Here is a 60,739-nt window from a genome sequence, read left to right on the forward strand (position 1 = left end):
AGAGAGACGCCTTCATGTAGTAGCACCACTGAGCTCAATAGTAGGTGGCACCGATGTAACTGGGTGATTCCAGTGGCCGGTTATGCAAATGTCCCTCATCTCCTTCCATACCCCCCGAATGAAGAATGGTGGGTTGCAGAATGGCAAGTTCAGCCTGCAGTTCACCGGGTTCACCCAGCAGATGAACCTCGGTCTACAGAGACTATAGTACTACCTTGTGCAGAAATTAACTTATAAGGCAGAGGAGCTAGGGTATCTCGTATCGCGAAAATCCGATACAATGATGTTAATTTTATAAAAATCGTCTTCATTTTTTTTTTTTTTCTGACAAAGAAAGGGATTATTCTCCGGAGCTAGACCTGGATAGATCAAATAGCCCTGCTAGGGTTACAGAACTTCCAGGAAAGTGCAACCCCTCCCGGCAAAGGTAACTACTCGGGCTGGTCGGAAACTCCCGACCTTGCGTCACATGCTCTGAGCCATCCCGAACACTCTTCCCATCTCTTTGTTCTGTTATAGAATCAAACCGTATGAGTTAGCTCATCGAGCAGTATTTTTATAAGCGAGGGCAAGGAGAAACAGATATATTGTACATTACATTTAAAATGCAGTATAATGCCCCCGAAAGCGCCCAGACACCCTCACAAGGAGCCCACAGAGGAGCACCGACAGCGCGCCAGGACTCGGAGCGACAACGGCATAAGTCCGCCCGGGCAGCGCGCCCCTATGACCCGGAACTCCCCCGCCTCCACCATAACAGGAATATTAGACTCCTTCCGGACGAACCTTCCCCAACCAGCTTCGGGGTGGAGCTGTCTATCCAGCTCCTGCAAGCACCCCTGAGACGGCCTGTAGCCGCTCACCCCTCGCTAAGGAGATGGCCTGTAGCCGCTCTAAGGGTAATAAGGAGACGGCCTGTAGCAGCTTCCGCCTTCGTCAGGAGATGGCCTGTAGCCGCTCCAAAGGTGTCCTTCCTGAGATGGCCTGTAGCTGCTCAATCCTCCTAAAGGAGACGGCCTGTAGTCACTCCAAAGGCACCTTCCCTGAGATGGCCTGTAGCTGCTCACCCCTCCTGAAGGAGATGGCCTGTAGCTGCTCTGAGGGTAATAAGGAGATGGCCTGTAGCCGCTCTGAGGGTAATAAGGAGATGGCCTGTAGCCACTCTGAGGATAATAAGGAGATGGCCTGTAGCCACTCCTGCCTTCGTCAGGAGAAGGCCTGTAGCAGCTCCGAAGGTGTCTTCCCTGAGACGGCCTGTAGCCGCTCACCCCTCCTGAAGGAGATGGCCTGTAGCCGCTCTGAGGGTAGTAAGGAGACAGCCTGTAGCCACTCCTGCCTTTGTCAGGAGATGGCCTGTAGCCGCTCTGAAGGTGCCTTCCCCGAGACGGCCTGTAGCCACTCAACCCTCCTGAAGGAGACAGCCTGTAGCTGCTCTGAGGGTAATAAGGAGACGGCATGTAGCCGCTCACCCCTCCTGAAGGAGACGGCCTGTAGCTGCTCACCCCTCCTGAAGGAGACGGCCTGTAGCCGCTCTGAAGGTAATAAGGAGACGGACTGTAGCCACTCCCGCCTTCATCAGGAGACGGCCTGTAGCCACTCCTGCTTTCGTCAGGAGACGGCCTGTAGCCGCTCCGAAGGTGTCTTCCCTGAGACGGCCTGTAGCTGCTCAACCCTTCTGAAGGAGACGGCCTGTAGCCGCCTGGAAGGTGCCCTTGGGTCTGCTGGTAGCTGCTCACTCCCCCAGGCCATGGCCAGTAGCCGCGCCCCCAGGAAGCCATGGCCAGTAGCCGGGCCCCACGGCAGGAGACGGCCTGTAGCCACCACTCCGTCTGAAGCTGACGCCTATTCCCCGACCCACGACCCAGAGGGAGTCTCGGGCCTAGAGGAGTACTGGAGAGGCCCCTTGGTCTCCCCCGGCCTCTGCTCCCTACAACTGGATCTGGAGGAGACCCACCTGACGGACCCCGACGCAGACCGGTGCCGCAGCCCCTTCCTGACAGCGCCGCCAAGCCCCGGGGACCGCAGCCCTCGATCGGGGACCCCAGACCGTCCCCAGGACTCCTGGGCAGGAACTCCCCACACCTCGACATCGGAGATCTTCGTCCTCCGTCAGGAGCCTGAACGAAAGGTTTAGGCAGTTATTCGGCCCCAGGCCTGAGGGCCACACTCCCGTCTCCAGCCCTGAAAGCGCGGGACCCTTCACCACCCACAGCCCTGGACGAGAACGGACGCCCCTGCGCGTGATCCCGTGGCCTCTGGATATAGAGGCCCCCGGGGGTACCCAGCCCCGTCAGTAGCGGAGCTGTGACACCTCTCCACCCTTGCACCTGACCGCCACGACGCCCGGACCCGACAGGAGAGACAGTGATAGTACAGTGCTTGTGACCTAGGCAGAACAGTGAACTAACCCTTTAATGGAAGTCAGAGATAATACTACAGCGGTGGAGTGAATACAGTGTCTGTGACCTAGTGATATAAACGCAGAACAGTGAACTAACCCTCTAATGGAGGTCAGTGATAATACCAAAGTGTTGGAGTGAGCAACAGTGACAGTGTCGAGTCTTCAGAGCGAATACGCCACCACAAGAAAATACCTCCTGATACTAAGACCATAATCAGACCCCAGTGCCAATGAAACACTCACCAGCAAGGAAGAACATTAGTAACTCCACGAATATAGAAAACCCGGACTTCCCATAATTAATGACACTGCCTCAAGTGCTATTCACTGTGACCCGAGCAGTATCCCGCGTGATACTGATAACCCATATCTAGACATAAGAGCTTGTAATTGCCCAGTGTATTTGTATCAGTGACATCTACTCGTTCCCCTGTCCATCCAAGTAATACACGTGTAAGGTTGTTGCCTTGAGTTTTTGTGTCCTACTTCTCTCTTATTTGTCTAAGGCTAAGCCCCGGTCAAGAAAGAGAGCTCCGCTATACGCTAGGCGTTTACGGGACGGGAAACCGGACCTAAAACACCTATATAGCATTATAACATTATTAAATATTATGTACTGCACAATGACTTGAAAACGATCGATTTCAAAAATAAATTTTATTCTTGAAATCGATAGTTTTTATGTAATTGCTTTCAGTATTACCGAGACTGAAAGTTACAGTTATTTTACACATTTTCCTTATGTGCTGCAACTTCATTTTCGTACATGATGAGGTTGACTTACACTTGAACGAACGTGACCAGACATTGCCAAAAAAGCATTCGCGAACGTTTGCATATGATCACATACACCTCCGTCGGCATTCGTTCACAACTTCGAGCTCTTGGGTAGCATGTTATTTTGATAGAATTTGGGTGTCATTAATGAATTATACAATCTCTAGTAACATGATATTTCTGCAGAATTTGGGTGTCAAATGAATATACAATTATGAAAGATAATCCCTGTCATAAAATTATCATCATTTGTTGAGAGCTCTCCTGCAGTTTGTCTAAATTATACTGCTTTTTGAATGGGGTTCTAAATTTATTGTGTATGACAAATGGGGAGGCATATGACCGAAGTGTCATAGTAGCGAATTTCCCAACCGTGGATAAACAAAATTTCTCATTCCCAGGAGCGGGTTGAAGGCTTGAAGGTGAAGTTAACATTGACAGTTCATTATCGCTCAAGAAGTGAGCACTTTGAACTTACTGATACACAGATGAAATATTTATTGAATCTTTAAACAGTGAACAGATAGTCTCATACAATCGAGGTGTCAGTTTACCTTTTTGTGTTCCTTTTGTTCTTTTACTTCATGGAAGAGATGACATTCTTGTGCTGCCGTATCTCCTAGTTTAACATCTCAAGTTTGTTCTATATCCCCTGCTCTGTTAGTCATTCACTAAATGAAAATTAAGGCGATACACGTTGAAAAAGGTATTGCCACATTTTTGCAGTTAACAGTTGATAAAAAGGACATCACTTTTCCTTTTTATTTTTTTTTTTCACAGACATTATCATTCCATGCCTTCAGTTTATATTTGTCAGGAGTTTCCATCAGTTTCTATATTCGTCAGGAGTTTCCATGCTTGCCTACATACATCACATGTTCAGTTGATACATGGAATATCTGTTGACTGCTGAACAAGGATGCTTGATTTGACATGGTTTGTGAACAGTATTAAGCCAACCTACTGTGGTGCTAGTCTAATTTGTCAGATCTTAGGAAACTCTAACTTAACCTAACAACATCTAACCTATCAAGCTGGTCATACCCAAAGCTAATGGTAAGCTGATCTGACTTAACCTGCCCCATACCGACTAATTTATTACAAAACCCACCCCCGAAACCCGACAGACAGATTTTCACCTTTTTTTTTTTTTTTTTTTTTTTTGCTCAAACCTCCACTTTTTATGAGAAACATCGAAAGTTCAGAAAGTGCTCACCTAAAGTTAAAAATGCCCTAAACAGGTGCGATATCCCTCACCTGGTACTGTTTTCTGTGAAGTTGTGCTCCATAAAAGACACTTTCTATGGAAGGGAAACTTAGCCAAAACCACTCAGAATAGGCAGATATTTATTTATTTGGTACGAATTTATATGTAGTACAAGAGTAGGTTGGTTTTCACACCGTAATATGGGCAATATAAACGTTGTTCACTCACCAAACACATCAACATACCGATACCGCACCTACCTTGGCGACGTTACCTCCTCATCACTTCTGCTTGCTACTAACTCTGGTGCCTCGTAATCTCTGTCCTCCACATTGGGAATCACTTTCGCCTTGAATTTCATCATTGGAGAGACCGTGGTGCTACGTTTCCTTACTGGCCAGGTCACTGCTAACAGGTGAGTTGCCGAGAAAATGGCGTGCAGGGAGGAAGGGGGGTTACGGAGGGTCATGCAGTGTTGCCGCCTGGCTGGGGGTAGAGGAAGGTCTCCCACATATGCCTACCAAAAATCGGCAAAACTTGAAAAATGCGTAAACGACAGGCCTTTCAATTGCAAAACGTACGATGCACGTCGTGGTGGCGGTGCGCGAAAAAAGTTGCGATGTGCATCGTACGTCTTGGGTATGGGGCGGGTTAATACTCACAGGTAAATTAATGGGTTAGTTTATGCAGCAGAAAGTCCTTACCTGCTCACATCTTATTTTCATTTTGTTTTCTATATTTTTGTGATTATTTTCAGGGGGGTAAATAGATGGAACAATTTGCCATTTCAGACAATCTCATTTAGCAAATGGACAATTTGCAGTTTTAGACAGCTGTGAGATTAGGACCTTCGTTTTGACAGTTTATAGATCTCACCTTCTACTGACCTTTTTCCAATGTTAAGTAGTTGTCATAAGTGAACAATAACTGTAGTAACTCTATAACAACCCTCACCAGTGGAGGGGGGACAGATGGAGAGGCAGTGGTGGTCACGTAAGGCAGGTGCACCGACCAATCAGATTGAAGCAGAGAAAATGACTGGTGGATGTGCTGGCTGTTTTTACAATTATTGGGCATTTGTGTTGAAATTTTTCCAAGAAGATCTATCTATCTATCTATCTATTGCCAGACGCCTCAATCCCGTTTGGGGTGGCCACAAACAAATCGCCTCCAAGTCGCCCTGTCCCCCGCCATTTCACTGCCCTGCTCCCAACTCACACCCCCCTCTCTCATATACCTCTCCACCCCATCCCTCCATCTCATCCTTGGCCTCCCCCTCCCTCTTCCCCCCTCCACCTCGCTCACATACACTCTCTTCGTCAGTCTTTCACCCTCCATCCTCTCCACATGGCCAAACCACCTCAGTGTGTTCCTCATAACGCTTCCTATCACATCCACATCCACACCACAACGCTCCTTTATATCCTCATTCGTCAGCCTGTCTCTCCACATGACTCCACAGGCTCCTCTTAAATAACTCATTTCCACTGCTCTCACTCTTGACTTGTGTCCATCCAACAATGTCCAAGCTTCACTTCCGTATGTTAGAGTTGGTATCACAATACTGTCATGTAGTAACTTTTTCACTTCCATGCTCACGTCCCTGTTTCCAAGAAGATGATGCAGCTAATGACTTATTAAGAAATCACTGAACAATTGACGTTCCCAACGGTAAACTATCATGAAATTACAGAAAAAAACAGGCATTTATGGTAATACTTGACAGCGTTTAAGAAAGTATGATTTGTGCATTTTGAAGGTTAGATTTCAATGCATTGTGGTGGTTAATGTTGTCGGGAGGAGGTGCAGCCCACCCAGGTAGGATACTGTTTTTTTCTGATGTTCTTTGTGTTGATTCAATCTATTTCTCCCTTCTTGTCTATTGCAAAACCGCCAGTAAGATATGATTTCTGGATTTTGAAGGTCAGGTGTGGATGTGACGAGGCAGTTAATATTGACAAGGGGGTCTGGGGGCACAGCCCTTCTGTTAGAAGAACGATGTTTCTTACTCTGCAGTTTTTTGGTTGTGATTCGAACTACCAATATTTCTCTCTTTATTTCTTTTGGAAATTAACATTGTAAGCTGTGCTCCTTCATCCAAAACCCCTGATTCCCCACCAATCCCCAGTTATCATCAGAAAAGGGAGGGGGGACCTAATAATCAGAAACTGTTAATTTGTGACAGATTTGAAGGGGAGATGGGACTGATAACTCAGATATGATTAATTTGTAACAGGTTTGAAGGGAGGGGGCTGATAACTCAGAAATAGTTAATTAGTGGCAGGTTTGAAGGGGGAGGTTGATAACTCAGAAATGGGTAATTTGTGTCAGGTTTTAAGGGGCTGATAACTCAGAGACAGTTAATTTTTGACAGGTTGGAAAGTTAGATCTGAGTGATTCACAACAAAGGAAAAACATGTTATAATTAAAATCCACAGCTGTCCAAAATGTCAGTTTCTATCAATACTGCAGTTGCTTAATGATAATTTTATTTCCCTGTTGTTTTTGTCCATTATTTGCTTTCCTGATTTGTGTTGTTTCTCTGGCATAATGATGGACAGTTGGACACCTGCGAAGATCTGCTTTAATCTTCTGAAATTCATTTAGCTACTTTTGCAATTTGGGGGGTAGGTGGTCATGTTAGGTTAGGTTTGCTTGTTAGATAAGAGTAGGTTTAGTTTAGTTAGGTTAGGATGCATTGTTTTGTTTGGTTAGGTTAGCTTGTTAGGTAAGAGTAGGTTTAGTTTAGTTAGGTTAGGATGCATTGTTTTATTAGGTTAGGTTAATGTTTAGTTGGGTTCCATGAGCTCACCTTGGGTTCATTTATGTTAGGTAAAATTAGGTTGTAGTTACTTAGCCACTATAACCACTATAAATTTCAGCTCATATGCTTAGGTTTTAGTAAATCATTGCCCTTGTGCTTGAGAAGTAAACATATGTTGGAAAATAAAAATTTGGATATATGGGTAATCAAGAGAACAAAATCAACAGAAAACAGTAATTTACAGCACCACTGTAAATATTACAGTATTAGAAAAAAAAGAAAACAACCAGAGAGAAGAGGAAGTAAGTTGGTAAGGTATTTCTGCTGCTTAAAGTAAACTGTTACTTTACCCAGCTAATATAGACTGTTACAACCAAATGACTGGTACTTGGCTGGGTCTGAGCTACTACTTATCTAACTTTTTTCAATGAAAAATATTCTTTGTTAGATGTTTTTATGTCAAAGGGAAGCGAGCCACTGGAAGTGGATTCTGTATCATGTGCATGTGCCAGTCCAGATGAGGTTGGATCCTACCTGGGGTGGACATTTAAGAAGTTTTAGAAGTTGATTAACCTTGCATATATACTCATATGTTCTCACCCTGTTTAAGTTTCATTGTGACTGTCATTCAGAAACATAGTTAATTTAATACAAAATTTCCACAAACAGTTTCTTATCCTACACTCCAAAAGCATTGCACATGTGTACTGTGCTTGTGTGTGATACTTTAGATTGGGTCAGGACAACTTTGCAATGACAGGAATTGATACCCGGTATATCTAATTTTAATCACTATCTATCATCTGTCAATTGCCAGATGCCTTAATCCTGTAAGGTGAGGCCACAAACATATCGACTCCATGTTGCCCTGTCCCCCAACATTTCACTGCCCTGCTCCCATCTCACACCCTCACTCGTATACCTCTCCACTCCATCTCATCCTTGGCCTCTCCCTCCCTCTCCCCCCCTCCATCTCACTCACATACACTCTCCTTGTCAGTCTCGCGCTCCATCCTCTCCATGTGGCCAAACCATCTCAGTGTGTTTCTCTTAACACTTCTGTCACATCCATTTCCACACCACAATGCTTCTTCACTTCCTCATTTTTCAGTCTGTCTCATCATTTGACTCCACATACTCCTCTCAAATGACACATTTCGACTGCCCTCACTCTTGACTTCTGTCCCTCCAACAAGGTCCAAGCTTCACTTCCATATGTTAGAGTTGGTATCACAGTACTGTCATGCAGTAACTTTTTCACCTGCATGCTAACTTTCCTGTTTCTTATCACTGCTTTCAAAGAACCAGCAACCCTTCTTCCTTGTTGTATCCTTTCAAGCACTTCACCCTCTAAACATCCATCCTTATTCATCACACTACCCAAGTACTGTACTTAAACGCACTCACATTTTCCGATTCCTCCTCATCCAACCTCACTGTACATTCAGCGACTTAATTTCTCTTGGAGACCATAAATTTACTCTTCCTTACATTCACCTTCAGATTCCGTTTCATACACACTCTCCCAGTCTCATTCACCAAGTCTTGCAGCTCCCCTTTGTCTTCACTTAACAACTCAGAATCATCAGCAAACAACAGTACAGGGAGTTTCCACACACTGCCTCTCTCATTAGGGCTGCCCCAACATCCACTGCCCTACCTTGTATCCCTGTTATAACCCCATCTATGTACAGATTGAACAGCCATGGAGACATGACACATCTCTGTTTCAACCCGACCTTCAAATAGAAAAATTCACTCAGTTCACTGTCCACATGCGCTGCGGCCTTAGCACCCTCATACATACTCTTCACAGCAATCAACAACTTCCCATTTACCCCATATATTCTTAATACCTTCCACAATCCTTTTCTATCCACCCAGTCATATGCTTTCTACAAATCCATGAAGACCTTATACAGCTTCTTTCCCTTCTCTAGAAATTTTTCCACTACATGAAGACCTTATACAGCTTCTTTCCCTTCTCTAGAAATTTTTCCACTAAAGACCTAAAGACCTAAGAATGAATATCTGATCTGCATAACCTCTTTCCTTCCTAAAGCCTCCCTGTTCTTCTCCATCAAATTCCTTTGTTATTCCCCTAACTCTGTCAGTATGTATCCTGCCATTTACTCTTCGTGTTACACTAAGAAGACAAATGCCCCTATGATTACCACACACTTCGTTTTCCTCTTTTTCTTTGTACAAGAGAATAGTTATACCATACTTCCAGTCCTCTGGAACTTTACCTTCTTCCCAGTCCTCTGGAACTTTACCTTCCTCCCAGTCCTCTGGAACTTTACCTTCCTCCCATGCCAATCTGCACATCTTCCACATCCATGCTGCTACTATCTCTACCCCATGCTTCAGCATTTCACCACACACTTCATCAATTCTTGGGGCTTTCCCCATTTTAACTTTCTTCATTGCTTCCACAACTTCCATCCTACTGATTTTTTTCCACTCTTCTCACATCCTTCATTCTCCCAGCCATTCCCCAGCCACTTATACTGGCATTACTTTCATTCTCTATGTTCAACAATTCCTTAAAGTGTTCTCTCCATCTGCTCACTTTTTCTCCCTTCACTAGTAATCTACCATTTTTATCTTTCACTCCCTGACTAATTTCTTTATCACACTGTCTAACCCTCTTTTACCTCTTTCTACAACAGTTTCTTATATTCCCTCCACTTTACACTCAAATTCCTTCCAAATTCCTTATCCACTTTCTTCTTACTCTCTCTCTTATTAATCTTTTCACCTCTCTCTTCCTCTTTACATATAACTGTCTCTTTTGTCTCTCATCTTCCTCCACACTCCTGTTTCTCATCCACTCACTATGTGCATTCTTCATTTCTGCCACAGCCTGCCTCACCTCTTCATTCCACTTCGCTGTTTCTTGCACCCCCTTTCGCCTTCTCTTCACCCCACACACCACCTCACACTAAAATTAAAAGTATGTTATATTAAAATGGTTGATGTTTATATATTGCAGGCCAGCATGCATGCTAGATAGATATTGCCGGTTAATCAGCTTGTGAGATAATGAAATCAGGAGGTCTGTAGAGGTCAGTTTAAGTAGAATAATTGCAGTACCTATTTTGCAGGTAGGCTGTATTATGGTGAGATGTGAAGAGAAATAAAGGGTTAATAATAATAATAATTTAAAAAAATTGTAATGCAGTACTGCATTGTATTTGAATATTTGGGTAAACATTAAACTGTGCCATGCCAGTATTTCAAAAGTTGCATTGTAGGAGTGAAGGGATACTTTATTATGGACCATAAATCTATCATTTAATATGCACACTATTTTCTGTAAGTACTGGTATGTTCTTGTACTAGGAGCAGGCTCTTTAGCCCAGGCTGGTAGGCCACAGTTGAAGTACCCACAGTGGTAGTTGGGGGTGTATGGATATGGCAGTCCTACTGCCCAGTTTTTGCAAGTACCAATAGCCTTAAAACCTGCATCGTTGGATGGGCCAGTATTTTATGTAGGACTTCTTTGCTCCTCAGAATCATATCTCCCAAAGATTTAGGAGCCTAGTTTCCCTACTGTAGTGGGGGAATGGTGATAATTTTGTACCTTTTTTTTTTTTGGCTACAGGTATAATGGAGTTAGGGCAGGGGGAAGCAAAGAATCCTTCTGAGAGAGATGGTGAGTTGAGCGAAGTTGGTGAACCAGCTCACAAGCGACTGTGTACAAACATTGTTCCAGATTGGCCAGGTGTGTCTGAGCCTGTACATGTGGTGATGAGAGAAACAATCCTCCATAAACTCTCAGAACCTACAGTGTTTCGAGGAGGCTGCAAGTGGCCGTGCATCAAGTGGAAGCAAAAGGACTGGGTCAGGTTGTTTTCAGAGGAAGTGTTATCCTTCAGAATAGGCTCACTTTTACCAGAAGGTACTTCTCTGGGTAGCCCTCAGTGGGAATCAGAATGCAAAATAGGAGAAATGACTTACTCACAGTTTCTTGAGTGGATGAGTGGTAAGAGATCGTGTTTAACAAAATGTAAAGCTGAGGCGACGTGTTCTCTCTCTTGGGCCTATTTTGATTATGTGTATATGAAGGACTTGTCATGTGCTGATAAATTGGCTGATGCTGTAGACTGGGGAGCTTTTGGTTTCCCAGAAAGAGGCGTCAAAGACAGTACTTTGTGGATTGGCACAATGGGAGCCAACACTCCATGCCATATAGACACATATGGATGTAATCTTGTAGCGCAGATTGTTGGTAGGAAACGTTGGGTGCTGTTTCCAAAATCTCAGTCACATCTCTTATCCCCCACTCGTGTCCCTTTTGAAGAATCAAGCATCTATAGCGAGGTTGGTTTTCCCCGACCTAGCACCAAGACCCACCCGAGGCTGTCCTACTCAACACCTTATGTGGTAACCCTTGAACCAGGTGATGTTCTTTTTGTACCAAAGCAGTGGTGGCACTCTGTTGAGAACTTAGAATTTTCTATCAGCATCAACACTTGGCTTGAGCTGCCTTCAGACAGAGGGGAGCGAGTGAAGGAATCTATTGTGAGGTATCAAGTGGCAAGTCTCTGTCAAGGTGTTCACTCTCTTAATCTCATTTCTTCTGTGTTCAACCCCAACATGACTGATCTGGCTGTTATGACCCCAACACAGCACCTCAATCTCTTACTTGATTCTATTTTTGGTTGCACAGCATCCAGAGATAGTCATCATGATGGAAATGTTAAAGTTGATCAAAATGAAGACTTGAATATCCATGCAGAGGTATTGTATGGTGAAAAGACTGCTCACTGCCAACAGACTGGAGAGACAGTGGCAGTAGAAGAGGAAGTTCCTTGTATGCAGGCAGTTAAACCTCGTTCCATGGAGCCAGTCTCTTGTGTTCCCTTTTTACAGTATATGCATGAGGTGTATGGTCCTGAGGTAGAGACAGGGATTGTTTATGGTGTTACTGAAAACTCCCGTGTGGAAAAATTTCACAGCCCTAATGAAGCCACAGAATTTAAACAGCTTAAACTTATGATCGATGCCTTCACGGACCTGCGAGTAGTTGATGTATTGAAAGCTGTCATAGATGAGAAACTAGGAAGTTGACCACAATATGTGTTTATAATGCAAGCCCATCAGAACAGTGCAGTTTTGTGAATTTATGATAAAACTCAGCTAAGTGCATAAATAACAGAAGACATTACCTTTTGCTGTGAACATGTTGGATTACCAGTACATAAAAAAAAAAATCTTTATATTTTTTTGTGGTGGAGTTGCAGTATTTGTTTGGTAGTGAAACCCATAGTAAGATGTGATAATTTAAACTGTGTACAGTATTATTCTCCATTTCATTGTAAGGCAGTTGCATAGCAAGAACTTTATATTAGAACTCTAAGCTAGATTCTGGATAGATAGTGAATATATTGCTCTTAAGTTGTTTGATGTGATAATTTTACATTTTCAGGGAAAGTAGCAAGGTTGAGAACATGGTGAGCTTTTAATATTGTAATGTACTATACAGATGTTTCATGCTAGTGCTTGTATTTTATGGTACTGTAATGATTTTATGGTATCATCTGGCTGGACACTGGTAACGAATTAATGCTTTTTTGTTTCATCTGTCATGGAAATACAGTTTACATGTAAGACACATTTTCTGATTTGGGAATATTTCCTGTAAGAAATTGTGCTTTATTATTGATTAACTTAATGTAATGTACTGTAAGAATATGGTTTACCAACATAACATTATAACCTAAATGTTCCCTTACAGTAGATAGCTACAAGTATTGTAATTTTTAAGTGCCTTTTTTTTTTTTCCCCATTGATTAAGAAACTAGATATTAATCATAGTGCATTTAATGAGAAAACACAATATCATCATACTTGAAATAACTGCAAAGTGTAAGAAAATAATATATGTGTCATATGCATTAGAGATAAACTTACCATAGGTTGTGGGACATAAGTGCAAAGTGAATCATGAATGGTAATGATGATGGTCGAGAGACACTGTTGTCACTGGCAGTCAAAACCTGTGTGAAATTGCTTAAGGAACTAGTGTGTCAGTATGTGGCAGTTGGACACAGTGAGCCATGTGCAGCATACTTGAGGGAGCTTCTGCAGTCTGTGCCACCAAACTACCATGCAGAGTTTCTGGATCAACTCTCCCCAGTGTTTGATAGTGTCACTAGCAAGTGCTCAGATTCTTCTGTTTTGGATTTCATTGATGAGTTGGCCCTGATTCTTCTCTCCCCTTCCATCACACATCTGGATGTGGACAAGTACAAGTACCCAACCCGGAATCCATCAAGGTACCTGACAACTCTTAGTACAGCCAGGAACCTGCGAGGACTGGTCAGTTCCATGGACAGTGTTTGGAAGTTAGACAAAAACAACTTCATCTTGCTGGCAGAATCATTAACACAGATGCCATTGTTGCGACACCTGACACTGCGGTATGTGAAACTTCCCAGCAGAATGATAAATCAACTTCTTGAGGGTTTGGCAGCAAATAGCCCTCACCTAACTTACATGGACTTGAAACATGTGGCACTCACAGACTCAGGACTTGATTCAGACTCCTTAAGAAAGTTTGGGCCAGTTGAAGATTTTGTGGACTGTATTCCTGCTCTGCTGCGAATGAAGGGTTTACAACACCTTAATGTGAGTGAGACATGGTTAACATATACTGGTGTGAGGAATATTGTGGAGAACTTACCACTGAGGAGTCTGGAGGCCATCATGGATGCAGGTTACGATGTACAGGCAGCTGTGATAAGAGACCTGGTGGATGACTGCCCTGAAGATGACCCTCCAATCCTACACCGCACAGCCTACACTATTGTGGCCCAAGAACCGGCCTTCACAGTCATCTGTACAGCCTGTCCTCAGCTTGAGCACATCACTCTGCTCCACCTACTGGTGCAAGAAGTTAAACCTACATTCTTGACACTTGCAATACTGCAAGGGCTGAGGCGGGTCAGTCTGCATGGGTTGGAGTGGTTGCTCTTCCACCACCACATTTCATTAAGTGATGATCCTATGCCCATCAGTTGCCATGTAACAGAGGTCAGCCTTATGGAACCCTCCTATGTAGATGCCTATCATCTTGGGGCTCTGTCCATCTGTTTTCCCTACCTAACACACCTGCGAGTAGAGCAGCCTCACCATGGTGGCCCTGGAGAGTTGTGGGACTGTGGCCCAGTCTTTACCCGCCTCACACATCTTTACTACCAGGGGCCCATCCTCACCACTCTTACTCACAGATTCCAGGTATGTATCTCATCTTACTTTTTTTAGTTTTCTTTAATACAGTACTTCACAGAGTTCATTTTGTGTTAGACTCCTTTTGATGTGCAGTGTGTCACTTCACTTGAATGTTCTGGATTCTACAGCAGTAGCTACAGCACTAGCAAGAGTGTAATGGCATTGGAGCATAGCCTCAATAAATGATCCTCAGTCAGGGTTACGTAGTGGCATATAATTTTTTTTTTTTTTTTTTATCATTACAATTTTGCCAGCTTTTGTTTTTTGTGGATAAGTAAACTATGATAAAATACACTAGTTTAATCTGTTCATTGGGATGACTGAACAAAATTTCTCAGTAAGTCATATGAAAATACATTTTAAGCAAGCTGATTTGAATGGGTGATGATATTTTTGGGCACTGCAAAGGTTTTTTTGTGGTAGATGGTGGCAACCATCATCCACTCACTTGATGTAGTGCTGCTTACCTGTTCCTTCAGCTTTATCATTTTTCTTTTTTTCTGTGTCTACCCTCCACTCTTCCTACTTCTCTCATCTTTCCTATCACATTTTATTACTCTCTTTCCTTTTCAGGTGGCCTCACACTGAGTGATAAGCCTAATGGTTTCTTGTAAGCCAGGAAACCATTTACACCACTGGGTGGTAACTATATAACCAACCCACATGTGTTCTGTACATGTAAACAAGTGGTTTGGCATAGAGTTAGTACCCCTCCCTGTAAAACAACTAACTCAAAGACAAATGGCCATCACTTGTGGGATTACAGTGTCCGTCTAGAGATAGACAAAGAGTTTTTTAGACTATCACATACCAATAGTTAAATTATGGCTGTGGGGAGCCATTCTGAGGGCTCCCATTATTTGCAGATTTTTATTATTTCCCAAACACCCATCAAGAATGATGGATGACAGTACCATACGGTTTGGCACCTATATCACTACCTTCTTGTTGGAGAAAGAAGCAGGATGATGATTAATCTGATAAACATGTGTAATTGCTGTGTTGTAATATGGTACTGATTTGCATGGCATTTCAGAGTGGCCAAAGTGGAATAGTGGTAGTTGCTCAACCCCCTCAGTATGAGTAGCTTAGTGCTGTAACTGATACAATTCACTGAACTGCAGTATCACTGAGTTTTGCATTCTTTCTGATATAGAACTGATACCGATTTGTACTCTTGATATCAATATCGGAAACTGATGGAAGAAATTCTGTTATGCCTTTTATTCAAGATTTCGTTCATTGCTTAGCCTAGTTCTGTGTGAAAGAGTTTTGTTACCTTGACACTGTTTGGCAGCCTGCTAGAGAACAGTCTTAATGAAAACTATTAATGTTCACAGTAATGAATGGGTGAGTGGGAAGGGGGAAAAAATAAAAACCCAAGGCCAAAAGCAGTGAGTTTAGTGTGTGGTATACTGGTCTCATTGTACTAGTGTACTATGTAAATGTGGTGGCCTTGTGGAATTATGTATGTAAAGGGTGTACACACAAGTTGTTGACATAAGGGCAAACTGCCCTCAGCCATTAGTTTGTACAGTTTTTATTTATTCGTAATGTTTACATTAACTCTTCTCACTGCAATGTAATTAAAGAAGTGATTTACAACATGTAATATGGGGATGAACATCATTTTGCAACTTTGTTTCAGCTCAGCTTCTACAGTGAAACAATTCTTTTTGTAACAGAGGTAAAACATTACATGTATATACTATATACAGGTACAGTATCTTGCTTATGCTCCTTCATTAATAACATTGTACAAAGTTATGAGGAACACACTGAGGTGGTTTGGCCATGTGGAGAGGATGGAGGGTGAAAGACTGACAAAGAGAGTGTATGTGAGTGAGGTGGAGGGAGGAAGAGGGAGGCCAAGGATGAGATGGAGGGATGGAGTGGAGAGGTATATGAGAGAGGGGGGTGTGAGTTGGGAGCAGGGCAGTGAAATGGCGGGGGACAGGACGACGTGGAGGTGATTTGTTTGTGGCCACCCCAAACAGGATTGAGGCATCTGGCAATAGATAGATAGATGGATAGACAAAGTTTGCAACATTGCATATCTTAAATAAAGATGATAAATTGAAGAGAGAGCATGAATGTCTTCTGATGGTTGTGTGTTAATGGGTGATGGTGTGTAGGCCACTAGTGCATGTGTGCACATGTGACCAAAAAGTGTTGCTCAGTTAAACCAGAGAGGCTTCAGCGCTTAGCTTATCGAAGGTGAACAAAGATGTACTTGACTGAAGAGGTTACCCTTTAAAATCTGAGACTGCGTGACATTTTTAGTGTGCATAATATGAGCCACAACAGTACACCATATATGTACTACCTACCATATGTACAGGTATGGGGCTGGCATACACTGTACAATGCCCTCTTCTATAACACGAGAATATTGTACCCAGAAAGCACTGCACAATAGGATCGCGCATTATAGGATCCATGTGTTTACATGTTAAAAGGTTTCTTGGGACCCAAGCCAGCCTCATGTTCACCATTTTGGGTCATTTTCATTATTTTTTCAGGACATTTACTTACCTAATAAAGACTTTCCAGCATACAAACACTGCAACATTACTCATCTTGAATGCTTCGATGGCATGGTGGGGGCGGGTTAGGTGGCGGGGGGGGGGGAGTCACACAGAGCATAAGTACAGTCACAGCATGGGGAGGGGGCAGGCTCAAGTGGAGAAGAAATTCTCAGTTGACTGTAGTGACCATGACCATCATCCACTATGACAGTCTGTCCTGCAACCAATTCCCTTGGCTGGCTTGGAGTCAACATACGTGCACTCCAGGCAACAACAGCACAGGGGACTGGGGACCCCTGGCCCTGTGCCCTTTTTACCTGCAGGAGTAGAGTGGGTGACTCCACAAGCATTCCGGGGAAGCCAGACCAGATGCACCTGTGGGCAAAAAGGGCACAGTGATCGGGGGTCCCCTGTGCCATTGTTACCATGAGTGTGCATATTTTGTCTCTGAACCTGCCAAGGGAAGTGGTTCCAGGGGGGACTGTTGTAGTGGATGCTGGTGGTGGCCACTACAGGACCGTGACAACACACCATGCATACATGTCGTTGCAATACCGTACATCATCATTTGAGATCCTTGTAATGTGCATCTTTTCTTCATAGCAAGATTTTGAAACATAAACAGGTGCCTCCCACCATGTTATATGCATCTTTTTCTGTGTGGTAAGATTTTGAAACACAAACAGGTGCCTCCTGCTTTCTGTAATTTCCATGTTCTGGGATCTTGCATTGTAGGAGAGCTGGCTGTACTTACTAATGCTTTATTTCATGGGATACAGTTTTAGTCATGATATATATGGAGCGCACCAGTCCTTGACTACTAGTTAGTTAAATCCAATCTCAGAGATTAAAATAGATGTATTTTTACCACTATGCATTAACTCTGTGGGATGATTTGGCCTATAGTTGGCTAATGATCAGGATGTTATGAACTTTTAATTGTAAAAATTGTTTCATTTTATGGCTAATGGCCAGCCAGCCAAGACTTTAAATACTTGTTAAGCATAAATGCAGTGTTTCATTATTGGTTAATGACCAGAAGTTTACGTATGCTATGCATATCATATACAGTGGGGCACCAATTTTCGCGCCTAATTGGGTCCAAAAATAATGCGCGAAAGTGTAATTAGCGAAAGTTGGGGCATTGTCTTTATGGCAAAAAGGCTAATTGGTTCCCGGTTATCCTAAAGTAACATCAGATTTTCATTTTCACTTGCAATACAGTACATCAAATCACTATTGTACATTGCATTGTGAGATACAAACAATAAAAACTCAACTATCTTCCTTTTCATTTCATTATTATACTGCCGTTTCTTCACTCCAACACGATACTCTCTTTTAGCCTTGGCCTTTCCTCCTGACTTTGAATGTCCCGGCCACTTTTTATCACCACCACTGCCTCCCGGCCCTCCCCCCACACCACCAGGCTCTCCCCCCCCACCACCAGGTATAGTAGAGGCCATTGAACCGTGAGAATCCAACACAATGGAGCTAGCAAGCTCGTACACAATGGCGGGAATGGGTGGACAGAGTGTTGACATGACGTCATTCAAGATGGCGGTGGGTTGCGAGCGGGCGGTGCAGGAAATTCAAAGTTCAAAATATTGTCCCAAACCCAAAATTTGTGCGCGAAAATCAATTTTTTTCAAGCAAAAGTGGAAGTTAGGGAATATTTGGTGCATGCCGCGAAAGTGGATTCCGCGAATCCTGCTGTAGCGAAAGTTGGTGCCCCACTGTATCTACAATATTGGTAACTGCCGGTATGGTAGGTGGGGACGCTCACCATCCACTCACTCGATGTAGTGCTGCATTCAGGTGTCCGCCCTTTCCTCTCCTTCCATTTTTCCTTCCTTCCTTCTTTCCCTTTCTTTCCTTTTTACTTCATTCTTTCCTCTTTCTTCTGTTTATGGGTGACTTTACACTTCTCTTTTGTCTGTCTTTCCTTCATTCTTTCCAGTTCCTTCTGCCTATGGGTGACTCCACACTGAGTGACAAGCCAAATGGTTTCCTGTACACCAGGAAACCATTTACTATCCTGGGTGGTAACCATATAACCAAATTATCGCACCTGGTGGTTTAGTGGGTAATTGTGGCACTTCAATCGGATTGAGCCGGTGAAGGTTTATATCCAAGGGGTGGTTGGAGTTATTGCTCACATAATGCCACTCAGGGATGAGTGAGGCTGGTCACTGTCATCTTAAATGTCAGGACCAACTTGCCTAGCCCCAGGCCCCTACGCTCCTCATGGGGCAATGTAGGATTGGATGATGATGATGATGATGATGTTAACTGCCAAGATTTGGCTTAGTTTTTAAAAGTTAAAATGTTGTGTTTACTGTTTGTCAAATGATTGAGACTTACGTGCTTTTAGGGAAGAGTTTTGTGTTCTGTGGTATGTTTGTTGTTATTTGGCCAGTGGCAAAGATGTTACTTTTAAGTATTAATGTGTCTTAATAACCTTTTACAAAATAAAGGTGCAGTACAGTACAGTAATCACTTCATTGCTTCCTTAAAATGAAAATCCAAATAGAAAAGTTAAAGTTATTGTGATACTTTGATGTTGTTTAATACATTAATATCCAGTATATGATTCTATAAAGTACTTGTACCAACATTAGTAATGCACGTATTCTTTTGTTGTTAGCCAAACAAAATTAGATTTGCAAGTATCAGCCAAATTCAGCACTAAATTCCTTAAAGTTTGTGAAAGACAGTGATGATGAATTTGCATATCTTTTTAATTACAGTAGATATGGTACAATAAAGAGTTTAGAGTCATTAGGTGAAACAAACATATACTGTACTAGGTACCATATTTATTTTTTATAGTTACTCATCCGATTTCGATATGAATCTGATCTTTTGTTTGTGACATTTTCTAATTTATCTGTAGTAAAAATCTCACTGTTGCTACATACATATGCACATGAAAATAAGTTAATAATTTGTGGACATCAGTAGCCATACTTGGTGGTAGGTGGTGGTGACCATCATCCACTCACTTGATGTAGTGCTGCCTACGTCTTCCTTAGCCTTTTATCATTCTTTTTCTGTGCCGTCCCTCCTCTCTTCATATACAGTATCTTCCATCTTTCCTGTCACTTCTTATTGCTCTTCTTTCCTTTACAGGTGGCTTTACATTGAGTGACAAGCCAAATGGTTTCCTGTAAGCCAAGAAACCATTTACAATGCTGGGTGGTAACCTTATAACCAACTCATACATGCTCCCTATGTGTCAACAAGTGGGTTGGTGGAGGGTTAGTGCCCCTCCCCGTAAAACCAATACAGTAACTCAAAGTCAAATGGCCACTCCTTACAGGATTATGGCATCTGGCAATAGATAAGTAGATAGATAGTAGCCATACTGATCATTTGGAATATCATAGGACCCCTCCTGAGTGATATTGTTTTGACCTTATGTACAGATAATACCAAAATGTGCAGCCGGCCCTTCACATTCATGAGTATGTTCTGTATGGTTTGTTATTCGTGCAGTAATAAAAAAATACTCTTGTGTTAAATGTATTTTTTCATTTCATCTCAGGTACACTTTGAGCTGGGAAATTCCCATGTTTGATGATGTTTGGGTGCTGCATTTTTTTTTTATTTGTTTAGGAAAGGAGAAGGGCACCAGTTAATTGCAGGATTTCCCCATTCACTGGCACATTCTGATGTTTGTAGCATATCCCACACAATTATGATTGGCCATTTGTGTGTCTGTAGTTGACAGGGTAGTATACTGTAGATTTTTGTACTGGTAGTACAGTATGTCTGAGTAGAGTTGTGTTGCAGAGGCAGCAGGGACTACAGACAATACTGGATGTGCTGCTGCATTGGAGTATTGACCTCACCTGCTTAACCTTCTATACGGAATTCATCAACCCAGGCATGGTTAGTACCCAGTCATAATACACTCTTAACCTGTTGCATCCAGTAATATATTTTATTGATATAGGCTATACAGTATATTCTTGCAGCCCTTAGACAGTTTTATTCAACCTTAGAGATTTTTCAAACTGGATGGATTAAATATGACCATAGTTGCCTCCACCAAGGAGGTTATGTTTTTCCCCATGTTGGTTGGTATATGTGTTGTCTGTCTGTCTGTTAACAGGATTACTCAAAATGGTATGAACGGATTTTGATGAAAGTTCATGAAATGGTGGGCCATGGGCCAAGGAAGAATTGATTAAATTTTGGGCCAGATCCAGATCCAGAGTATCCTGCACAATATCTTCAAAAGTTCTCAATGAATTCCAATGAAATTTTGTGGAAAGGTGCACCGTGGACCAAGAAAGAATTGGTTAAATTTTAGGGCAGATGCAGATCTAGATCCGGATCCCATATCCATGGATCTGGCTTCGGGATTACTCAAAAAGTTATGAACGGATTTTGATGAAATATTGTAGAAGGGTGGGCCATGGACCAAGAAAGAAATGATTAAATTTGGGGGCGGATCTGGATGCGAGTCTGGAGTGTACTGCACAATATCTCTAAAAGTTCTCAGTGAATTTCAATGAAATATTGTGGAAAGGTGGATCATGGACCAAGAAAGACTTGATTGAATTTTGGTGTAGCTCCAGCTCCGGATCTGGATCCTTTATCCATGGATCTGGATCTGGATCCAGTTTAATGGCAATGGCATTATTGGCGGTATGTGCTCTCTGAGCACTTTTTAGTTAACTTTGTTATCACTGTACTACATTTAAACATCATCATTGAACAAAGTCGTCTGGTGATATCTTGAGTACAATGAAGAATGTCATTGAAGTGAATGCTGGAACTGGGAGGGCTCTTCTCATTACATAAGAATTTCACTTAAATTTTTCTTCATTTTGACAGTTCCAGTCAGATACAGCACATTATTGTATAAGCACTGACTAGGAGCCTGCACATGTTGACACTGTGCACCCAGGGTGGAGCAAAGCAAATGCAGTCTCCACTCATGAGCCAGACTTCTCATATTCCCTGCACCTTGCTGTGAGGAAACACCCTGGTACAACTTGGGCAAGCTACTGTTTACTGCAAGGGGATGATGGTTCTCTAGATAGTGTATGTGCCTGTACCATACTTTACTGTAGCTATAGGATGGCTGTACAGAGGCAGTTGCTCACCTGTGGTCAACAGCTTTGCTCAGGTAGACAGACCAAGGTTAAGCAGCAACAAAAATAGTGCTGTACTGTATTACAGTTTTTGCCGACAATCAGAGTAGGTTATTAACTGTATAATTTTATTTAAAAAAAAAAAATATATATTGTTCAGTATAAATGAAGTCACAGACTCCAATTGAAATGGACTTTATGATGCCACTGCCAAGCAAGAATGTGCAGTTTTGTTGTAGTGTTGCTGATCCCAGTCTGCCTCAAAGCCTTTTGGTGTAAAACAGTCAATATGAAGAATTTGAGAGAGAAATATTTCAGTGGTAATAATCTAAATTGGGCTTTGGGGTAATGAACTCATGAGAGTGAGGAGGATTAGGTGTGGAAGTGCTGACTGGGATCAGTCCCATGACATTTATGGATGACCTTACAGTTTGTAAAAGTCACAGTCTGCAAAGGCACAGTGGCACTATGTGAATAAACTTACCTTTTATCTGAATGTTTTTGAGACATAATTCAGTATCATGGACTGATTATAGTTAAGAACTTACAGCAGTGTACAGCCTTCTGGATAGAGGGAACAGAATATGGTCCACATTATCTGTGCATATCATTTTTTTTAAATTAAAACAGCCAGACATTGGAAGATATAAACTCTCCTCTGAATAGGACAGTCCTCATTGTCAGACAGCAATGTGTTTCAAATGTTGCAGATGTTTTTCCGTACAAGTGGTACTATAAATTGGGTCAAGCTGGTAACTCTGCTTTAATAAAGTAGCTCTGCCTTTGAGTATGAACTTACCAGCTTATGGAAGTTTCAGCACCTCTCAATACCTGGTCATAGAACAGGAAGAGCAAAAGGATGTGTCACTGATACTAGCACAACTCACTGGGTGGAGCCTAGAGAGGAGTTTTGGTGAAGCCCATTGACTGACTGGTCATGGAATGGGAGGAGCCGAGGGAGAGATGGGTACCAGCACATTCCATCGACTGATTAGGATATTGACTGGAACTTAGGGGAGTGACATCACAAATTCTGGGGTTTTAGGGGAGACTTGGGTAATGAGGGGATAGAAATAGTTTCCATTAATGCCATTCATTCATTTAGAGGTATATTTTATTAATGCTGACTCCAGACAGTTTTATTTGCATAGCTTATGAAAGATTTGTTATAGTGTAAAGGTTAAGCTGAAAGTGCCAGTGTGTACCATATTGATTTTTCTTGTCTATCTCCCATCAGCTGCTGTATGCCTTGAGGGGCAACAGTCTGTTGCAACTGAAGGAGTTGAGGCTGGGCCAACAGCAGGATTTAAGTGCAGAAGTGATCCTTGGCATTTTAAAAGACACTCGTGATCTCAGACTAATTGGCCGCACAGACTGGTGGACTTCCATGAGTCAGCAAACGAAGGACAAGCTTGTAAACAGCTTGAGAGAAAGGTCTTGTTGATACTGTTTTCATAACCTGTTAAAGATACAGCCACTTGTTAGTGCCTTACTCTGTGATATTTATGACAATACACTTTTCTGTCCAACTCTCTAATACAAGAGTTAACCGTTACTCCCAGTCCTTCATTTATGCAACAGGTCAGCTTTGGAACTATCTCCCTCTGTCCGTATTTCCTACTTCCTATGATCTCCAGCCTTTCAAATGCAGGCATCTTGAAATGAACGGGTCTTGAATTTGGCTCCCTTTTGTATTGTTTTTGTTTTTTTCTTGGCAGGAATGGTTTACGGGCTCCTGGTCTTTGGTTTCTTCTTCCTTTCTTACAAAAAGAAAAAACAAATAATTGTTTTCTTGAGAAATAAGGGTTAAAATAGGACATATTGCTTTGTAATTTATCTCTCAAGCTTGCACCCTTCTCAAAACTCATCAGCTGAGGATAATAATTTAGCGACAGATTCATACACCTTTCATGCCTAATTACAATAAGACCTTCCATATCTGGCTATAGCCAAGTTTGACCATAGCAGGTAGTAGGAGTTTTCCAGATGATGGAGGATAATGGACCTTATACCTAGGCAAGCAAACATTGACTTTATTTCACCACCTATGTCCAATTTGCGAATTCCGTGACGCAGCTTAAACCTTTCCATCCAGCCATTACTGTAGGAATGCTCCTTTTCAACACCCATTTTTGAATGAAAATCTGGTAATTCTTTACCAAATGGGTTTGCTAGTTCCACCTATATTGTAACAAACTCATAATCTCACAGTAACTAATTTTGGTACATATGCTACACAGATAATTAACTGCAGAATTGTGACTGTAGGAAGTGAATGAGAAAAGACAAAATATACCTATTTCTTGGTATTTAGTGAAATGGCCAGGTCACCCACGTCATGTGTTTATCAACAACATCTCTGCCTGCCTGCGTTGTTTACCAACCACCACTTCGACAGGATGCATCAGTGTATCAAACGTACTTAAATATGCAAACACAAATAACAGTGTCAAAGCTACGGAAAACTTAGCTATGTAACCAAACCTAACCTAACCTAATTTAACTTGGCCAAAGTTAACTGCCAGACACCCCCCTGCCCCCCGATACAGCAAGTGCGCACATAATGCGCAATCCTATGGCGCGAAGCTCACATAACACAGGAGGCAAAATTTGATGTCCAAATGGAGTCACAACGCAGAACAAATAGATGTAACGCTATTGGAGGAAGCTGCTCAATTTTTACAGGACCTGCCTATGCGTTGATGATGGACATAAAGCGGCAGGAGGCCCCAATTTATGTTTCAAAGTCTTACTGAGCGGCCAGTGATAGACAGAATACAGCGCGAGGCATAGAATTGCGGTTGGAAATCACATGACGTGGCAGGTGACTGACAGAGTGCAGATTGCATTAGTTAAAAAATGAGACAGCAAGCATCACATGCAGTAAGATGAGGCAGTGGGAGGTGCGGTTAGGGACAACTGACAACACACAGGCAGTGAGATAAGGGGGGGGTGGGGAGACAGGGAGGGAGACAAGCAAGGGTGGGGGAAGGGGAGGGAGACAAGTGGGGGTGAGGGAGGGTGGGGGGAAAGAGAGGGAGACAAGCAAGGGTGGGGGAAGGTGAGGGAGACAAGTGGGGGTGATGGAGGGTGGGGGGAAAGAGAGGGAGACAAGCAGGGGTGGGGGAGGATGAGGGGGACAGGGAGAGAGACAAGAACTAATACTCCCCCACCCCATCTCACTCACTTACTCACTGATTCTCTTATTCATTCTCTTCCTCACTCATTTCTCTCTCTCTCTCTCTCTCTATCACATACACACACGCACACACACACACACACACACACACACACACACACACACACACACACACACACACACACACACACACACACACACACACACACATTGCCTCCATCCCCCCCTCTTCTCCCCCCATCCCCAAGTCTGCCCTCTGTCCCTCCTCCATCACTTGCCACATCCAGCATTTTTTTTTTTTTTTTTTTTTTTTTTTTAAGTTTTGGTGATATACTACAAAAACACACACACACACACACACACACACACACATTGCCTCCATCTCCCCTCTTCTCCCCCCATCCCCAAGTCTGCCCCCTGTCTCTCCTCCATCCCCTGCCATGCCCAGCATTTTTTTTTTTTAAGTTTTGGTGATATACTACAAAAACACACACACACACACACACACACACACACACACACACACACACACACACACACACACACACACACACACACACACACACACAAACTGAAACAAAAGGAAGGAATCACCAAGCTGAAAGTAGATGGAGAGGTCTTTAAGGATGCGGCAATGCAAGCAGAAATAATGAACAAACGTTTCCAGTCAGTTTTCACTAAAGAAAAGGAGCTTGTGGAAGGGGAGGGAGTGATTAGAAATGTTCCGGTGATGAAAGATATAAAAGTGGAGGTGCAGGAAGTGTATAAATTACTGGAAACTCAGGATGTAAGGAAAGCCCCAGGACCTGATGGAATTTCTAATTGGGTACTGAAGGAATGCAGAGAACAACTGGCGGATAAAATTCACAGCTTAATTGTATGCTCACTGGAAGAGGGGAAAGTGCCAAAAGAATGGAAGAGGGCAAATGTGGTACCAATTTACAAGGGAGGAAACAGGGAAGAACCCCTGAATTATAGACCAGTGTCTCTAACCAGCATGGTCGCAAAATTGTGTGAGAGAATCCTGAAAGACAGATGGATAGAATATCTGGAAGAGATGAATATTTTGGCTGAATGTCAGTTTGGATTCAGAAGTGGAAGGTCATGTGTTTCAAACTTGTTGAGCTTTTACTCAAGAGCGATTGATGTGGTACAGGAGAGAGATGGTTGGGTGGATTGTGTGTACTTAGACTTAGAGAAGGCCTTTGACAAGGTACCTCATAAGAGACTAATGTGGAAACTAGAATATATAGGAGGACTAAAGGGGAAACTTCTGGAATGGATGAGAGACTTTTTGAGAGACAGACAAATGAGGACAGTAATAAAGGAAAAGATGTCTGGATGGAGGGAAGTAACAAGTGGAGTCCCTCAAGGCTCAGTGTTGGCGCCAGTAATGTTCCTGATTTACGTCAATGATATGGTAGATGGAGTGAACAGTTATGCGAGTCTGTTTGCTGATGATGTAAAGATCTTGAGGAAGATAGAGGTTGAGGAGGATTGTAAAATACTGCAGGAGGATTTGGATAGGATACACAATTGGAGCCGGACGTGGGAAATGAAATTTAATGTAAAGAAATGTAAAATATTGGAAATGGGTAAAAGTACCAGGAGACCATCACTGAATTATTTTTTGGGTAATGAATTAATCACAAAAAGGAGAGAAGAGAAAGATTTGGGAGTGCTGGTCCAAGATAGTTTGTCACCAGAAAAGCACATTAACAAGATAGTTGGAGAGACTTATAAGCTCTTGACTAACATAAGCGTAGCATTTCATTATATGGATGAGGAAATGATGAAAAAATTGATAGTGGCCATGATCCGCCCCAGGTTAGAATATGCAGCAGTAGTGTGGTGCCCACACAAAAAGAAAGATATAAACAAGATTGAGAGAATACAAAGAACAGCAACCAAGATGGTCCCCAGTCTGACAGACCTGTCATACAGAGAGAGGCTGGAAAAACTGGATTTGCCTTCGTTAGAGGAAAGGAGAAAGAGGGGAGACATGATTGCGGTGTTCAGGACCATGGTGGGAGTAGATAAAATTGACAAAGAAGATCTTTTTGTATGGGATAAGAGAGCAACAAGAGGACATGGAATGAAATTGAAAAAGTCAAGCTGCTTGAAGGATATCAAGAAATATAGCTTTCCTTACAGAAGTATAGACTTATGGAATATCCTGGACAAAGAGATCGTCCAGTCAAAAAACTTAAACGAGTTTAAAGTTAAATTCGACTTATTGAGAAACAGCGACGGAAACCCACGAGCTTAGTACATTCCGTGTATATCACAATTAGGTATATTCTTAAATATTTGGAACGACTTAGACAAAGAGGTGGTGCATGAGAAAAACATTCATGTGTGTAAAGGTAGACTTGATAAATGTGGATATGGAGACAGGACAACACGAGCATTGCTCAATTCCTGTATACTACAAATAGGTAAATACAAATAGGTAAATACACACACACACACACACACACACACACACATTGTCTCCATCCCCCCTTTTCTCCCCCCATTCCCAGGTCTGCCCCCTATCTCTCCTCCATCCCCTGCCATACCCAGCATTTTTTTTTTTTTTTTATAAATATTGGTTGTATCGAAATTCTGAAAAAACCACAGCAAACCTTGTGAAATTCTGCATCTCGACATATGCTTTGCTCGATGCAGGTAAAGTTTTGTGCTAGGATGTTGGGAAGTTACTTGAAGCCATTTTTACCCTTGAACAGTTTTATTCTCACTGCATTTCTACACTTTTACTCATCAGTTTTGTGTGTGTTTTTATTAGCTTATATGATAGTATAAACACCAACAAAGGTGATGGTATACAATTTGTACCGGTAATAACCAGTTTCCAAGGGCAAATTTGTCAGTGGAAATTTTTTTCTTTGTGCCCAGGCAGATACAGCCATAGTGGGGATGGAGGAGGGACGGGGGGAGGGGAAAGAGACGGGATGGAGGGAGGACCAGGGAGAGCCATGTACACCACCACATCTGTGTTCCAATGTGCTTGATTCAAATTTATGGCCCCAAAAGGTGAACTTGATGCTGGTTTAGGTACCATGAAACCCTTTAACATGGAAGCATATGGCTCAATAACGTTGAATTCTCATGAAGTGGGAGCTTCAGAGTGCAATATTCCCGCGTTATGTGAGCGCTCGTTGTACCTTTAACCAACCCTAACCTAACCTAACCTAACCAAACCAAACCTAACCTAACCAAACCTAACCTAACCTAACCAAATCTAACCTAATCCATCCTAACCAGACCTAACTCTCCCGGAAGTTGGGATTGCCACAAAATATTACACTTAAGATCCAATACCCATCAGGGCAAAATTCAACTTGATGTCGTACAAAGTTGATGTGCCAGTATTGTACTGGCCCAAGATATTTTGCCTTCTCTCATTGCTTCAGAGCCTTTTACAAATGTCTAATTTGTCCTTGATAGTCAACACTACACATTTTCATTTAGGCCTAGCCTTAAGAACAGGTACTTTAGGTATGATTACGGAAAACACTGAGTGTAGTGTCCACACAAGAGACTCTCACAGTTGCTCACACCGTTCACAAATCCCGCTCCAAGACTGAAACCTCCCGCACAGTGTACTGTAGGTAGTGATGGTGAGTACCGACTGACGGCACACATACGTGCACAATATTTGAATTTGCAGTTATTATGTTAATTGTTTTTACACTTTTTGTTTTGTTTTGTTTTTTCTTATACGATAAGCCTCTTGAAAAATTCCGGTTGTTAGAGAGCCATATGTAAGAGGTTTTATTGTAGCTACCTATACTGTATATATATATTTTTTGTATTTGCTACCATTTCTTCCCCCCTAATTCTTTTGTAGATACTGTACCCCCTATATTTTTTTTCCTCTGTCGCTCAACTTTCCTGCAGTAAAATGTTCTATCTTTTCCCTGCATGTGGTTGAAAGCCTTCTTTCAGGCACCATCATTACCTGTTTTACAATAATCGTCATTATCATAATTGCTTTCCATTAACCCCTTCAGTACAGAAAGTTTTAAAACTTTATTCTTACTACTGCCAGACTACTTCATTATGGTAATCGTAAGAGAGATCTGATGATTGTGTTTGTAAAGTTTGTATCTAACCTCTTCAGTTCCAGAGATTCTCCTCTAACTCTTAAAACTGTTTTTAGGTAGCAAGACTAAAGTACCAAAGACATCAGTGTTAAGAAGTAATCCATTTCACCACTGCAATGCCTTTTTTCTGTTCATGCCACCCCCAGATAATTTTATTTAGTTTAAGCAAGACCTGTTGAACTGGGAATATTACATACAGCTTTTTTTTTTTAATCCTGTTAAACCCTTCAGCACAGTGGTGTATTTTGTTTTATCATTGCTACTACCAGACTGTTTTATTCAGCTTTGTGTAGAGTTTGTGCATTCTTTCACTACTAAATATCTGTCCTAAGTTGCTAAAATAATTGGGTGGCAGCAAGAATAAAGTACAAAAATGTCACAAGATTGAAGTTGTTCATTACAAGAGATCTTTCTAAAGCTTTACAAGCGTAGTCTGGTAATGGTAAGATGAAATTGCAGTAAAGTTATTACACTGAAAATATAATGACTTTTAATAAAGTGAGGTGGTTAAAGGTAAAGTGTGGGCAGCTGCCATGAGGTGCTTAGCCACACTGCTTATCTGTTTATCTTAGGCCATTGAGCTTGCAACTGGTTATTCATCCAATATCCAGAGATATAAAGCCACTGCATCATCCAGGTTACCATAGTTACTTCCCCTAGGTACTCGTTATACCTACCAGCCTATTAAAGGTGGATGGACACCAGAGTCAAGTGTTACCGACTGCATGCACCAGGATTTGAACCCTGGGGCTAACGGGCAGGCAGCTTCCCAGTCAGCGACAATGTCCATTCTGCCACTGTGGTGATGTGAATGTGACACCAATGACTAATATGGTACTTTGGATGCCACTGTATGTATCTCACTCACACAAGAGGTTGTTAGGAGTAAGACAGTGCAAAATTAAAGCTATAAACTGAGTGCCCAGTGATACAGGCTACATACCCATTTGCACATCATTCAAGCCTTTAGAATTCTTAGACTTACCTCATAGACAAACCATCCACATCACTTTTATTGCCCATGATGCAGGTAAATCCATATTTTTTATCACATCTTTCTGTGTTGGGGGGGGGGGTTCTCGCTTTTGAAAGCCTTGACTTTTTTTTTTTTTTTTAGGTGAGTAGCTGTCAACCACATCTAGGTCAGGGTCAGGTTTGAATATGAAAGTTGTGGGTTAAAGGTCAAGGTCACTAGTGTGAAAAGAAATATACCTTAAATAGCTGTTGACCCATATATTGGGAATTTTTTTCATTTTTCTTTTAAATGCAGTTTACAGACTCATGCAGGATGTGGTAGGTGGGGCCACAGTGGTAGATGGGGGCACTTACCATACACCCACTTGTAGAGCTGCTCTCGGGTGACTGCTCTTTCCTCTCTTCCTTCTTTCCTTCCTTCCTCTTCTGTTTTTCCTCTTCCTTCTGTATATGGGTGACTCTACACTGAGGGACAAACCAAATGGTTTCCTGTACACCAGGAAAAGTTTACTACACAGGATGGTAACCACATAGCCAAATTATGGTACCTGGTGATTTAGTGAGTAATTCAGGCGCTCCAGCTGGTTTGAACCTGTATAGGTTTATGTCCAAGGGTTGGTTGGGGTTTATTTCTCATGTCATGCCACTCAGGGATGAGTGAGGCTGGTTACCCTCATCTTAAAAATCATGACCAACTTGCCTAGTCCTGGGCTCTTACATTGCTCATGGGGCAACACAGGATTGGGTGGTGATGATGATGATGCAGGATACTGCCATTCTGTTGAGTGTAAGTTAAAGATGTGGTGTAACACATGCAAGCATGTTGGAGCCTTTATAACTGATACGATGATATGGTACAACTGTATAGCAGTTGGCAAAAGCTTGACAGAACTTTTTTGCTAGTTGTGGCTATGGAAGGTGTTACAGTAACTGTTTTTATGAGGCAGCAGTATTAAGCACTAAAAATAAGAGTATGAGAGGGAAGGGTACTCTGTTGTTTCAGGAGAAGTAAGAAATGTGGAAGGCAGGACACAATGCTGGCAAAGGATTATTGGCAGTTTTTTGCTTATGGCTATACATCCTCACACATACATTATCCATGCAGTTCTGTTCATCAGTTCATTTACCTCTTCCTCTTCCAAACCTTGCTTTCTCACCCATTCATTAACTAAATCCAGCCATATTTTGTCTGATCTAACACACCTCCTACCCGTAGACTCATTCACATACTGTGCAGGATACACTTTTCACTTGTCTGTTCACATCTACTCTCTCTATTTGAAAATACCATTTAAGCTCACTCATGTCCCTTTTTATCATTTATATCATTTTTAAAGGGTCCAGCATACTTTTATGCATCAACCCTTCCCTCTCATACTCTTATTTTTAGTGCTTGTCAAAGATGAGGGAGAGTGGCCATGTGCATTTTGCCACAAGGGCATGGGAAGTAATTCCATCTTGTGTGGTGTTTGTGATAAATGGGTGCATAAGAGATGTAGTGGTATCGGAGGTAGACTGCGAGATAATGCTGATTTTATGTGTATGGCGTGTCGGGGAGAGCAGGTGGAGATTGTCGGACATGAAAGAATTGAACTTGCTGGTGAATCTCTTGAGTGTGTGGAAGAGTTTTGTTATTTGGGAGACATGTTGTGTGCTGGAGGTGGGGCTGGAGCTAGCTCTGTGGCTAGGGTGAGAAGTGGTTGGAAGAAGTTCAGGGAGCTCTTGCCTCTTCTGACAATGAGAGGACCCTCCCTACGTGCTAAGGGGTCTGTGTATGGAGCATGTGTTAGGAGTGTAATGCTGTATGGTAGTGAGACCTGGGCAGTGAAGGAGGAGGATATTCGCCGGCTCAGACGTACAGAAATGACAATGATTAGGTGGATGTGTAGTGCGTCCCTGCGTCCAAGGTCTGGGGGGACTGGGTTCACGATGGAAGAGTTGAGAGGTAGAATGGAACTGGAGTGTATTGGTGTTGTGATGAGGAGAGGTAGATTGAGATTGTTTGAACATGTGGAGAGGATGGGGGATGATAATTGGGTGAGGAAGGTGAGACATGTTAATATTGGGGGTGGGGTTACGAGGGGTAGACCGAGAAAGACATGGGACGAGGTCATTAAGTGTGACCTCAGGATTAAGGGACTGAACAGGGAGGCTGCAATGGATCATGCAGCGTGGAGAGCTGCCATTAGGTGACCAAGGCCGACGCATGCAAGCATGTTGGAGCCTTTAAAAACGAAACGAAAACGAAACGAACCCTGATCATCTAATGGTGGCTATCCACACTGCACAGTATCTGACTGCCCTCCAGTTCTGTCTGTTATCCCTGAGGTCACACGGTATGTTCTCGCTCCAGGTCTTTTTCGGTTTGTCTCTCACAACCGTACCCCCGACATTCACATGTCCCATCTTGCACACCCAGTTGTCATCATCCATCCTCTCAACATGCCCAAACCATCACACTCCACCCATTCACATCTTTCATGAGTTTTTCTTTTCTAATTCTACCTACACAACATACATTCTTTAACAGTTCCATATAAACTGGTTTCATCTTTTGCTTTTCAAATTCATGCCTTACTGAAGTCTTACACTCATAACACTTAATGTGGGCACTAACACACCTTCATGCAGTCATCTGGCTGCTTCTAATAACAATGGCGACTGGTCATCCTTAATCCACTCCATGGTCCAGTTCACTTGGGCACATGATGATATTTCTCTTTTCAGTCGCTGCACTGCGGTACTTTAAATCACCAATCAGTTCAACTCTGTCTGTTAACCAGCACATCACAGTGTGAATCTCCTTTTCATCAGCAATGACCTTACATGTATTATCATTTACACTAGACCTCTCCCTTATCAACATTCACTTTAGACCTCATGTCTTAAAGAAACCTGCAGAACTCTGAACCAGTGTGCAAGAATCTCGTGCAGCACCACATATAAATGACTTAACTTCCTTTTGTTAACTAAACTCCCCATGTTTCCAATACCTGTACCTCCACCATATATTGCAGCAACCTATTACATTACACTACACTTTATATCATCTGTCTTGTAACAGAGTATTGATATTACAGTACTGTATAACACTATCTATCTGTCTATTGCGAGACGCCTTAATCCTGTAAGGGGTGGCCACAAACAAATCACCTCCATGCTGCCCTGTCCCCTGCCACTTCACTAACCTGCTCCCAGCTCACATCCCCCTCTCTCACATACCCCTCCACTCCATCCCTCCATCTCATCCTTGGCCTCCCCCTCCCTCTCCCCCCTCCACCTCACTCACATACACACTCTTCGTCAGTCTCTCGCTCTCCATCCCTTCCACATGGCCAAAGTGCCTTAGTGTGTTTCTCCTAACACATCCTATCACATCCACATCCACACCACAACTCTCCTTCACTTCCTCATTTGTCAGTGTGTTTCTCCATGTGACTCCACATGCTTCTTTCAGATAACTCATTTTCACTGCTCTCATTCTTGACTTGTGTCCCTCCAACAAGGTCCAAGCTTCACTTCCATACATTAGAGCTGGTATCACAATACTGTCATGTAGTAACTTTTTCACTTCCATGCTCACTTTCCTTTTTCTTATCACTGCTTTCAAAGAACCAGCAACTTTTCTTCCATGTTGTACCCTTTAATCCTTACACCACGGGCTTGTTTTACTTTGATTTGCGGCTCCTGCGGGCATATTTGTGCTCCGACAGACTCTTTAAGAATATTTGCCAAAAATCAGTTATTAGTCCTAGAATATTAAAATCACATATACTGTACTTACGGCACATACCTTCAGCTTTCTCCTTGGGTGTTTGTTGAGCCATCGTCGAGTACCGTAGGACTTGTGGAGACCTCTGAAGTTGGGTAACGAAGTCTCCACTTTACACTTCCCGACAACTCGTAATATGATTACCACAGCCTGATATTATCACTAGAAACACTAATCTGTGATTCTCAAATTGTTTGGAATCCATACTCCCCCAAAAAAACACTGTGAAAGCAATGAAAATTACGAGGGCGTATGACCATCCCACTTCCAATCGTTCGCCGCTAGTGTTGTCTATTCTTCATAAAAACACTCACAGTTTATATTTCTGTTACTATATAACACTTATATATATCTACAGTCTTTATCCATAAGTTTCCTTCAGTAATAATAGTTTATTGTCACTGTAGGGATTCAATTTCTTTCAGTATAATACGTAGCATTCACTTTCTCGTCCTGTATACTAGCATTGAGAGTGACTGTCACTTTCACCTTCACTCTCATAACTCATAGTATTCATACATGCTAGAGTGAAACTTTCACTTTCATTACTCCTAGTATATATACTCGTATTCTTATAATACCACTCATTTACATTTCTATTTACGTTCTCTACTTTATTTACATTATTTACATTTCTATTTTATTTACACTGTGTTATGCACTGTCACTTGAAGTAACTTCTATCTATCTATTGCCAGATGCCTCAATCCCGTTCGGAGTGGCCACAAACAAATCGCCTCCAAGTCGCCCTGTCCCCCGCCATTTCACTCCCCTGCTCCCAACTCACACTCCCCTCTCTCACATACCTCTCCACCTCATCCCTCCATCTCATCCTCGGCCTCCCCTTCCCTCTTCCCCCCTCCACCTCACTCACATACACTCTCTTCGTCAGTCTTTCACCCTCCATCCTCTCCACATGGCCAAACCACCTCAGTGTGTTCCTCATAACGCTTCCTATCACATCCACATCCACACCACAACGCTCCTTTATATCCTCATTCGTCAGCCTGTCTCTCCATGTGACTCCACAGGCTCCTCTTAAATAACTCATTTCCACTGCTTTCACTCTTGACTTGTGTCCTTCCAGCAACGTCCAAGCTTCACTTCCATACGTTAGAGTTGGTATCACAATACTGTCATGTAGTAACTTTTTCACTTCCATGCTCACTTCCCTGTTTCTTATCACTGCTTTCAAAGAACCAGCAACCTTTCTTCCCTGCTGTACCCTTTCATGCACTTCACCCTCCAAACCTCCATCCTTACTCATCACACTACCCAAGTACTTAAACGTACAGTACTCACATTTTCCAATTCCTCACCATCCAACCTTGCTGTACATTCACTGACTTCACCTCTCTCAAAGACCATCACTTTACTCTTCCCTACATTCACCTTTAGATTCCATTTCTGACACACTCTCCCAAACTCATCCACCAAGCCTTGGAGCTCCCCTTCGTCTTCACTCAGCAACACAGTATCATTTGCAAACAACAGTACAGGGAGTTTCCAAACACTATCCTCTCTCACCAGGGCCACTCCAACATCCATTACCCTACCTTGTACCTCTTTTATTACCCCATCCATGTACAGATTGAACAACCATGGAGACATGACACATCCCTGTTTCAACCCAACCTTCAAAGAGAAAAATTCACTTAGTTCACCATCCACATGCACTGCAGCCTTTGCACCATCGTACATACTCTTCACAGCATTCATCAACTTTCCATCTACTCCCTATATTCTTAACACCTTCCACAATCCTTGTCTATCCACCCTGTCGTATGCTTTCTCCAAATCCATGAAAGCCGCATACAACTTCTTTCCCTTCTCTAGAAACTTTTCCACTAAAGATCTAAGAATGAATATCTGATATACACAACCTCTTCCCTTCCTAAAGCCTCCCTGTTCTTCTCCAACTAATTTCTCTGTTCTTTCTCTAACTCTGTCAATAAGTATCCTACCATACACCTTTCCTATTATACTAAGAAGACAAATGCCCCTGTGATTACCACACACTTCTTTTTCCCCTTTTCCTTTGTACAAGGGAATAATTATACCTGATTTCCAATCCTCCAGGACTCTACCTTCCTCCCAGGCCAAGCTGCACAACTTCCACATTCATTCTACTACTATCTCTCACCCATGCTTCAGCATTTCAACACACACTCCATCAATTCCTGGGGCTTTCCCCAATTTAACTTTCTTCATTGCTTCCACAACTTCTATCCTACTGATTTCTTCCTGTCTTCTCACCTCCCTCCTTCTCCCAGCCATTCCCCAGCCACTTATACTCGCATTACTTCCATCCTCTATGTTCAACAATTCCTTAAAGTGTTCTCTCCATCTGCTCACTTTTTCTCCCTTCTCCACTAGTAATTTACCATTTTTATCTTTCACTCCCCTGCTGACTTCACTTCCACCCTGTCTTACTCTTTTCACCTCTTTCCAGAACATTTTCTTACAGTCCTTCCACTTTACACTCAAATTCCTTCCAAATTCCTCATCCACTCTCTTCTTACTCTCTCTTACTAATCTTTTCACCTCTCTCTTTCTTTCTACATCTCTCTCTCTCTCTTCCCCCTCTCAACTTCTTCCACGCCCCTATTTCTCATCCATTCATTGTATGCATTCTTCTTTTGTGCCACAGCCTGTCTCACCTCTTGTGGCACAAAAGAAGAAAGCATACAATGAATGGATGAGAAATAGGGGCATGGAAGTAACTTTTAAAACTATTTTCCACTGTTCACTTATATTTACATTCATTGCTTTCTTGCTGTTTACACATTATTTACACTTTATTTACAATTCCACTTGCGCTGTTTTACTCAATAAAAAGATCATAGTCATTCTCTATCAATTGTCAGCCCTTTACCTCTTTCCACACGAGGTTTAGTAGGGGGTAAAGGTCACAGGGCCTTTTGCATGGGGCTATGAAGCGACGGAAGTTAGCAGGAGCAAATCAGACATACTCCCACTTTCAAAGACGACAGTGAACTGATAGTGGTGGCCTCCTGCCGCCTGGCTACGGTAGGTTCAGTACTACCAACTTCAGCCCTATGAGACCTGCTAATATATAGCAATAAAATGATTGGCAGGAAACCAAGACAATACATAAAAAATTAGGTAGTTCCAGGTGAATGTAAATATCACTTAGGCTTCTCCCTTCCTTTCTTATATATATTTTTATTACGAAAATAGATTATACGACATATTTCAAGGGGAAATAAACAGCGAAAATTAGCGAACGAGTGCACGTGAGGTGTTGTCAGGTGATAATTAGCCAATTCTAGTAGTATGGCACTCTCACTTACCTTATTTCTTTCTTGTATATATTATTTGGTATAAGAATAGGGCATAGGGTTTATTTCAATGTATGAAATCAGTGAAAAATTCCAGGGAAGATTTACTTAGCGTAGCACGGCCGGTCAGGTGAGAGGATAGGGTAAGGAGGGGAGGTAGGGAGGGAAGTCAAGAACGGGGAAAAATGGTGAAATTGTCAACAATGGATGGGAGTACAGACGAGATTAGGAGTGCTGACTAGTGTTCGACATTGGCAGTACTGATAGATGATACAAGCCACCACTTCAAAGCCCGGGCGAATTCAAAATAACTCAGAATCACAAAAGTGTCGCCCCGCAGTATGATCCCTTGCTCCCAAGCGTCACGAAAGTGACGCCCCGCGGTTAAGGGGTTAAAGCACATCACCCTCTAAACTGCCAGTGCTGAAGGGAAATTGTTTACTAATTTCAGGTACAAAGATCTGGTGGTGTTCGGAGAGGATGTATGCTGTGATGTGACTCAAGATCCTCAATCCATCGAAGTGTAGATATCTTCATAGAGCTGGCCTTGCTCGCACACAGACTGAGAATGCCATGTGATCACTTGACATCTTTCTGTTACCTCTCAGATGTAGAGTACAGGTGGTAATAATTTTCCTGGTAAGAAATGTAAATATCACCAGTTCAGTATTTGTTTTACATGGAAGTATGTCCATTTTACCCTAACTTAGTCTAAAATTGCCATATCTTCATCTTGAATACTAAGTTATAGGTTAACACTTGAATATGGTGCTAGTCATGAAGTAGTGACATAGGAAGGACATAGAGCCATTGTAATGTCTTCTGCCACCGAGATACATGGAATAAGCTGCAAAGGGATGAAATTCAGGGCCAAGTTAGCATAATAGAAGTATAATATTCACACCTGGTTCCTTCTGGAGAAGCCGTTGCATGATATAAATGCCATACTAAATAGATCTGGGACTTGTGATGCTGTGCTATGTTTATAATTGTGTTGTGCGTGATTATGTACTTAGATCAGTAGTAAGCTTTGTGATATATAGAGCGCAAATACAACTTTCTGAATATGAAGTGTATTGTCTTGTAAGTGCTGTATATATTGTTAGTGTTTGTATTTGTAATGTTTGTACTTTTGTGATGTTACATCTTGATTTATTTTGTATGAGATGTTTGGATCAGCTGCCAGTGAACCATGAAGGATAATACGAACCATAGCATTAGAATGGCATGTATTTGGACAGAAATGAAGAGATACCATAGGTTGTCAGTGATTCATATTTCTTTCATCTGTTAAAGATTCAGCAGCTGGTTAATATATTTGTAATTACAGCAGCCATTTTCCAGCCAGGCGGTTGTGTGAATTACCGTAATTGAATGATGTGGATTAATATTATTAGGATACCACCATTTTCCCCACTTTTGTTCTCATTCCTCCTAGAATGGGGTTAGGTTAACTTCTTGTTATACCAGTATTTGAAAAAAGGAAAAAAAAAAAGTAAACTGATTTTCAGTGTTTTTTTTTTCTTTCTTTTTTTTTCCTGTGTTTTATTGCCTTGCTAGTTTGTTTGATAAAGCTTTCTCACATTTTGACCATTTCCATTACATTGGAGCAAAGGGGAAGATAAATCATCCATCATCCAATCCACTATTGCCCCATCAAGGGAGTTGGGCTGTGTGGCCAGACTACTCAGTGTAGACAGCTAAGGTGAGAGTAATCTGTTGCATGCTCCTCATTGGCATTATATGAGCAATAAACCTCAACCGCTCCTCGGAAATAGACACACAACTGTATGAGTTGCATCTGATTTGAGCACCTTTACTCGCAAAACCATAAGGGAAATCACTACATTTTGATATTTCAGGTTTGGGGTCAGCCACCTCTTAAAGTGAATTTGCACAAAGACTGAAAATGTTCCAGATATCATTATAAAGAGTATATGAGAGGAAACAAACTGCCCAGCTTGGAACTTGGCCATTCTCATAATTTTGTACTGTATTAACCAGCTGACTTAACCCATTCAGTACAAGACTTCCTTCCATTGCTGAAAAATGTTGATAGTTGTCAGATTATAGCAGGAAAATTATTATGCTAGCAAAAGAGTTAATGGAGATAGTTTTTAATGCTTTAGTTCAAGAGGTCCTTCCAGAGCTAAATAAAACTGTCTGCTGGTGGCCATAATAAGATATAGAGAACTTATCACTGTAATGAGGCGGTAAAGGAGTTGGAACATTTATAGTTTCATTTGTCAAAATTATATGATGACAGTTTTTAAGGAGTTTTTTTTATATAATGATAAGATGTACAACAGCATAAAATTGTGGGAAAGCTTTATAATGAAAGAATATTGTTGTTTTGACAAAAAATCATTTTGTGGTCAATGAATCGCAAGTTTTCATATTGGTTATTTGGTTTAACATTAATGTTGGATGATCATCCAGTATAAACCCAAAGATTAAGAAGTGCATTTGAATAAGAAAGATAGAATGCATTGTAAGTGAGATTGACTTACAAAATTAGGTGGAGTGTGGAGCCAGTGGTTGAGGGTATTCTGAGGGAAGAACAGGCTGGTTTTAGAAAGGGACGTGGTTGCAATGATCAGATCTTTATAGTTAGGCATTTGATGCAGCAAGTTAATGAAATGAGAGTTCCGTTAAGTCTTTGTTTTGTTGATTTTGAAAAGGCTTTTGATAGTGTTTCGAGAGAGACTATGGGGAAGATCATGAGACATTATGGAATACCAGAGGAGTTTGTGAGGGTCATTATGAACATGCATGAGGACACATTTTGTAAAGTGATGGTTGATGGTTGTCTGAGTGATTCGTTTGAAGTCAAGTCCGGAGTAATTCAAGGTGGTGTTCTATCGCCTTTACTATTTATATTGGTCATTGATTACATTATGAAACGCGTTGGAACAGAAACCGGTGCAGGTATACTTTGGGGAGAGAACAAGAAACTTTTGGATTTAGATTATGCAGATGATATAGTTTTGATTTATGATGGGCCAGAAGAGATGCAGAGAGTGTTGGACTGTTTGGTGAGTGAAGGTCGCAAGGTGGGTTTGGTTATTAATTGTGGAAAAACTGAAATAATCAATATGAATATGGAAAATGCGCAGGAATGTGTAATTGGAGGTATGGTTGTAAAGCAAGTTGATAGGTTTAAATATTTAGGTACTTATTTAGCCAAGGATGGTTCTTTGAACTTTGAATTCGAGGAAAGGTTAAAGAAGGCTAATCAGGCAATGGGAATGCTTAAAAATATTTGGAATAATAAATAACAATTTCTCTGTGCATACAAAAATCAAACTTTATAAGGTAATGGTTAGGAGTATCTTAATTTATGGACACGAGTCTTGGTACAGCACAGTGAATATGGAAAATAAATTCTTGGTGTTTGAAAATAAAGCACTTAGAAGAATATTAGGAGTTAAGTGGTGGGAAAGGATACCAAATAGTAGAATTAGAGAAATAACGGGGGTGCAGCCGATCGATGAATATGTTAGATTCTCACGATGGAAGTGGCTAGGACATGTGTATAGGAGACAGGGAATAGTACGAGGTACACCAGGGTGGGTGGCACCTGGTAGGAGAGGTAGAGGAAGGCCAAAAGAGACGTGGGTGAGGACAATGAGACGGGAAGCTGGAGATGAGTGTTGGGGAGATCTTGAGGAGTTAGCACAAGATAGGATGTGGTGGTGTGAGTTCATCGAGGCCCTATGCATCCCCGAGGGTGCCACAGGAAATGATTGATTGATTGATTGTGTGAGTAAAAGATGGAAGAAGAACATAAGAGAGTATGGATCATTTGGGTCAAGGATTGTGTGGCTAAGATTGAAAGTTGGAATACAAATGTGGGCGATTGTGTGTGTGTATGCTCCAACACAAGATTGTGCAAGCAGAGTGAGAGAAGAGTTCTGGACAAATGTGGAAGTGTGCATGGAAAAGTTTGGAAGGAATGAGAGAGTGTTTTTGATCGGTGATATGGATGGTACAGTAGGGAATGTGAAGGTGGATGGAATATTTGGTGAGTGGGGTGTGCCTGCTGAGATAATGGGAATGGCAGTGCGTTAGTGGACATTTGTGCTGGGAGGGGGTTGGTGATAGCCAATACCCAATTCAGGCACAAACCGTTCCACAGGTATACATGTCGAGTGATGAGAAGGGTGGGTGGTGAACTGAATGAAAGGAAGGCAATGATTGATCATGTGTGTGTGGATGAAAGGATGCGAAGATGTGTAATGGATGCAAGAGCTGATAGAGGTTGGGGGAGTGGACTTTCTGACCACTTCTTGGTGGTGGCCAGAATCAAGATCCAAATAAGATGGAGAAATAGAAGAAGGGAAGGACGAGAAGAAGGAGTATTTGCAAGGAGAGTGCAAAGGTTACAAGAGGATGAGAAAAAGGCAGAATATCAGAGAGAAGTGGAGGAACGATTGGGCAAATATGAATTGGAGCAGATGGGGGACGTGGAAGGTGTGTGCAAGATATTCACAGAAGAAATATGTGCAGCATATGATGTGGTGTGTGAGATGAAGAGAAGACAGAGGGGGGTGCAAGGAACAGAATGGTGGAATGAAGAGGTGAGACAGGCTTTGGCACAAAAGAAGAAAGCATACAATGAATGGATTAGAAATAGGGGTGTGGAAGAAGTTGAGAGGCGGAAGAGAGAGAGAGAGATGTAGAAAGAAAGAGAGAGGTGAAAAGATTAGTAAGAGAGAGTAAGAAGAGAGTGGATGAGGAATTTGGAAGGAATTTGAGTGTAAAGTGGAGGAACTGTAAGAAAATGTCCTGGAAAGAGGTGAAGAGACTAAGACAGGGTGGAAGTGAAGTTAGCAGGGAAGTGAAAGATAAAAATGGTAGATTACTAGTGGAGAAGGGAGAAAAAGTAAGCAGATGGAGAGAACACTTTAAGGAATTGTTGAACATACAGGATGGAAGTAATGTGAGTGTAAGTGGCTGGGGAATGGCTGGGAGAAGAAGGGAGGTGAGAAGACAGGAAGAAATCAGTAGGATAGAAGTTGTGGAAGCAATGAAGAAAGTTAAATTGGGGAAAGCCCCAGGAATTGATGGAGTGTGTGGTGAAATGCTGAAGCATGGGGGAGAGATAGTAGTAGAATGGATGTGGAAGATGTGCAGAGTGGCCTGGGAGGAAGGTAGAGTCCCAGAGGATTGGAAGCTAGGTATAATTATTCCCTTGTACAAAGGAAAAGGGGAAAAAGAAGTGTGTGGTAATCATAGAGGCATTTGTCTTCTTGGTATAATAGGATAAATGTATGGTAGGATACTTACTGACAGAGTTAGAGAAAGAACAGAGGAATTAGTTGGAGAAGAAGAGGGAGGCTTTAGGAAGGAAAGAGGTTGTGTAGATCAGATATTCATTCTTAGATCTTTAGTGGAAAAGTTTCTAGAGAAGGGAAAGAAGTTGTATGCAACTTTCATGTATTTGGAGAAAGCATATGACAGTGTCGATAGACAAGGATTTTGGAAAGTATTAAGAATATATGGAGTAGATGGGAAGTTGTTGAATGCTGTGAAGAGTATGTATGATGGTGCTAAGGCTGCAGTGCGTGTGGATGGTGAACTGAGTGAATTTTTCTCTTTGAAGGTTGGGTTGAAACAGGGATGTGTCATGTCTCCATGGCTGTTCAATCTGTACATGGATAGGGTAGTAAAAGAGGTACTAAGTAGGGTAGTGGATGTTGGAGTGGCCCTGGTGAGAGAGGGTAGTGTTTGGAAACTCCCTGTACTGTTGTTTGCAGATGATACTGTGTTGTTAAGTGAAGACAAAGGGGAGCTGCAAGGCTTGGTGGATGAGTTTGGGAGAGTGTGTAAGAAATGGAATCTAAAGGTGAATGTAGGGAAGAGTAAAGTGATTGTCTTTGAGAGAGGTGAAGTCAGTGAATGTACAGCGAGGTTGGATGGTGAGGAAATGGAAAATGTGAGTATGTTTAAGTACTTGGGTAGTGTGATGAGTAAGGATGGAGGTTTGGAGGGTGAAGTGCTTGAAAGGGTACAGCAGGGAAGAAAGGTTGCTGGTTCCGTGAAAGCAGTGATAAGAAACGGGGAAGTGAGCATGGAAATGAAAAAGTTACTACATGACAGTATTGTGATTCCAACTCTAACGTATGGAAGTGAGGCTTGGACGTTGTTGGAAGGACACAAGTCAAGAGTGAGAGCAGTGGAAATGAGTTATTTGAGAGGAGCCTGTGGAGTCACATTGAGAGAGAGGCTGACAAATGAGGATATAAAGGAGCATTGTGGTGTGGATGTGGATATGATAGGAAGCGTTAGGAGGAATACACTGAGGTGGTTTGGCCATGTGGAGAGGATGGAGGGTGAAAGACTGACGAAGAGAGTGTATGTGTGTGAGGTGGAGGGAGGGGGAGGCCGAGGATGAGATGGAGGGATGGGGTGGAGAGGTATATGAGAGAGGGGAGTATGAGTTGGGAGCAGGGCAGTGAAATGGCTGAGGACAGGGCAACGTGGAGGCGATTTGTTTGTGGCCACCCCGAATGGGATTGAGGCGTCTGGCAATAGAATGATAGATGGTTTTTGAAAATGAAAGAATTTTGCAGAAACAGAAAGAAAAAATGTGATTGAGCACCTTCTTGGTTTAAAATGTGACAGAGCACCTTCATGGTTTATGTAGTATTTGAAATTGGGCAAGACACGTTGGATTTGTTATAAAAAAAAAAAAAAAATTGTGAAAAGTTAATAATGTGCTAGAGTAGTCATGAATTTTGTTTCAGTTACAGTAAAAGGTGCATTTTTCTTGCCTGGTTGCAACTGCAGTTGTTCAGAAATTTGAAATTTGTATTATTGATATCCAAAATAATGATGACATGGTCATAACTGAAGACTTGCTGTCATGATGGGTCAAGCAGACAAGCAAGAGAGTAAACTGGCAGAGCAGCTGTCATACCAAATAACAGTACAGTATGTTTGTTCATTAGTGAATCCATAACATAATGACAAGCTCTTATGAGAGTTCCAAATAATGTTTTATACATTACTGCTCCGCAGAATTGCATGATCATCTTGTAATTGTAGTAGGTTGTGTAGGATTTAAAAAATACAGGAATTCTTGAACGATGTGAATTAAGAAGATCTGTAGGTAACGGGATAGAAGTATACATGGATGGTATGGCAACGCAAAAATTATCGATATGAGGTGTGAGTGAGTTTGAAGGCAAAGGCAGGAGGGAGCATGGAAAACCAAGAAAGAAGTGGCTATATATGCTGTATGAATGTATGAGAAAGTAAGACATGGAAAATGAGAAAGAAGAATGGACGAAGGATAAAAATGGATGGATGAATTAGTATGGAGATGCATATTACGTGAGATACTGCACTCTTTTTTTTCTCTCTCTCCTTTGACCTGGAGGATGCATCCCAGAGGCATTTATGAAGCATATCTAGGTCATTACTATCATCATCCTGCTTCTCCCCCCTCCTAATGTTTGAGTGAGGAAGGGTACAGAACACAAGAAGACAGGAAAATGTGATTGAGGGAGAGGTAATCAACATGTTTGATGAAAAAGGCCACACATTCATTTCCATTTCATTCAAGCTCCTGGAATCATAACTTCATAGGCATAACCATCAACAAATCTAGAAATAACAGGAATAACGTATGGATAATTACTGTAAATAGTAGGTCAAGCCAAGAATGGATATGTGGACCATTTTACTGGCTACTGTTGTTAGTTTTGTGTTTATACTTTCTTGTTATTTCTGGATCCTTTTCACTTCTTTTACTAGTACTCTGTTCTGTGGGAAGTAGGGTTTGGATGACTCATTTTGGTGATGATAATTGCTCACAGAAACTGGTAAAGACATGAAATTGGAATGCGCACGGATTATATTCTTTTGATGATTGGACTGCCGATGCTTAAGAAGAAAGTAGACAGAGATTAAGTACATACTGAGGCAGGATTTTTTTTATTTTGTCAAAACTGTAAATGATTGCATGCTTATTACTAAGCTTGTGGCCAGGGGACATAAAAAAATACATAAAAAAAAAAAAAAGATGGATCTCTTCCTTTATATATTACTGTAAACTGAGTGTGTCTTCTGTAATATGAATTACATTTTCTGTGTATTAATTGGTGCGATATATAACTCTTCATGTATATTTTCTTTACATAAGGTATAATGGTGGTATAAACTTGAAGCAGTGTACTGTAGTTAATTGCTAGATACTAATATTATGTATTGTATTGTGTACTGTATTTATTTACATTCCTTTCATTCTTTATATTATTAATTTCAAGGGAAGTGTCCCAGAACTGATATTTCATATGGTTTTATAGTATTGTTGAGTATTGTAATTTTTAATGTATTTTTCTGTGTCTGTGCACAAACTTACCATCATCCTCATCTTTGTCTCAGACCTCATCTTAGTAATAATTTTGCTTATTTTTATAGGTTAGTACAAGGTCTTCAGAAATTATGTGACCTTAGGCTCTAAAAAATAAATAGCTGACCTGTTGAGCAAGAGCACTAATCCCATTCAAAGTAGGCCTCTTCTGACTTGACACATGTAGCCCAGTGTTCTTTCCACCTCATGAAACATTTTTCAGAGTCAGTTTTCAGTATCTCCTGCAGGTGCTTTGCCGCATTCATCATGATCTCTTCTCTCTAATGAACCTTGCTCAAGACATGCTGGGGTGTGCAAAATGCGATCCAGACTTTCTGAAGGCTTATAAATGGGGATGAGACTTGGGTGTACGGGTATGACCCAGAAACCAAAGCACAGTTTTCTCAGTGGAAGTATTTAGGGTCTTTTCAGCCCAAAAAAAGCGTGACGGGTCTGCAGCAAGGTGAAATGCACTCACATGGTGTCAGTTTTTTTTTCCACTCCCATGTTGTTCATTATGAATATGCATTGGAAGGTCAGACTGTCAACAGACACTACTACCTTGGTGTTATCTGCTATCTTTGCGACACAGTTCGGAGGAAGAGACCAGACCTTTGGAAAGCGGCAAGTTGGAAGCTACACCATGACAACGAAACTTCCCAGTCGCCTCAACTGATTGAGGAAATTTTGGCCAAACACAGCCTCTCACAGGTCTGGCAGGCTGCCTGATTACCAGACATGGCTCCATGTGAATTTTGGTTATTCCCCAAACTCAAAACTCTGCTGAAGGGTTCCTAATTTGAGACGAGAGAAGAGATCGTGACAGATGCAAAGAAGTGCTTTCAGGAGTTCTGAAAACTGACCTTGAAAAATGTTTCATGAATGGAAAGAACACTGGGATATGTGTGTCAAGTCAAAAGGGGCCTACTTTGAGGGGGATTGGTGTCGTATCTCAACAGGTTAGCTATTTATTTTTTTAGAGCCTAAGATTGGATACTCTCTGAACAGACCTTGTATACCAAAGTCTGGCTGAGAACTTTTTGTTCATTCATCTTCAGTTTCATTGCAATGATGAGATATTGCATGACTAATTCCAATGGTTTAGCATGTAAGATACTCCGAATTTTAGTTTAGTAACTAACACACTGCGTATTTTCCTAAGCTGCAAGTCCCTATACCAGAAGGGGTGTAGCCAATGTATATGTTATATTCATATCCCATTCAGCATCTATACTTTTAAAATTTAAACAGTTCATCATCATCATCATCATCATCATCATCTGGACCTCCTTTCCCACCCTAAGGTAGGGTGAGGAGTAGCAACATCCAGACAGCCCAAGTTTGCCCAGTCCAATGGGCCATACTTCCATTCACTCATCATTCAAGCCTCTGGAATCCTGGCTCTATCTGATACACCAAAAACTTTTACCACATTCTGTATTTTCACATAAACATATCTGACAGAGTCACTCTGGACGCTGTCACGTTAAAAAGGGGTGCCAAATCCCTGATCATGCACTTCTTCTCACAACGTTCATCCAGCCAGCTCGATCCTTTGTCAGTCCCATAGCCTCACTGACTTCCATACCTTTCTTCCTCACACACTCATGCACCATATCCCTCCACCTTCTCCTTGGCCTACCTCACCTCCTCCCTCCATCAATTTGTTCAGATATACCTTTTTCACCACTCTGTTGTTATCCATTCTCTCCACATGACCGTACACTCTCTCCGATTCTGGTGTCCACAGACTTCATCACTCCATATCTTTCATGAATCGCATTATTTCGCATCCTATCCACTCACCACACTCCATGTACATTCCTCAGGAGTCCCATCTCCACTGCTCTCACCCTTGACTTTTCCTACTCATGCCACACTATAGTCTCGCATCCATATGTTAAAGTTGGCACTAACACTCCTTCATGTAAGCCTCATGCAGCTGCAACACTCAAGCTTCAGTTTCTTGTCAAACCCTTCATAGCACCAGCTATTTTCCTTCCTTGTGTCACTCTACTTTCCACTTCCTTTGCAAATTTTCCTCTTTTCTATCACTGCACCCAGGAGTTTGATCTCTCTCACCAATTCCAGTCTCTCTCCGTTCACTGCAACATCACACTGGGAGTCACTTCTCTCAATAACCATCACTTTACTGTTTTTACATTTACTTTCAAGGCACGATTCACACAGACATCAGCAAAACTCTGCGCTAGTCTACGAAGTTCTTGTCCGGTGTTTGCAAGTAGTAGTGCACCATCAGCATACAACAAATTTGAGATATTCCATCCATCACCATTCATTACCAGTGCCATCCCTCTCTCCATTACTCATGTTTTTTACTTCTCTCATCGCTCTGTCCATATATATATATATATATATATATATATATATATATATATATATATATTGAACAACCATGGGGACATCACACAACCGTGTTGCACATCCACACCAATCGTGAACCTTTCACTTAAATGCACATTTACCCTTACACGTGCCTCACTACCATCATAAAAACTCTTGACGGCAGCTAGCAGCTTACCATCTACACCATACATGCACAAAACCTTCCACAATCCTTCTCTGTCTACTTTGTCGTATGCCTTTTCCAGATCCATGAATGTCATGAGCACCGTATATTCCATCTCACACATCTTCCCCACTGTCTGTCTTACTGCAGATATTTGATCCACACATCCTCTGCCACTCATAAAGCCACCCCATTCATTGTTCACTAGGACTTCTGATATCTCTCTCACTTTCTCTATAATAATCCTTCCATATACCTTCCTTACCACACATAGTAAACGTATGCCACAATAATTCTTGCACTCACTTCGCCCACCTTTGTTTTTGTACAGAGGTACAGTCACAGCCTTTTTCCACTCTGCTGGCACAGTTTCACTCATCCATGGCTTCTTACATATCTCCAACAAACACTTCAGTCCGCTCTGTCCACTACCGTTAATCATCTGTCCATACTCCTCATCAGTGCCAGCCGTTTTCCCATTTTTCAGCCGCTTCACAGCATTCTTCACCTCTGCGAGTGTTACGTTTCCTGGCACTGCATTCCCCTCTGCACACACCCAAAACTGATCATGTTTGCAACGACTCTGCTGTCTCTATTCCCATTCATTAGGCTTTCAAAATATTCATAACATCAGGTCCTTACTTTATCCCCATGGGTTAATAATCTACCACTTGCATCCTTCACACTTTCATATTTCTTTCTGCTGTCACTTCTACATTTCTGCACCTCTTTCCAGAATAACTTCCTATTTTCAGAGTACTGTAATTTGCATTCATTTTTCTTCCTAGATCATCATTTACTTCCTCCTTTTTCCTAGTCTATTTATGTGCTTCTTGCTCTCAGTATATTTAGTTATTTCAATTGAATCCCTGTTCTGTAACCACTCAAGCCACTTCTTCCTCTTTACCTTCACTGCTCTCTTAACCTCATCATCCCACCCTGCTGTAACTATTTTCTTTGTTTTACTCTTGCCATACCTCACACTGCTTTAGTATTCCTAACTGACCAATCCCCGTATGCATTCCGCAGGCTGTCCAGATCCATTTAATTCCAATTCACTGATTCTAACTCCTCCCCTACTTTGGTTGTGTATTCATCTGGTATTTCCTTGATCCTCAGCTTCTCAACTTTCAGTCTTTCTCACTGACTGCTCTTCTTTCTCCTGATCCACCTCACTCCTCTCAGCTTGATATTGCATACCACAATCATATGATCTGTTCAAACCTCTAATACTGCAGATGGGAGGTACATTATATTATCCATTTGCATATTGAACTTCCCTTTGGCCAGTATAGATGTCTGTATCCAACACTACAAATTTTCTCCATCCAGGATTTATTGCCAACTGAATGAGCCTGATTCTCTTTTTTGAATATTGTATTATGTAAATACAGATATATCAGTGCTTCCTTCATTAGCACAATTCATATGATGGGTAATACTTTCAGTCTGATCATGTATTTTGTTGATTAATTGGTGCAACACCTTGATGATTTTATTCATCCATAGGTAATCCTCTCTTAGTGAAGGGACAAATAAAGGCTACATAATATTATGACCTCACCACTTTGAAAAGGTTTACCAAAATTGAATAAAATTATCATCAAATAACAATAATAAAATAAAAATACATCAGTGGACTGAAGGAGTTATAGTCCTGTATCTGACTATGGTTCTGTAGGAAAGTTTGAGTAGTGAGAATTTTTGTTCATAAATGTTTAGTATGTGTCTTAGTAAGGATTTGTGACTTGGGTGGACATCCGTCATCAAGTAGGTTTACCGGCTATGACGTCATCAGTAATGGCGCCTGCTCAATCACGAAACCTGTCTTATCTCTGTTAATATTTTTACTATTTACTTCAATTTTTTTTTTATTTCCACAAAGTTAACCTTTGGGAAGGTAAAAGGAGATGTATAAGTGATGATCTTTACAAATACATCTTAAGTAAATTTATTTAAGCGTATTAATTCTAATATTTTCACATTAAATAATAATATTTCCTTTCTGTTTACAGGTTGCTGAAATGAAATGATGTCATGGATAGTATAAGATTGTCCAGAGTATCAAAAGACAATGTTTCAGACTTTAAACCAAATGAAAATTCTTGCATCATATGTAATAAAAGTGATAATAGTGTGTTAAGTACTGAAAATGGGAGAGAGAAAATCAGGGCAGCTGCAAACGTACGAAATGACATTGTTACCAATCGTTTAAAGTCATTAAGTGAGACAACAGTGTTTTCCTACCACATGAGCAATGCATGTTATAAACAGTACTGCCACAAAAAGTCTCTTTTAAAGCTTCAAAGTGATAAAGAAAGAAGAGAAAGTGATGATACACTGAACATATCTGTGAGTGAAGACGAAACTCTTAGAAAATCTGCAAGGAAACGAGCACGACACAACAGTCCGCAAGCAAGAGTTACTTCTAAGCTGAACAGTTTATGTATTATCTGTAACCAGAAATCTCACAAACAGATTTATCAGAAGTATAGAATATGTGAACACTCAAGAGCTGAGGAGTTTTTGAAAGCTACTTTGTACTTGCAAGATGATGTTTTCACTCGTACCTGTGATCTGCAAGATGTGTCAAGCGTTTTTGGTGCTGATTTATTGTGTCATGTCAATTGCATAGATGGGTATTTGCTGAAGTACAAGCGGAAACTTCAAACAGATGGTCTAAGACACAAACCCAGAGTTTAGAAATGAAAGTCAACACAATGTCCAGATATGTCTTGCAAAAAGATAACCCATTTGATATGATATGATTCCTAATCCATTGCACAATCTTATCACCAAAGAACTGGTTTCACAAGTGACTAAGAAACAGATTTTGAATGCTTTTCACACTGGAGGTGATTTGTATTCTACACAGCGCAAAGCAAGGTATGAAGATAAAACAACAAGGATCTCAAGTACAATCCACAAAGTCATGCTACCAGCATTTGATAGCAACCAAACACGAAGTACAGGTCTCAAACAGACATCTGTGAAAAAGAAGTCAACAACTTCAGCTCACCGTATGATACAAATAGCTCAAGCTCGTGGATATGACATGCAGGAGCTGTTCTGATTTGATCTATCTGATAGCTGCTCACTATTTGATGAACAAGCGCTACTTAAAAAAACACAAAAAAGTGCATTGTTAAAAGAGTTGGAAACCTCTTATTGCAGCACCAACAGTGATCAATTGTTCCAGTCTGATGAGGAGACTTGCTACGTTGTGGATGTCATGAATTCCTTACGAAAAGTTATGACAAGTGAAAAGAAAACCTTTGGTGGAGCAGCTTCCGCTTTCTCTTCATATGTTCAAGGCATCACAAAGGACTGTGGCAGAGTCGATTATGTTTTTGACAGTTATCACAAGCTGTCACCAAAACAACCTGAGAGAGTACAAAGGCAGAGTACAGGAATTGTTATTGATATCAGTCACATTTCTGAAGAGGTGCCATTGCCTATCCAACTTAACAGTTTGGGGGGATCATCGAGAAACAAGCTGATGCTACAAGAGCTCACTGCCAATACACTAATATCTTCTTTGACTCAGACACCATGTGCTACTAACCACACATTTAGTGCTTTTTCCAATAATGAAGAAGAGGAAATAACATTTAACTGTATATCAGTACAAAATGGTAGGCAAGTAAAGCATCCAGAGATAAACTGTTTGTCAGTTGAGGAAGCTGACTTTAGAATGATGATTCATGCAAAACATGCATCCCAACATGGCTTTACAAAAATTGCTCTTGTTAGTGCTGATACTGATGTAATGGTATTAGCTTTGTTTCACTGGCCTTCACTTCATCAACTTGGTGTACGAGAAATGTGGGTGCGTACTGGAGTTGGAGATTCCACAAGGCTTTTGCCTGTTCATGTTATTCATAAAAACATGGGTCGAGACTTATGCTCTCTGCTTCCCACCATCCATGCATTATCTGGATCAGATTACACAAGTAAGGTTGGGACCAAGAAAGCAGCTCTTAATATTGCAACAAGAACATATTTGGAAAATTTTGGAGTGTCTCATGATCCAGAAGATGTAGCCAAAAGCCTCCAGTCTGCAGAAGAATACTTAGTACAGTTATTACGAAAAGGATCACCTTGCAAATCTTTAGATGAACTCAGATTGTGGCTGTACCATCATGGAAAAGACAGGCATTGAAGATTTGCCACCCACAAGCAGAAGTGCCAAGGGACACTTGTTGAGGTCATACTTTTATACATATCTTCAACATCACTGCATTGGAAACATGTTTGCTCACTTAGATCCTTGTGAATTTGGTTTTGAAGTAGAAGAAAATGGCTTGGTACCACAAACCAATTTACAGAAATATCCCAGTGACTTTATTGGGGCATGTAGCTGTGTAAAATGTGCCAAATGCTCATGTATTTGCAGGGAAGATTAAGTTACCTGTTGCTCCTTTTGCAAGTGTAGGAGTGTAAACGGGTCTGATACAACTTGCAAACCCCCTTTTTGATAGCATATGCACATGTCTGTAAAACAATCACTATTTTGTAAATATCATTTTTTTTATAATTGTAAAGGGGTCTGAGACCACTTGCGAAAACCTTTTTTGATAACATATACACATGTCTGTAAAACAATCACTATATGTAATATTATTTTTTGTATAATAAAAAAGAGGTCTGATACAACTTGGAAAACCCCTTTTCATAACATATACGCACATGTCTGTAAAACAATCACTATTTGTAGATATTATTTTTGTATAATCATATGATATCACTTTATGTACAATATTGAGAAGAACCGATGCATTACATATATATAAAAGTAAAAAAAAATGTTCAAGACAGAAAGACTTATAAATGCATTCTTATTTACCTTGTACATAATAATAACAACACACTGACCCAATTTCCAAGCAGATAGTAAAAATATTAACAGAGATAAGACAGGTTTCGTGATCGAGCAGCCGCCATTATTGATGACGTCATAGCCGGTAAACCTACTTGATGACGGATGTCCACCCAAGTCACAAATCCTTACTAAGACACATACTAAACATTTATGAACAAAAATTCTCACTACTCAAACTTTCCTACAGAACCATAGTCAGATCCTGGATTATTAGAGCACATTGTGAGGGACACATAGTTGTCCATAAAATGTCATTGATCAAAGGGCCATGTTGTTGACTGTACATTTGTTTGCCTTGTTTTGTGTCAAGTGTTTAATGAAGCTTGCGAATAATCACTGATATACAAGACTATCACTGCCTCAGCCAAAGATTTGCCTTCTGTTCATTGTTGATATGTGTGTGTCATGTCGTACGTGTAAGAGACAGTCTGTAAAGTGTTATCAGCCCTTTCAACCCAAGTATGTCATTTATATTTTACTCTTGCTACTACTAGTTGATTTTATTCAGCTTTGGCGAGACCTCTTGTAAGGAATGGGTTAGTGAAGATTATATCTAACCCATTCAGCTCATAAGCCTCTCTAAAGCTGAATATAATCATCTGTAGATTGCAAAAATAAAGGTACTGGTGTGCAGGTATATTATCTGATTGAAAGGGTTAACCTTCTGTGGTGCCAAAATGTGATAAGAATAAAATTGGTCATTTATAGACTGGTACAGTGTAGATAAGGTAGAGGTACTGTATAATCTTACTCATGTTGTAGCCCCATTATTTTACATAGAAATACTGTATAGTGCTGTAATTTGAATTTGTGAATGTGAGATTGTTTCTTATATATTGTATTATTGTATAGATTGCATTTATGTTTAATGTACTGTATTTTTAAGTCCAGTTATATGGTCAAGATTAATGCCACATGGTTATAAAACTATATACAATACCAATAAAGTGGACATTAAACTAATCAAAATAAATTGTATTATGGATAACATTTTGGTTTACAGTAAGAAACTATTTGATCTATATTTATATAATAGAACAGATATTTGTGTGCAGGACATTCTAGCACAGCACAAGAAAGCCTCAGTGTCATCTTGACACATAGTTTGTTGAAGTTTATATATGTGATTAATTATGAAATTATGTGTGACATTCAGAGTTTGTGATGTATGTTCATTGTTAGCTTTATTTTATTTTAGTGTATTTACCAGATAGGTATATTGCTGCAGTACTTGGTGAAACCTTTTGGCTTATCAGATGGAGCCAGGATTTCATGGACTTGAATAATGAGTAAATGGAAGCGTGGCCCATCCAATTAGGCAAACTTTGGCTGTCTGGACGCTGCTCCTCTTCACCCCACTCTAGGGTGGCAAAGGAGGTCTGGATGATGATGATGATGATGATGATGATTTTATTTTTTATCAGTGGAACAAACATTTACCCAACACATTTCATCCCTGCTGAGGGGGGTCACCTTGGCATGGTGGCAGGGCTTGAAGCGTGGCTGACAGTGCCACCTTCTCTGGTGGCGGCCTCCCTTTGTAGGGTTCGGCATTTGTCAGCCTCGTAGACTAAGCACCCCCCTTGCATCACTGTTAGAGGAAGTCTGCTGGGGATGTTGCATGTTCCTACCCATTTTCGATCTTTTTTCTTTTTGTGTGTGGGGGGGGAGAAGTGTTGTTTATGGTGAGGTGTGGAATGTGACTATGTTCTGCTGTCCAATTTGTGAGAAGGGTTACTGTAGATTTGGCTGGGGCTATTGTGAGTCCGTTTGTGGCGAACCATTCATGTAGTGTGTCGAGGTAAAGTTGGAGGATGTGTGCAGCTGTGTTTGCATTTTGGTGTGTACATGTAAGTGTTATGTCATCTGCATAGGTAGCTATGTTTATTTGTGGTGTGTTGGGTGTGGGTATGTCATGTATGTATAGGTTAAAGAGTGTAGGGGACAAAACAGATCCTTGGTGGACGCCATTTGTGAAGTTTCTGATGTTCGATGACTGGCTGACAAGTGTTACATGTGCATGTCTTCCTGCTAAATAGTTTGCCAGTCGTCTTTTAGTGTTATTGTGGATGTTTGTGTTGAATATTTTGTTTGTAAGGTTGTGGCGGGGGATGGCATCAAAAGCTTTGCTAATGTCTAGTGTGACTAGGAATGTGTGTGGTGGCCTAGCTGAATTGAGGCCATCAAAAACTCTTTGTGTAAGGTCTGTAAGAAGATTGTTTGCGGAGTGTAGCTGCCTCAAACCATGTCGTGATGGGGCTAGGGGGATGTGAGGTGTAACTAATTGCAATACCAGTCATTCAGTCACTTTGGAGGGGGTGCAGAGGAGTGTGATGGGGTGGTGTGAGGCAGGTAACATGGGGTCTTTGTTGGGTTTGGGGATAATAATGATATTACCATGCTTCCAGATGTTGGGTATTATGTACAGTAGTAGTAGCAGTAGTAACTGTTCTCTAGGCAGTCTGGCCGAACAGCCCCAAGTCCCTAAGGAAGGCCACGGCCTGGACCAGGCTTTCTCACAGAGCTCTCAAGGAGTGTATGTTGTGTTGTTGGCGCAAGTGATTGTGTGCAATGCCATCTTTCATAATGTAGTATGGGGTGCTGTGTTGCATCCTGGACAGGCATCAGCAATGGAGTCATCCAGCCTCTTCTGATAACTGAAGAGGGCTGGATGATGCCCACATCTCAGTCTGGCTAGGTGGACCCTGTCCTCACGAGATAGATAGAATTCAGAAGTGTGGATATCAGGAGGCCGTGCATGCAGCTGTGTGTTGTCTTTGAGTGACTGAATGGAGTGGTGAGTGATTTGAGTATGGATATGCTTCAGGAAGTTGGTCTGAGGCAGACGAGGGGGAAGAGATGACAGAGTTTGTGTATGATATCATGTGCTGGGTGTTGTTTTGATGTTCCTTGGTGTGTGTGGATGTGCTGCCATATAGTGTAGTGGAAGATGTGGGTTTGTGGAGGCTGCAGCAAGAAACTGGGTGCCTTTCATGTCTAGATGATCCTTGACTTTGAGGACTTTGGTTTCTTGGTGTGGGTGGTCTGTGGGTGTAGTAGCTGTGCAACCTGTGATTTTTTTTTAGGGCCTTGTTCTGAATGGTCTGTAGAGTGCTGCGTTTAGTGAGGTTAGAAGCCCAAGCAGGGCTTGCATAATTCATCAGTGAACGTATATATTGATTGTATATTGTGGTGTTGGTTTCTTTGTTGTGTCCAAATATTGTATGGGCACATGACCTCAAGGCATTGGGTCTTGGTGTTACTTTATCTTTAATGTTTGTGATGTCTTGTTTAAATGACATTGATGTATTGTATGTCACGCCAAGGATTTTGGATGTGCATGTTTGTGGTAGGGGAGTGTTGTTTATGGTGAGGTGTGGAATGTGACTATGTTCTGCTGTCCAGTTTGTGAGAAGGGTCACAGTAGATTTGGCTGGGGCTATTTTGAGCCTGTTTGTGGTGAACCATTCGTGTAATGTGTTGAGGAAAGGTTGGAGGAGTGTGTGACTGTGTTTGTGTTTGGTGTGTACATGTAAGTGTTATGTCGTCTGCATAGGAAGCTGTGTATTTGTGGTGTGTAGAGTGTGGGTATGTCGTGCATGTATTGGTTAAAGAGAGTAGGGGACAAAACAGATCCTTGGAGGAGGCCATTGCGAAGTTTCTGATGTTCGAAGATTGACCAGCAAATTTTGCGTGTGCACATCTGCCTGCTAAATAGTTTGCCAGTCGTCTTTTTGTGTTATTGTGCATGTTTGTGTTGAATATTTTGTTTGTAAGGTTGTGGCGGGGGGTGGCATCAAATGCTTTGCTAATGTCTAGTGTGATTAGGAGTGTTCTGTGTTGTGGCCTAACTGAATTGATGCCATCAAAAACTCCTGTGTAAAGTCTGTAAGAAGATTGTTTGTGGAGTGTAGCTGCCTAAAACCATGTTGTGATGGGGCTAGAGGGGTGTGAGCTGTAACTAGTTGTAATACCAGTCATTCAGTGACTTTGGAGGGGGTGCAAAGAAGTGTAATAGGGTGGTGTGAGAAAGGTAACGTGGGGTCTTTGTCGGGTTTGGGGATAGTGATGAGCGTGCCATGCTTCCAGATGTTGGGTATTATGTTGTGTGAGTAGCTGTTGTTTGATATGTTGGTGAGTGCTTGTATGCCTTGTGGTCCAAGGTGTTTAAGGTGTATGTTGCTTATGTTGTCTGGTCCACAGGCAGATGAGTGCTTAAGGTTACTAATGATGTGCTTCATCTTCTGGGTCTGTGGGAAACTGTCTCTTGCATCGGATGACACGTCAGTTGTCGCGATGGAGGTTTAGGTAGCTGACATGTGAAAGGTGATTGATGAGAGTGTTTGCTTGTTGTTTGTTTGATTGATGAGAGTGTTTGCTTGTTTGTTTGAAGGTATGGTGTCTGTTGTTGTGATGGCAGTGTGTGATTGTGTAGTGTTGCTGTTGGAGAGTGTGATGCTGTTTAGTGTTTGTAGAGTTTGCTGGTGTTTGTTTTGTGATCAAGTGTTTGGAGATAATTATTCCAATTTAGTGTTTGCTGTTCTGATATTTTATTGTTTATTTGAGTGTTGAGGTCTTGTATTTGTTGTACAGTGTCTTGTGTACGGGGTGCTGGGGAGTGTTGTAGTGTGTTGCGTTGACTGATGAGGCCTTGAATTTCTGGTGTGAAGTTGGGGTTGTGTGTCTTCCTGTTGCCCTTAGGGATGTGTCTTTTGTTTGCATTTTGAATTGTATTGAAAGTGTGCACAGCAGTGTTGATATTTTTGATGGATGTACAGGTTAATGTTGGGTGTACTGTTTAATGTTTCTAAGTGTTGTTCTATTTCAGTTGTGAAGACATCACGGCTGTCTTATAATTAGTGTATGTCTGTCTGTGGCCAGCTGGGGTGATTCTGGTTTTGGTAGTGATGATGATCAGGACGTGGTCAGAGCCAAGCGTTTTGACCATTCTGCAGGATGTTGTGGGAGCGAGGTTTGGGGAGCAAAAGGTGATGTCTGGTGATGATGGGAGGAAGAGGGCTTGGTGTAGGATATGGGTATGTTGATGGAGATTACTGAGTATGAAAAGATTATCTGTTTGGGATTGTAGTACCCCTTTGTCTGTGTCAGGGTTGTTGACATGCCAGGCGATGCCTTGGCGTTGAAATCACCACCCAGGATAATGTTGGGTATGTTAGTGATGCGGTGTATTTGTGGAGTAATTGTGTGGTACTGTGGGGGACGACTGTGGGGGGGGGAATGTATGTGTTGGCAATTGTTATGTGTGGCATGTTACCAGTGGCGACCATCATCCACTCACTTGATGTAGTGCTCCCTACTTCCTTAGCTTTTATCATTCTTTTTCTGTGCCTGCCCTCCTCTCTTCCTATTTCTCCTATCTTTCCTGTCACTTCTTATTCCTTTTCTTTCCTTTACAGGTGGCTTTACATTGAGTGACAAGCCAAATGGTTTCCTGTAAGCCAAGAAACCATTTACAACGCTGGGTGGTAACCATATAACCAAACCATACGTGCTCCATACGTGTCAACAAGTGGGTTGCTGGAGGGTTGGTGCCCCTCCCTGTAAAACAACTAACTCTGTGTCAAATGGCCACCCTTTGCGGGATTTTGGTGTCTGGCAATAGATAGATAGACAGATTTCTGTTGTGGTGTCATGTGGGAGGAGGAGTGACTGTGTGTGTATTTGAAAAGTTGATGAATTTGTGTACCAGGGTGATGAGTCCACCGCCACTGTCGTCGGCCCGGTCATATCTAATGGTGGTGAAATTATGAAATGTAGGTGTTTTTTTGTGTTGTACTTAGCTTTGTTTCTTGTAAGATGGCAATGTGTACGATTTGTTGTTTGATGAATTGTGTGAGTTCTTTTTTTTTGGTGTGTATGCCATCTATGTTTATTTGAAGAATGTTAATGTTGTGTGTATGATGCGTGTTGAGTGCTGCAGCAGGGAGGGAGGTGGGGGTGTGGTTGGAGGAGAAGGCGTAGGAGAAGGTTATGATAAAGATAAGGGTTGGGGTGGATTAGATTTGGGTGGAATGGGAGGGGTTGGGGGATTGGATGGTGTGGGAAGGATCAGTGGGTTAGGCTAAGGAGGTGTGGGGGAAGTAGGAGAGAGGCTGATGGGGGGCTTTGAGGGTGGGGGGAAGGAGCATAAGGAGAAGGTCCAGGTGTTTGTGTAATGTTCTCTGGATGCAAGTGTTGTGCATGTGAAATGCGTCCAGTTCTTGCAAGAATTGCACTGACGAACCCTTTGTCTTTCGACTGGAAGTGATGGGTTTTGAGCATGTTGGGCATGTATTTGTTGATTGGTCCTGGATACTCTCAGTGCCTCCGGCTAGAAGAAGTCTTCAAGAAATGAACACTGGAGAGTTATTTCTCGGTGTAGAAAAAACAATGTTGTGAGTTGTGTTGAGAGATGGGGTACTTTCCCGGCAACCAAAGCCATTCCCAGGTTCTCGGGCCCCCATGCTGTCATCCACTCCGACAGCCTGTGGTGGGTGGCCCCACGACGAAGATGCCACCGCTTCATGGTGGGTGGAGGGAGGGCTGAATGAAGTGTTAATAACACTTATATAGCTACCTTTTCTGTTACAACCCATATCTCTGCTCTCCATTGCCCGCCATACCATATCAGTGTCTTCCTCTTCTCGCCCTCGCCCATCTATTATTACCTTACCTGATCTCTTTAGTCCGCCTACCTGGACAAAAATTTTTGATGTTCCTGCCTCTGCTTCCCTTGCAGGTGATGACCTGAAATTGCATCTACACATGCTCTCTCACGCAGGCCAGGACATTTCTTTCCACTCCCGGTCTGATGGCTCCCGACTGGTTACTGTTCAGTCTGAGGATCAGGCAGTTCTCATGGCGAGTCTCACGTGTTCTTCGGGGTCTTGCATCCCTGGGGAGAGGGATTCTCCCTCCATTCCAGCTATGGTTCAATCATGGTACCTTCCGAAATTTAGGTTTGGCAACCGTCCATTTTCTGCATGTAACACGGATATTCAAACCATCCTGGAACTCCAACAGCATTCTCTCATCTCCGTTTCATGCTTCACACTCCCTGCAACTGCTTGTTGTAAACGGTCGGTGAACATAGCCTTTAGTATTTGGCAGTTGCGCAATCCCCACTCATGATTGGGGGTATCCGTCTTCCTGTGCAAGAACATTTTCCTCCTCCACAGCAGTGTCAGTCGTGTTGGCGTTTTGGGCACCCTGCAAAGTTTTGCAAGTCTGCCCTCACCTGTCCCCTGTGTGGTCATGTTGGTCATGCCAGGGATGCTTGTTTCACTACCACTCTCTTCGGTCCTAATTGTCATGAACCGCACTCGGCTCTGAGTAGGGGATGCCCAGCCTTCCGTTTTGAATCCGAGGTTGCTAAACTGCGAGCTCAGCTGGGACTTTCCTTACGTGAAGCCCGTCACGAAGTTCGTCTTTGTGTTTTTTCCATCCCCGGCTCTTATTTGCAGCGTCTACGAATCTCTCGCCCTGTCACTCGGGTGTCTGTTGCCTCTTGACCTCCTGGAGTCCTGCCCTCTCTCCTGCCATCCCCTTCACTTCATAATCTCCTTCCTCCCTCCCTCCCTCCCTCCACCTCCTTTTCCAGCCAGGACTCTTCTATCCCTTCATTTTTTCCCCACCTTTGGGCCCTCCCAG

The 60,739-nt window shown here is 41.8% G+C and overlaps 2 protein-coding genes across 2 annotated transcripts; both read left to right on the forward strand.

Moving 5' to 3' along the window:
- The first annotated feature begins 10,761 nt into the window (after nucleotides 1-10,761).
- HSPBAP1 (HSPB1 associated protein 1) lies at nucleotides 10,762-12,225 on the forward strand. Its single transcript, XM_080272306.1, has one exon. It carries the CDS (start codon nucleotides 10,762-10,764, stop codon nucleotides 12,223-12,225), a length of 1,464 nt encoding a protein of 487 aa, XP_080128432.1.
- An 876-nt stretch (nucleotides 12,226-13,101) lies between these two features.
- Nucleotides 13,102-38,063, forward strand: LOC145406055 (uncharacterized). The gene is made up of 4 exons (XM_080277278.1): nucleotides 13,102-14,394; nucleotides 20,712-20,810; nucleotides 23,259-23,455; nucleotides 37,770-38,063. Exons 1-4 carry the CDS (start codon nucleotides 13,102-13,104, stop codon nucleotides 37,843-37,845), a joined length of 1,665 nt encoding a protein of 554 aa, XP_080133404.1. The 3' UTR covers nucleotides 37,846-38,063.
- The last annotated feature ends 22,676 nt before the right edge of the window (nucleotides 38,064-60,739 follow it).

This window comes from Coenobita brevimanus, chromosome 1 (assembly GCF_032717465.1).
Source record: "Coenobita brevimanus isolate Jiangsu-jjx chromosome 1, ASM3271746v2, whole genome shotgun sequence".
Taxonomy (NCBI): Eukaryota; Metazoa; Arthropoda; class Malacostraca; order Decapoda; family Coenobitidae; genus Coenobita; species Coenobita brevimanus.

Bases quoted from the DNA above. Each gene is read 5' to 3' on its own strand.
- LOC145406055 (XM_080277278.1), top strand. From the start codon at position 13,102: ATGAATGGTAATGATGATGGTCGAGAGACACTGTTGTCACTGGCAGTC. The intron at 14,395-20,711 runs GTATGTATCTCA...GTTGTGTTGCAG, and splicing joins CTCTTACTCACAGATTCCAG to AGGCAGCAGGGACTACAGAC. The intron at 20,811-23,258 runs GTTAGTACCCAG...ATCTCCCATCAG, and splicing joins AATTCATCAACCCAGGCATG to CTGCTGTATGCCTTGAGGGG.
- HSPBAP1 (XM_080272306.1), top strand. From the start codon at position 10,762: ATGGAGTTAGGGCAGGGGGAAGCAAAGAATCCTTCTGAGAGAGATGGT.